The sequence below is a fragment of the Lepeophtheirus salmonis genome, chromosome 5 (genome assembly GCF_016086655.4).
Source record: "Lepeophtheirus salmonis chromosome 5, UVic_Lsal_1.4, whole genome shotgun sequence".
Classification (NCBI taxonomy): domain Eukaryota; kingdom Metazoa; phylum Arthropoda; class Copepoda; order Siphonostomatoida; family Caligidae; genus Lepeophtheirus; species Lepeophtheirus salmonis.
Genome location: NC_052135.2, coordinates 9,426,104 through 9,487,051, shown reverse-complemented (window position 1 = coordinate 9,487,051; position 60,948 = coordinate 9,426,104). Strand labels below are relative to the sequence as shown.

Sequence of the window (60,948 nt, the reverse complement as noted above, 5' to 3'; positions counted from 1 at the left end):
GCTTAAATTTTAAACTGTCTGGTTTGTCCAAATCTGGTTATTGGAACCTGATTTTTCCCAGAAAAATAAACAATTTTAAGACCTTCATGTTTTGGGTAAAGGAAATGTGGCCTCCTAGCTCGCCGTATCTGAACACCTTGGAATACTATGTGTGGGTTGTCTTGGAGAAATTGTCCAATAAAAATGCTCATACCACTGTTGACTCCTTGCAGGCTTCATTTCTTGAGACAGTGACCAAAATAGACAAGGAGTTCCTTATCAAGGCCTTTGCTAGGTTTAGAGCCAGTTTGAAACGGGAGGGGGTTGGTTTGAGTGATTGACTTCACATTGGATCCCGTCATGCAAGGTCAAAAGATTTGTGAGTTGCTGAATTATTTTTTGGAAATATATTCTAAGTTACATTATCCTTTAATTTTCTCGATTTAAAATCTCTACCCTGTACAACAGGTTAGCATGGATTGAAATACATTGAACCTATCATTCTATTCTAAATCATAATTTATTCATATATATTAAAGTATCAATTAATTATTTAATTTAAAAAAAAAATTAAAAATATGAGGTTTGAATGTGTTCCTTTTGATAAAAAAAATATAATTAACAAAGTTTGAATAATTTATATGAATGTTTAGAGGTAGCTTAATGACGCTAAATTTTTGAAATTTTACATTTTTGAAATTATTAAGTATTCATTTACAATATCTTTTATAAAGCGAATTGAAATATATGATAAAAAATTTTTGTTTTTGTAAACTGAATACTGTTAAAATTTTATATATTATGTTAACATGTTGTACTTAGGAGTCTCATTTTTGGATGGTCTGTGAATTTGACTTTCTGTTGTGTATTAATAAAAAAAAGAATATTTTTTTAATTTTTCAATCTTTAAGTGCCGTAGTTGTGACCTATCAATCCATTTATAAATAATAAATTTTAATTGAATTTATCTATTTGCATTGTTTTATCTACTGCTAAATCAATTAAGTGAAAATAGACACCTTCAAATGATCTGACAATGCAAAGAAGACTTTTTGTGCCATGCTCATAATTTGAGTGAAATGATCAAATATAAAGATAAAGGTACATAATCATGGTACAACGGAAACCCAAACATTAAATTAATAGGAAGTTATTCAGTGATTTATAGTAAATATCAGGATTAAAATATTGGTGATAGAATAAATATACTTTTTTGTAATGTTATAGTGTTGGCTTGTGGCAGTTGTCAGGAACTTGATATTTTTATTCTTTTTTTCAAAAGTGAAGTGGCTGATTTGCCTACCGAGCTTGAAGGATTTGCAGAAGAACTTTTTGAACTTTGTTCCAACAGTGAAATAAACCTGGAATTTGACTTTTTACTACCTAATTTTGCTTGTGTGTCATATTAAGATAAAAGAAAATAACTGCTTTACGTCTTTTTGTAAATGAGTAATTTACAAATATTTTTCTTGTGTATTATTTCCAAGGCATAAAGAAGGACTTTTGCTTCTTGTGTTCAATGAAATAAACAATTAAGCATCATGCCACTATTTTAATGCAAATTAATTTTACAATAAGTTCTTTTGGATTTACGAAAGAAAAGTTACCCGAGCCTACTTTAATTTCGCCTATCTTTGCTGTAAATTGTTTTTATATATTGCATAATAAAATTAATATATATTTTTTAATTATGATATTTTCCATGCACCAATGCTATTTTAACTGTTGAAGGTTATCTTTTCTATAACATAACTCATTTTCTCTCCCTAAAATCATATAAGAGGCAGCTGATATTAACAATGGCCTTAATTCAATAATACCATATAGCTTTCTCGAACCCCCTTTTTCGTTCTCTTACACAAATTCCGAATATACTAATAACTCGTCAGCTTTATGCTTCGTCATTCATAAGCAAACACATTCGTGGTTACACTTTATAGTTTACACGTATATGTTCTCTCTCAATAATGAAAGAATGTGGAGAACAGGCTTAGACTATAAATAATAAAAAGATTCAGATAGCAACTACAAAAAGGTTGTATTACTTTCCTTTATAGTTATAAGTGTAAGTCCTTGTTAGACTCAGAGTAGAATTGAGTTTTGACATCAGAGAAGTCCTGCTTATAGGTCCTTGGTATTTAACGGTCCGGGATTCATATTAATATCCTTCCTGTTAGGGCTGCTTAAAGCTGCTCTAATAAAACGTCATGAAAGCTATGACGGTTTCTTTTATATTTACATACCAGCAGAATATATTTGATCCTCAATGATCGGTAGAGATATACACGGATGTGCAGGTAAATCGGGAAATTTTTTAAAGCATTATAACTTAGAAAATTTTAATATTACAGGAATTGTTTTTACAAGAAATTTTAGTTTGAGTGTCTAGTTTAACCACAAAAAGTTTCTTTCAAATATATAAACAAACAGATATGGAGCAAGGCAAAAGGTAGGCCTTTGTCGAAATGATTCGCATGGGACACAAACCTCCCGTGATCGCCAAGACGCTAACTTACTCCAGGCTGACGGTCTACATGATCCACGAGCAGTAAAAGCTAACCGGCTAGTCCGAACGGAAGTCCCACAAGGCAAGAAGCGACAAAAGAGAAATCCAACGTTTCTGGTGGACCTCAAACGATCAATTGAGGCAACGCATGCTCTCAAAAAACTACAGAGTTAGCACGTAGACAGTCTAGAGGGCGGTAAATCCTGACCTCAAGTTGACCTCCTACAAGGTCCATCTTGAAATCGAGGATGAAGGAAGTCCGGTTGACCAGGATCCGCAAATTATTGAACCTCCTCAAGGATACGCGTGGCCCTGTAACTTTCTTCATCGACAAAAAGGAATAGACCTTGTTGGAATCTGAGTTTTTTGCATATCTGGCTATATACTTAGCTATTTACAACTCTGATTATATTCAACTGTTTTTTTCCTCCAAAAAGGAAGGTTTTTTTTCCTGCTCTTTTATTATAGTATTCATTCCAAATATACCGATACATCTATAACTATTGTCTTGTGTTCTATTATAGAGTATGTAATACAGTCCATTAATTTAATTATCCTTGGTTATTGAGAGAGGCCAAATACCTCACAGACCTTAAGACCAAAAACTAAACTAGATTTTTGTGATGAATGAGTGCCTACAGCTATCTAAAGCATCTTTAGGTTTACCATAAAACTTATAGGATGGATATCTATGGACTTTATATAATATATTTTCATAAAATGCACTCCAAATTTTAAATTAATCCCTCAATGAAAGGTATCGGAGTCCAGAAGTTTAAATATTGGCGTACTTATAAACATAAAATATGCATATCAATTGGGTATTTTTCATTTTATCGATTCTTGTACAAATTACTTGTGTAGTGATATACCACAATTTCTTGAATCTACAGAACTGTGATATTTTTTTTTACAAAACCGTCTGTCCCCACGAAAATCAATGAGAATGATCTGTATAAGCTTTTGAGTATCTATGTTCACTCGAGATGATATTTAACTTTGTAAATGTGTTGAAACTTATAGCATATCGGCGTTCTTTAAAAAAAGATTAATATGATTAACGTAATTCTCAAAACTTTTTAGCCCTGTATAGGCAAGGACAATAAATGCATACAAATTAAAAGCGTGCGATGGTAGTACAAATATATCTTAAACAGTTTTTTTGCCAAACCAAGATTCCAATTGAAAGAAGAAAGAAGTTGATATTAAAGTAAGTACGACACATCTTTGTAAAGCTAATTTTATGATTGATTATTATCAAATGTCTTTATTAACAAAACAAAATATTTTCTAAATTAAATAATATAATTAGTTAATAAATTATTGTTAACTTAATCAGAGCTTTTGATTATTCGGCTTGATTTTTAATTGATCATATATGCAGCGATTCTTCATTAGTCCAGGTAGGATACAAAAATGTTGTTTAATGATGTAATAGGAGTTGTTTGATCTAAGGAAAACAATTATATGTTGGATATATATAAGTAATTGGACAATTATTATATAGCCAAACACCATTTTTACTTCATACCTGTATATTTTTACATTTTGAACAATATAATTCTATTTGAAAAGAGACTCATTCATGTAATAAAAAAATAGTAATAACCTTTTGTATGCACTTAAGCTTTTAAGCAATATTTTATCCCATTATTTGACCAATTATAATTGAATTAATTTGAAAAAAAGTTGAATAATTCAATATCTAGCCATGAAAAAAATATAATTTCAAATCAGGGGTGTCCACAGCAAAAAAAAAAAAGAAGACTATAGCGTTATTTTAATAACCCAAAAATATTTGTTGTCAGCTGTCAATGTTTCTCTTTTTTTTTCCTATTCCATGTTTTGAACGTTAATTGGTTGAATTAGAATTAGCTCTCTTGTTAAGTTGTGAACAATTATTGAATAGCACTATGCAGCAGCATTTTCGCCCACCGATTAAAACCATAGAGATAAAATTCATAGAGTGCTTACTCTGAGTAAAATCAAAGGATTTTTTTTTGAAGACGAAAGTTAGTTGACCAAAACATTAAAAAATAAACTTATTTAAACATCAATTACTTCAGATATTATATGGAATAATGGAACTTCTAAAAAAACTGAAGAAATCCATAGGGAGAAATATAATCAAATGTAAAATAGAGTGAGGATCACATATAAAAAGATTTAAAGCGACCACTATGTTTCAACATACTTCTTTTACAACCATAATAATAATGTTTTAGGCTAAGACGACGTTAACTTTTTCATCACTCTATGTTTTTTATCTGTATGGCTAAAACTTATATTTACTATTGTTATTTAAGTTGTAGAACACACAAATTATAGTTAAAACTTATAATTACAATTCGTTTGGCATTTAAGCCTTTTTTAATCATATTTTTAGACTATTCTTACGATTCAGAGTCAAATTTTGACATGAAATAACTACATAGATGAAAATAATAGTAAATATTTAGAATTGATAAAAACATTTCAACATTCGAAAGATAAATTATTTATTAACTTATCTTGAATACAGTTTCTACAAAATGTGTCTTAACCTACAAAAATCAAGTAAAATGAAGGATTTTATTTGAAAGTTAATAATTGTTTCCATTGCTTTATATTACAGCTAAAACTAAAGAATAAGCTTTATATTATATCGTCAAAAAAAGTTCAATTTTGATAAATTTTTTCTCTTTAATTTTTTACTTTGTAATAGGATATTTAATAAATAAGCAATGTAAGGTTGCGTGAAAAAGTTCAGAAATTTAATGAAAATGTTATTTTAAAGGTAGTGAAATTAACTCTAATTTAAATATTTTTTATATTCAATGTATTTTATTAATTCTTATTACAAATTTATTTCATCTAATTGACATATTTATATTTAAGCTTGGAAATTTTTCAAACAATCTTCATTATTGCTTATTAATTCTATATTCATAACAAAATTAAAAGTTGACATGAAAAAGCAATCAAAATTGAACCTCTTTTTTCTGCAATTTGTTTTAAGTTGTATAATAAAGTTTATTTGTTAGTTATAGTTAATATATAAAGTTAATATATATTTTCAAGTTGTAGAATAATATATATTTTTAGTTGTAGGTATAATATAAAGTAATTAAAAATATATATTTTTCCAAATAAAATGATTAGACACCTTTTGTAGGTACTGTATTCCATATGAATTATTGATAATTTATTTCTCGAATCCTGGAAGGTCTTTATCAATTGTTATTCCCTATAATTTTCATCCATATGGTTATTTAACGACGAAATATGACTCTGAATTATAACTATATTGAAGAATGATTTGGGAAATATTTTTTAAATGTATGTACGAATTCTGCAGGTTCTAAGCGTTTTGATGATATTGTGATAATTTTGCTTAAAAAATATTACATGAAGTGGGAATAACTAGTGGGTTGCAATTAAACATTAAAAAGGATACTGGCTGGATATCCCTGATTTAGACACAAACTGCATTTTAAAATATTTTATAATAAAAATGCTAGAATATAATCATTAAATCTAAGTTATTCTTTTTTAAAGCCTTTTAATCATGTCTTCAAAATAATACATATTATTTTATTAGTTGTATCATCTACTGTCTTGTCAATATCACACAACATACTCATTGTCTTACTAAGATTAGGACACTCGTAATTTTGGGAGAGTCCCATATATATACTACATTATCTCTTACAAGACGTTACATTTATAATATCTCACAAACTTTCTATCTTAAAAAAATCAAAAAAAATCCAAAATCACTTAGTAATTACCCAATTCCTCGCAATTAAGGAATTATTATTCAAAAATTGTTAATAATTGTTCATAGTTGAACTGATTAGGTGGAAAGAAGCAAAAAATCAATGGCCGGTAAAAAAATAGTGTGTAAATTTTTGTCTCAGTAAGGTAACACAACAATATCTATTTTATTTGTTGTCAGCTCTCGATTCCTTTGTCTCACTGTTATATTATGGCTATTTCATGATTTCTTATTTTGATAAATATAAGAAGTAATAAATTATAATATGCTTATCCTTGCTTCATTTCCAAAAGAACAGGAATACAATGTACTGTTGGTCCCTTAACATATATATATATATATATATTGCCCATCTTATTATTTTTACGAAGAAATTTCGGCTATCATATTGAAATACAAATGTATCGAAAGGCTTACAATAAAATATTATAATTTTGCGTCGAATAAAATCTTATGTAGGATTTTAATATTTTGAAATTTATGCATTTTATTCATTATAAATATTGTTAGGAAATAATGCCAATGATACTCCATGAGTAATTAAGAAATAAAATAGCAGTTGGTATGATTGACTTATTTGGCTAACTACCAACTGATTTCAGTCCTTTTCCCCGCTTTTCTTTGTACGAAAGGTTGTGTAATTAAATGAAGGTAATGACGTGGTAACACTGTGCCTAAAGCGAATTCTTACACAAGGAAATTATTATTTTTATATTGTTTATCCTAACAATTTCGCGGAAAAGATTAAGAGAACATACTGAAGCTAATCAGTTGGTAGTTGCCAACTTCTTCCCAACAGTATGTCTGCTATTAATTTGATACTAGGAAATTGTTCACAACTTAACAGTAGTTAATGAACGTGAGATGTAAACAATATAATTCAAAATTTCCAAGAGATAGAATCGTATGTTTGAGCCTATATGAAATTGAAATAGAATACAATAATGAGTAACTGTATAAATCCAGTTTGTCTTTTTAGCTCACCCATGAATTTGTAATAGGTAATTTAAAGAAGGATTTTTCTTTTCCTAAGCAGGTGTCAATATTATTTAAGTAGGAGTAGGGAACATCCTTTCCTAAATAGATTCAATTATATTCAAACCCTGATTGAACGTTCGTGTGTGCTCATAAAAGACGGAGCGTAACCCCGAGGATTTGTTGCAGAGTTATAATTGTAAGTCCTTGTTTGACTCATAGAAGAATTAGGAATCGACATGGAAGTAATTATAGCAAATGTACCTGTATATATCTTTTTCTTTTTCCTCTCCTGTCACAACTGATTGTAGCTGACCTAATAAAACACCTGAGTATTATTCTTTAATAATAGGTGTAGTAAAAAGAACTTCGTAATTTTTCCAAAGGATGGCTTTAGTAATGTATATCTCCCGTTGTATATAAGTACGATTGGTTTATGCAAGATGGCGTTAGAAAGAAAGATTATGTATTAAAAATACAGCTGAGACAGTTTTCTGATTTTTTGACTCAGTATTGTTTGAGCGAGCGTCAAGAATGTGCAATGACAAGAAGAAATACTCTTTATTTTACATTTTTTCTTCGAACAAGGCGAAAACGCAGATTAGGCAGCTGAAAATATGAATAGGGGTTATGATCTTGAAACTGTAACATCTGATCACGTACAATTTTGGTTTCCGGTCATTTTGAAGTGAAAGATGTACATCACTTTGGATGACCAATTCTCAAAAATGTGGATGAAATAATGGAAATCCCTGAGTCTGACCGTCGTTAAAACGCTGTTTTGATAGCCATGGGGATAAACATTAATGGGGGAAAAATTAGTAATAAAAAATCCATGAAAAATTATGAATTTTCTTTTACTACACCAAATATAATATATTCATCGATCAAGAAAGATGAAAAACATTTCAGTTAATAATTTCATAATAGTAGAGTAGTTTTTAATTTAATTTTTACTTTGAAATGGCTGTTTCATTTGAAAAATATAGTTTCATATGTTTCATTCAAATAGAAAAATATGATTTGATTTTTAAGAGTAAGAATTCAAATACTGCCTTCGATTTATCGGTTCCGGTAAAATGTCTGTGGTAAAAAGAGTTGCAGACAAAAATGTTGGGTAATATCGTTGTGCTAGGCCTCAAGTAAAGCTACACGGAGGCGGTGGAGTTTAAAATGCCTTGAGACCAAGCACTTAACCGGTAGAACCTGAGGGCCGGGGTGTCTATGGGGATATTAGAAGGGCTCCTTGATGCTCAGAGAAGCAGTGGCAAATAAATTTAGGTCGACTCAGGGCCTAGCAGTTTACCTACACAACCCATGGGTCACAATGATAAAGTACACAATGTTATAAACACGCAAAGATATTACCCCAATATTTTTGTCCGGAACCATTTCTCGACAATAATTTTACAGTGATCCTGATTTATCATATAATTTCATAAAAAAATTATATGAAATACAGATTTGGAATATTTTGTCTATTAAGCAGAAACGTTTAATGTTTCGAGAAATGGAACCTCTCAAAATAACTTTTTAGCTATGAGACATGGTTTTAATCCTTTTATGATATTATATATCCTTAAGGAAAAAATGCACTGGATCATTGTTATTTCGATACAAATGACAAACTTAAATCTAAACTAATAGCTTTTTGAAAAAAAAAAAAAAATCTCTTGTTGAATATTTGAAGATTCCCAAGTCATTTTTGAAATGTCTTTATTATATTTAGAATTCGAGTAATCTTTTCTAAAAGTTGAAAATGGGGGCTAAAAAAACCCTTTGCTCTGGATTTCTAGTTATTTAATGAAATAAATCTCTATAAATTGTACAAATGTTGTATGTTAAAATGTGAATAAAGATACATATTTATCTAAAAATCCTTTGAATTTTTTTTTAATGAGTAAAACGATAGATTCAATAATAGTTTCAAATATCCATTCCATCAATTTTATGGAGGTGGAAATCTTTAGTGTCCAAAGTATTCTAAGAATCTTCCTTTTGAGTCCATTATCATTGTGTCTGGGGTTACTTGACACAAATTCTGCAAAAATGATTCAGAATGGTCGAGAGAATTTAAAGGATTCCTTAATACGCTGATAATCTACAAGGCGTATTAGGTTCTTTAATAAATTGATGTATTAATTATCGTAAGAAGGAAGGCAACTTTTTAGTAAACCTGTAACTTATTGTATTTATTCCCTTTCACTTTTCTTCAAAGACTGACCTGGTAAATATTAAATAACAAGTAATAGATAACATACATTTATAGCATTAAATCCTACACATTAGGTTCCCCTCAAGTTAGCGGAGCCTAATATTACATGGATAATAAATTTTGACAAATAAATACACACTCATAAAAAACAGAAGTAAAATCTCAAAACGAAAACAAAAAAAATAACTATGAAAAATAAATATTTTCAGGGTTTCTTTTATCACGGCTTAACCTCGCTAACACAAAAATATCTTATGTAGTTTGTTTTCAGCTGTCGATTCCCTCTTTTCCCTGAATACGTCATAGCTATTTCATAAGTTATTCTTTTTTGATAAATACAAAAAAGTTATCTGTTAATCTATACTTATTCTCAGTTTCCAAAAGAGCAGGAATACAATTTCTTGATGATCCCTCGTCGTTTATATAATATATATATTGGCAATTTTATTATTTATATGAAGAAATAGCCAAAATTTATTCATATAAGTAATATAAGAACTACTCATAACTACTCTTCTAATAAAATATTACTCATCAATATTATAATACAGTATCGAATACAATACTATGTAAATTTTGAAAAACGTTTTAAAAATGGAGAAGAAATAATGTGAAAGTAATAGTCTCGGAGTATATAAGGGATAAAAGGCAGTTGGTATGTTTGACTAATTTGGCTAACTACAAAATGATTTGTAGACTTTTTTCTGTTTCTTTTTGGAGGAAAGGTTGTATGATACAATAAAGGTAAACGACGTGCTTAATCTTGATTCTTCATCCCGATCCAGTTGTTTTAATCTCATCAGTAGATGTGGATGTATGTACTTTATCTTCATTCATCATAGCTTTGCATTCTAGAGTTTTCAATCTATTTTCTACGATTGATGAATACTTGAGTGAGTCTAATAATACAAGCTTCAGTCTCTTAATAGAAACTGTATCCTTTGGAACTGTAGGGAACTCGATGAAAAAAGTTTTATCGTTTATTTACTTTTGCTGGACCTTCATATGGAGTTTCGAGAGGGCGTCTTACTCTGTCGATCCGAACCCCCACAAAGTCCGAATATAATAAAAAATTTGGAATAAATGTTATCTTTTTAGAGTTGTCATGACCCGCAGAGAGTGAAAGAAAGTCAATGTTCTACTAGGTCGGTAATATATTCGGATTGGGTACCAAGAGAATCGAACTAATCTTCTGTAACCACTACCTCTAACTACCTGGGGTACCATCATATCAGTGCTTGTCAATGCAGTGAAGTGAATAATGTTATTAGCTGTCTTATGTTGGTGATCATTTCTGATTGGAATATAATATAATACGCTCAGCACAAATCCAATTAGTGAATACTTTCATATTATGTAGCTTGTAAGATAGGTCTTGTTTGAAGTTGATATTTTTCGGGGACATTTTTAGAATTCAGTGCCCGAAAATCACCTATCATTCTTCACTTTCTAGGCTTCTTTAAAAAAAAAAATGAATAGGCGCGGCCCAAGCGGATTTTGAAGGAATTATAATCTTAGCTTCTAGTAATGAATCAAATGTTTTCTTTCAGATATGCAGATTTTCTGTAGACAAAAGTCTAACTTTAGAAAACATAGAAGGAATAATAGGACTGTTCAGAGACTGAAGTGTAGTGGACTGAGTATACAGGATATTGAAGATGGAAATAGGTTGAAAATGATTCTTGCTAGAGTTAAAAATCTTCGTATTAGTCGGCCCACTGAAGAAAACGAGGTAGTTAGAGATAGGGACTTGGAAAATCTAAAGGGAAGACGTTTTAAAATTAGAAACTGAGTTGTTGAGATTGTGAATTCCATTAATTTTGATGAGGCTTTGCATGTTTAGGCCTGTTGCAATTTGCAATAAATCGATTAATTTCGCGATAAATTAAAATGAGTGATAATTTTATGCCGGGTGCAATAAATTCCATTTGCACGTTTCAAAGTAACTGGATATCATAATTTTTTAACCGGTGTTGGTATTTCTTGCTCAGAATCTGCAAAACTAAAGAAGTTGCAGATTTGCATTTGAACTGTTGAGGGATCTGCTTTCAGTCATGTTTTTGATGTTAGTTTGCACTTCCCCCCGAAGGGATTAATCGGTTGTTTTGTCTGTATGTCTGAGCCTAATGCTTATCATTTGTTGTATTGCAATCTGGTTTACATGCTTTTGTTCAAATTCTTTTCATTGTTTTTGTTTGTTTTTTAAGAGCACGTTTGGTTAAGATAATTTGTTTATTGTTTTTGAATGTTTTGTTAATTAATTTTGGATATTTTAAATCTCCTCCAGATATCCAGTTCTAGTGTTCTTTAAAAATAAAAGCTTATTGATTTTCAAAAGGCTGTATTTATATTATTATACCATTATTATTATATAAGTTGAAAATGGTGTCAAAAGGCAATATTATCACTGATCGCAATAAAGTCTGGGGTAATTAATCGCACAGAAAAATGTGTTATTGTTACAAGTGGATATATGGTTTAGGTGATTCATATGTTGGGACATTAATGGAGGAGATGGGAGTAAGGTTTCGTGAGTTTTGTTCCGCACTTTTGTTCCCAAAAGAGAAAAGTCATATTTGTTGTCATAAACTTCTTTGCCTCCCATTGTAACTCCGGAAGAGTTGATGGTTCTTTATCCTTTTTGTCCATCCTTTTGGAATCAGATTTGGATTTGGAATAATAGTTTTGTAATTACTTCTTTATCTTTGCAGGATGTAGATTCACCGTTTTAATCGTCACGTTCTCTTCTAATGCTATTGTCATTATTAAGAATATATATATATATAAATATCCACCAATATCGATGCAATCCAGATATAATAGAAAAAATCCCACCGTTACCACCAATAAAGGATTTCTGAATTATGCTGATAATCTACGAAGCGTATTCAGATTCTATAATTAATGAACAAATCGATGTACTAATTATTGCAAGAAGGAATGTAACTTTTTATTAAAAGTGTAACTTATTCAATAACTGAACTGCTATATATTAAATAACAAGTAATATATGAGATACATATGTAGCATTAAGTCCTCCAATGTTAAAGAGAGAGATCTTAAAGGAATGAGATATTGTACTAAATATTCTATACGTACGAATGTTTTACACTGGGTTTTCATCACTGTGTAATACACACATTTGAAAGGATAACTACAAGGAAAAGAAGAAAGGGAGAAGAAGATCCATAGGGTTGACGAGTTAATGCATTACAGAGAGTTAATTCATACAATCTCCATCCACATGCCCCTCATCGTTTGTCCCCAATACATTTAGGAAGAATAAAGGTTTTTATAAATACATGGTTAGACCATCATGTAATCGGGCTTGCTAGAATTTTCAATTTGATGTATCGTACCGACTTATGGGTAAGAAAGACAGACTTTAACAAAACACGCTACTACTCATACACTATGACGTCAATATTAGTAAGCGTGGTGGAAGACAAACATCAGTCGTACACGCGTTATGGTTGTATCAAGTATCAAGATCAAATAAAAAAAAAAGGAACTCTATCCTTGGAATATTGTGATAGCCTTACAACGATATGAAGCATTTATGAATAAAATCTTTTTTCAAATTATGGATAATTTTTTAAACAATCTGAATTTATTCTTTTTTGTGCTATGAGCCTCAGAATATAATACATTCGTTTTGAACATTAAATTAAAATAAATCGATTTCAAAACATGATAAATTCATGTTAAAAGGTTTTCGGACCTTTCAACATTAGGCTTTCAAGTATATTTACATCATTTATCCATATCTTCAAAAAAGCTTTGAATATTAAAAATACACAAATATAAAAAAAAAAATTTAGCCTTTTTCTGAAGGTCCTGAATGAGAAAAACTAAGGTCATATTTGGAATTAAGAATCAAATTCAACCATTTCGATTTTGTGGAATTTTGGATAATGAAAATCATTAGTAATTACTCTCTATGTAAATGCTATTCACTGCAGTTTTTCTTTTTTTCAATTATCTCAACCATACATCCTCATCAGTGGCTTAAATAACATATTAAGAAAAAAAATTAATGACAGATTCTTAGTCGAATTGTACAATCTATTTTCTTCGTAAATTCACTATTGTCCCTGCTTTATTCATTAATAGGGGAAGTATATGGTTTATACAAATTATCGTCGACAAAGGGGTAAACTTTGAATTAATATTATAGAAGATAATTATCCCGGAAGTCTTCAGTGTTACTCTCCGTTTTTCATGAGTACACTCACACGTAGTTAGTCTATACTTCTCTCCTCAAGAATGAAATAATAATACTAACAACTTTATTAAGTCAAATGACGTGTAATCCAGGGAGTACTTTAGTCTCTAGAAGGCTCCCTGACTGAGCTTAAGCTTCATACCCTCGTTGCTCAGCCTAATATGAAGTCACATTAATTATTTCTTTAAATATGAGATTCAACTACACGTGTTCGTTGTTATAAATGAGTACTCAACTCATATTTTAGAGTATATAACTGTATAAAATATGAGTTATCCTAAACAGCTGCGAAATATCAATTATTTTTACACGACGATCTTATGCAACTCTATACATATATACCTACACATTTTCTTTTTTAATCTGAAGCACACGGTCGATGCTACATCAATACGCGCGCGGGATTTTTTTAATATGACTACATAGTTATTTTTTAAATCAAAAATGACTGTACAGATTACATACATACCGGCAGATAAGCTTTGTTTTATTGCTTTATAAGTCGCTCGGCATAATGTGTGTATCCACCACATCATCAAACTTTTAATACTAAATTGTGAGCATTTTTCAATTAAAATAGATAGTTTGACTGATTTTTTCTACCTATCCAGGACAAATAATATTCAATAAATATTTCTAAGTAATCCAATGACAAAAAATTGGCAAAAAATTAGTTTTACATAGATGGTAATTAAGGATCGATTTTTGAAGGATGTTTTAATATATATCTCACAAGGGATTTTCATGACTAGCTTTTGACACAAGGGAAAAGAAAAGTTATTAAAAATAAAAAAAAACCTGCATATGGTTCAACCTGTATTTTTCTCCTTATCAACTGTTAATTGTTATATAGAGAACAGTCATTAATTATTAAATGCCTTGAATTGATAATTTTATCAAAATAAGTATGAATGACAGAGTGTGAAATGATATGAATTGACCCTTGATTGATATAAATTAATATAGAAATACGAATCCTTTTTAATAACTTTTTGTTAATAATACGTAGAGTCAGTTGCTTTAAATCATACTAAAGTCAACGAACGAAATTTAACAAAACAGCCAAAAGGCAAATACCATAGAGATAAAATATATAGTGATTATGTGAGGAAGTAGTTGATGTTGTCAAAAAAGAAGAAATAGTTTGCCCAATTGTCAATTGAAATGTAATAGTTTGGTATGCTAAAACATAGAGAGCGCTTCAAATAACTTTATATATGTTCATTATTATTTTTTACCATTACTATATAAATTTAGAGATGTCAATAGGTTAATAAAGTATTTTTGAACAGATTACTTTATGAAATATATCAATATTTTATTCCAATTTTTACAATTAAATAAAATTTTATTTAGCTTTTCAAAATATTAAAAATGAATTTGGGAGATTATTCTGACTCTCCTTCAATTCAAGAATGAATAATTATTGATTCTTAAATTGAATAAGATTTGTGAGTATGTTCCGAACTTTAGCCCCTTGAATCCTCTTACTTTCACGTTTTTCTACATGATATATAATTTAGTATACGTTTTTAGTGGAATAAAAGATAAATACAGTTGACTTGATCTATTTTTATATAATCATAACCCAAATCAATTATCCTTAATAAGGATCCTTCCAAAAGTATTAAAGATCCTTCATATCTATGATACAAATATTCAGATTCCTGATATACCTAAATAATATATTAGTCCTAATATTAAAAATACTTAAGCAAAAAAACATATATTTTCCTTCTTGGGACATTCCTCACTCTTCTTCTGAATCGTTTCTTGTTCAGAATCACAATCTTCAAGAGTTATTGGAAATTTTTTCCAATATTTGGAGGATTTTGTAAAAGTTGCCGCTCTGGAGATACAATTATAGCCCACAAAAATCTGCATGTTCAACTTGGACTACGAGAAAAATTATATCTTTTTTAAACAACATACGTGCTTAATAATGATGTGCAGGTTTATGTGATGTAATGACCAATGCGATGCAAATTATGCCTTTAATTTGAAAAAAAAAAAGTTGGATATTATAGCAAAAACTACTATGTTTTCGAATGTTTTGATAAACTATAAATTTTCTCTTGTCTGTTGTCGTAATGTCTAAAATGAAATACTTAAATTTGTTAATTATTTCTAATTTTTGAAATACATCTATGTTTTATTTCAACATTGAAACCCAAATAGAAACATCTCAAATCTTCTGGAAGTAATATCTGTGATTGAAAGTTTCAAAATACTGACATATCATTCATATCTCATATTTGAAGCGATTTAAATAAATATTTAATTTACGAGTATAAAAAATTGACAGATAACGTAAAAAATCCTACCTTTTTACCCCTCATGAAAGGTTGGATGTTCCAAATTATTAATTGACTAACCGGTAGGAAATAGGACTCGAGACTTGCGACTTGAATTGATCTCACTATCAAAGACTCACAACTTGACTTGGATTCCAAAACTAATTTATACTGAACTCAAGAAAAACTTATAGACGCTTTATTATAATTATGGACTTAAATGAGCTTAAAAGAAATTTGAGAATTGGAATTGCAAGATAAAAAAATTCAAGGAATTGCACTTGTGAGCAAAGAGTTGGACTTGCAGTATAAGGATTTTTACCACCTCCGATTATCACTGCAGACATAACAACCTATTTAAATATTTCATTTTGATATCCATTACTTTATTTGGCCGTATTTAAGAAGTTTATTGGCCAATTGATACGTTAGACACGCACAAGTCATTATGGTGAGTAAAAAGTTTGGTTTCTATGTTATCCGTCTTTTCTAATACTCGTAACCTAATATATAAATATATCTCGATATCTCTTTCAATATGAGTGATGAATGATGTGCATGAATGTTAGTGTTTTGAAACTTTCGACTACGGATATACCTATAATATTACTTCGAGAAAATTTGGTATGCTTCTGTTTGTTTTTCATTGTAAAAAAAATACATAATATATATTAAAAACTAGACATAATTAACCTTTTTAATTATTTCATTTTGTTATTCAACAATTTTAAGGAGTAATCCGAACAAATACTCCCGAGAATATTTATTATCACATAATTTGCATACTCTTTTGAAAATTGATCTTTAAATTCATCGTAAAATAATATAAAAAAATCTCATTGTTTTACCAATCAACGTTCCGGAATAAAATTAAACAAATCGATCAAAAGTCGACAAGAAAATATAGGTTAATATTTTTATGTTAATGGAGTTACACTGTAAGTTTAAATGTGTTGAAAGGTAATAATAAAAGAAGTGAAAGGTTCTCAGAAATTCCTTTACTACTTGAGTAATAAATAATGATATAGAATAATATTTCTTTTAACCTTGGTAATAATGATTTTTTTAGATTCCCTCTCCTCTTCCCTCCAAAAATTAATTTAAAAAAAGTTACGCAATAGTTATAATTTTATTATCACGAAACATTACTTTCTCCTTCTTTGCATTTTATCTTGTCTTTAAAGGCGAATAAATATAATTCATTATAAAGTATATTAAGAATTATAATAGGATAAATAAAATTAAAAAAAAATTAAATACTAATATTTGAGTGAACAAATAATGTTCAATTTTCTTTATAAAATAAAGTTATTATTCAATATTATTTCAATGAGTTCTGATAATAAATATCTGCAGTAACACCATCTCTAATTGCATAACCTCATTAGTGGGATATATAAAATTTTAAGAAAAAGTTTAATTGGTAGATTTTTAGTCAATAGGGATGTAAATTTTATTTTCTTCTTCAATACATCATTGTCCCTTTTTTACTTATAACTTATAAGTTACGTGGCATAATTTGTGGCTCTACCAAATCATCAAGATATGAACATTTTTCAACTAACATAGATACTTAGAGTAGATGTTTCGACCTTTGCATGACATATAATCTTCAATAAAGTTTTAAAAATAATTCTGAGACAAAAAATAGGTAAAGCAATTAGTTTTACTAAGTTATTTTATACAAACAATTTAATGATCGATTTTTGAAAAAGTATGTTATATAAAATATATCACAATAGATTTTGAGATAAGTTCTTAAAAATTGCGAAACTGAGTCCTGAATATGAAAATGAAATATTCTAATAGGTTAATTATCTATATTTTTTAGTATATGCATTATATCAAATTTGAAAATCAAATCGAGTCATCTTCTCCGATATAACATCACAGTTTGAAATGTAGAAAATCTAACTTTGTACCCCGTTATTACAATCTGTGAAGTTTCAAACTTAAAGTTAAAGTTAAAATCCCAACTCGGGTGATAATACATTGGTCAATTAATACTTTGTATTTTTACAGATTCTAATTATGGGGAGTACCATTTTGGATGTTATATACATCATCCATCTCCTATAATACTCATAATCTGATTTTAAGTATATCTCAATATTTTTTCGAATATTAGATATGAAGTTTATACATCTTGTTTATATTTTCAAACTGTGTTTATATATTGGAGAAGATTTGAATTGCTTCGGTCTGATTTTCAATTATAAAATAATACATATATTAAAAATGTACATAATAATATATATTTAAGTATTTCATTTTGTTAGTCATGACTCTTTTTCACCGTATTTAAGGAGCTTTTTGAAAAAAATTTCTGATATATTTACTATAACATCATGTACTTACTCCTTGATCCTTAAATTAATTGTATCAAATTTACATTCTAAAACTCATTGCTTTACAATTTTTTGTCAAGGAATTATTTATAAATCTTTATTGAAGAGTATTTATCAAAACTATCAGTTTAAGTATCTATTTTAATTGGAAATGTTCTCATTTTAGTATTAAAAGTTTGATCAATTGTACATATCGACTAAGAATCTGTCACTTCATTGTTTTTCTTAAAATTCAATTTAACCTACAGATGAGGTTGCGAAGTTAAAGCTGATGCAATGAGATAAAATTTATGTATTTTATCTCTATGGACCTTATACTATCTGGAGAAGCACAAGCTCCAATCACGCAACCTGTAGTGGCGAAAAACATCATTTGTGATGATAAATTATATTTGGTGAATTCATTTGAACTTTGTACAATTATAAAGTATAATATTTGTCGTAGTTGTAACTTTATATCAACACCAAGTGGTATTTTAAGCAACTCTTATATTTTGGGATAATATTTGAAATCCCAAAAAAATGTCGTTGAACAAAAAATGATAGCTTGACTGAATGTACACTATTCAAAATCAAAGTTGATTTATATTAAAGAGTTTTCTAACATAAATTTTGAAAGAAATTGTAAATTAATTATTTAAACTGATGAATTTGTCCTTCAAAAATAAAGTATCATCTTCAGCTTGTGTTTGTACAACATCATTTTCTATTAAGTTTCGTTCAAATAATAAATTAAAATAAAATATTATTCTTCGATTGATCTTTAGATACTAATGTGGTTAATTTATAAAGTCGGTATAGTCGAGTGTATTTACACAATGAGTCAAATGTATTTGGAGTCACATAATTCAAATGGTTGACTTCAGAGCCAAAATCACAAAATTTAATTCCAAACTATTAATTAAGAATATTTGATTCTTAGATGTGTGTAGTTTTACTGAAATTGTTTATATTGAATTATATTATATTGAATAATTTTTTATCAGCTTGGATTTTTAATATTTAGAGATTCGACTCCGAATCTACAGTTATTTATTAATTTTTGACTCAAAAGACTTTATAGATAAATATATATATTATCTGTTCCAAACCGACTACGTCAGTAAATACATGTGACCTTGCTGACTCCCGGCTCACTTATCAACCATAATTATTCCTTTATCGGAATTAGATGTACCTTATTAAATAAAATTACATATGATGATCCTTTTAAACTCATAAATGGAGAAAAATAAAATTGATAAAGTCTAACTGATATTCATTACCATTATTCATTATTTCAGCACCAAATATAAAAATCTTGTTCATCCCAATGAATGAATTAGATTTTTGTTACTACCTCAATAAAGAGGGAATGTTCCATATTATTTGAATAAAACTTATTTTTATTCAAAATCCATTTTATTCCTTGCGTAAATACATACGACTTGACTAACTCCATTATTTTGATCCTTCTAAACTCATGAATTGGGTATATGAGTAATCAATACAGTTTGAATGAAGCTTTCTATCCCTTTCTGTCGGAAACTAACATATAAATACATAATCATCGTATGAACAAATTACATTATGATTCTAAGATCAATGAAGGATATAATATTTCATATTAGTTGAATGAAACTAACTACATAATCTTGTAAAAACCCTATTTGAAGTTGACATTTTATTTTTGAAGGGCAAAGTCATCAGTTAAAATGAATAGTTTAATAATTTTTTTAAATTTTACTTTATAAACCCCTTTAACATATATCTTCTTTTATTTTGAGTGTTATACATAAAGTAAATTCATCATTTTTCGCTCAAAAACAACTTTTTAGGATTTCAAATATTCTCTCAAAATGGAAAATACAACTTGTTATTAAAGATAAAATTACAAATAGGAGGAATATTATAGCCGTATAATTGTACAAAGTTCATATGAATTCTCTAGTCGAATTTATCATTAAAAAGAATGATGTTGTTTATCACATTAGGTTGCGTGATTATAAATTGTGCTCCTCCAGATGGTATTATAATTCATTGGCTGGTGCTACTCCAGATTTATATAGAACTCACTATTATTGATTAATATTATCATTCAACTGCACGTTTGTTTACAACAAAATCTCATATTTTTTAAATAGAAATTTGTATTTATAAGTTCAACATATGAATTTAAACATATTTTGATGTACATATTATTTGAACATGTGAAATATTTAAGAGTTGAGTAATATAGAGAGATATACATACATAAATATGTATGTATTTAGATCTATTGCAGTTGTGGGATGTACTGACTCAAATTAATCATTCAAAGTAAATACTTCAAAGTAATACTTCAAGGTACGTACAGTTTTATTAGTTTAATTAAAAAATTATAATTTTGATTGAAAAAATACATTGTTTCTTAATATAAACAATTGTTTGCTAATTTTTTTTTTACAACTTTTGATAATTGAAATAGGCTAATATTTTCATTTTCAAAATAATAAAAAGGACACAAATCTGGTCGTTTTTTATTTACCAGTTAAGAAAGTTAATATTATTAGAAATACAGTGTAATCACGTTTCAGTTGCAACTCGCCAGTCCACTCCATTTTGAGCTAGCATTTTATTTGCAATGAGTTGGGTAAATATTAGATTTTACATAAAATATTCTTATTATTAACATTGATTTCTTTATGAATTATGTGATGTAATATTTAATCTAAACTTGAATTTTATTTATTAATATTTAATTGACTTGTTTATCACTTACAAATTACACGTATTTAAAAGTAATATTCCAAAGAAATTCTATGAAAAGGTATTTTATTTATTTCTCAAATGTTTATATATATTGGATATTTATGGATGAAAATGAGGACCAAAATTGTCATCGGATCCTAACTTTTGATTTATCAAATAATATTTTTTATATTAAATCCAATGCGTCATTTTTAGGTCGACACTATGACTATGGGTGGAATATCGTCTCTTCAAAAACTACATGCCTATGCTTGGGGACATCGTGATAAACGAGTGGATAATTGGGCATTGATGTGGAGTATTTACCCAACTCTCTTCATTATTTTATGTTATCTTATCTTGATTAAGATTATTGGGCCATATTTTATGAAAAACAGAAAGCCGTTTGAGTTTAAAAATATTATGCAGTTCTATAACGCATTCCAAGTTGGTTTTAGTTTCTGGCTTTTCTACTATGGAATATCTCTAGGGTGGGCTACGCATTATAATTGGGGTAAAGTAATCCTAATATATACATAATTGGAAATTGAATCTTGAGACAATATATTATTTTCTTTTAGTCTGCCAACCTGTAGAAAAGGATGCAACTCCAAACTCACTCCCGATGCAAATGGCAGAAATGGTCTGGTGGTACTATTTCAGCAAATTTACGGAATTTGTGGATACAATAATCTTTGTACTAAGGAAAAAAAATAATCAAGTTTCATTTCTTCATGTATTTCATCATTCTTCCATGCCTTTATTTTCATGGATTTTACTTCGATGGGCTCCTGGAGGGCATGAAACCTTTGGAGGAGTCATTAATGCTCTAGTTCACGTTTTCATGTATTCTTATTACTTTTTGTCATCCCTTGGACCATCCATTGCACCTTATTTATGGTGGAAAAAGTATTTGACCATTATGCAACTAATTCAATTTCTTTTGGTTCTTTTGAAAAGCTCCGTTATATTATTGGGAATTGTAGATTGTGGATTCCCTTGGCAAATAAGTTTGATGTCATTGAGCATCATCATTCCATTCATTGGACTATTTTCAAACTTCTTTGTGGTCGAATATTCAAAAAGAAAGAACGCCTATTTAAAGAAAAATAATGATCCCAATAGTAATTATTTAGTAGATATTAAGAAATCAAGTTAATTCATAAAATAATATATCCCAGTCTTTAGATTAATTTTTTTTACCTGTGTTTTTAATTATTCATGCCGTTATATTATTAATATATATAATAAAAAATATTAAAAAATATATATCCAAATTCCACCCCGTAAACCATATTATTAACTTTTTTCGAATATATCCTTGAGGCAAAATGTTTTAAAGCAAAATTACCGGGTACAGTTATTTACAAGATATCTCTTTATTCAAGGACGTCCTTAGAACACTGAGACATATGTGCTTGCTCAGATGGCCCCACATTGTGATTGAAATATCGTGTATTTTGGGGATGTTAAAAACGAAACCGTAAATCAACAAGGGTACCCTGATAATTTGAAGAATATTTTGGAGGAGAGCAGCTTAGCTGCCATAACATTTCATTAGATCAGTTCTGACGAGGGAGGAGGGGGAGAAGGAAATAAACTAGGACATTGGCAAGAATCACTCCAATGTCGATCCTCAATTATACTCTGAGTCAAACAGGGACTTACAATTATAACTCTGCTACAAATCCTCGAGGTTACCCTCCTTCTTTTATGAATACACATACATTAAATGTAGTAGAAAAGGAAGTTTACAGCTCAGAAATTAAATAATAATGACAATAGTTAGGAAAATAAAATTCATTCTTCAGATTACTAATTCCTAAAAAAACGTGCGAAATAAAAGATACAAACGATTTTCAATCACTAGTCCCGCACTTCTATTAAGCCTCGGTTTTCATTTCTAAAAGGCCCCCATTTTATTTAAAGAAAAATTCAAATTGTCAAAAAGGAAAGAAAGAAAAGAGCCTGGAACATTAATCTTTTCGCCAGACTCTGCTGATGCTAAGAACCTGCCCTGTCCTCATTTAAATTTGTCAGTTCTTATCGGTTTTTTTTTGTAATTATAATATCTGAAATGACGTAGTTTGAGTATGCCATTTCAACTATATTATTTAACCCACCACACAGTGTCGTTACCTTTTATTGTATCACGCAACCTTTCCTCAAAAATAAACACAAAAAGACTCAAAATGATATGGTTAGCCAACAAGTCAATTATTCCAATTGCATTTATCTATTATGTACTAATAGACTATTATTGTCATTTTATTTCGCCACAATTTTTAAAATACATTATATAATTTATATATATATTCATAATATTAAAATCCTTCACTGTATTTTGTTCGAAACTGTATGATCCTTTTGCGTAATAATAATTTATTATACATAAGTGTAGCTTATTTCTTTTTGTTTATAATAGCCAAAGTTTCTTCATAGAATAATAAAATGGACAATTCTACATAGTATTAATATAATTTATGTGTGTGTCTGTAATGTATGTCCCGCTCATAAAAACAATGATAAAAACGTATTTATTTCAAAAACGGACAGATAGAGACTTAAGACATAAATTAAAGTTGTTCAGAATTTTGAGTTATGTATGTAAGGCTATCAGACCAGATTCTTGGGCTCTGAAGGGTAAGTTTGATTTCTCGTCAATAAGTTGTTTTTTCATAAAATAAGATAGATTCCCCGTGTCTCAAAGTTTTTTTAAAGGTAGGGATTGTCGATTCGAAAATGCACCAAAAAAATTACAATCCAAAACAACGAATTATTGTACAAACAGAAAAAGGGAAAACGTATATTAAATACGAGTAAAAAAGAGAATTAGGAAGAAGATGAGCGAGTTATTCTTAGTATGTATCTTCAATCTTCATTATGGTTGAAGAAGGAAGATGGAAATTTAGCAATGGTTATGACAATAAATAAATCACAGGTCAAACATTTGAAAAAATTGCTTTATATTTATCAAAATCAGTATTTTTACATGGTTAATTATATATTACATTTTCAAGAGTGTCAAAAAGGGGTGCAGGTTTGATTATATTTATATTAAATGGACATAAACAACACAAAATACTGTATACAAGGAATTTTTACAATAAAAACTTACATATTCAATAATTATGGTTTATAGTAGATCGTTTAAGTGTAGAATTTTAAGCAAAATACAAATAAAATCTTTTCAATTTTTCATTAGCTATCTTCAAGCGTGTTCGTACTAGTATACATATATCTAAATAAATATACAACTACTACGAGGAATCAACAAGAAATTATATTTATGTCCTTTTGGAAACAGAGCATAAGTATTGCATAACTTACTTCTGTGTTAGCTAGGTAACGCCGTGACCAATGAGGTTCTATATTGATCTGGTTTATTTCAAAAAGTGAGCCATGTATAAGGACTGTTTGATGCACAAGAATGGCTGCTAAGACGCTAGTATCAAGTCAAAACCTGACAGGATCTCAAATTTTATTACTAAGAAGAAGTCAAATTTCTGTCGAAAAATTCAAATTACTCCTTGACATCATTTTCTTGAGATATAAACTTAGCTTTGAGTTTTGACATTTTATAATGTTTTCCGGCATAATTACCGTTTAAAATCTTAATAAGTTTTGCAGCAATACTAGCACACCTGAAGACAAGTCGTGTCTGACGTTTAACAGTCCCAATAGAAATGGATTCCTAGGGCCGATCCAACAGTATTAATTATTATCCCAGCCAGATTTGGATTTGGCTCACGTGAAATCCGCTTTGCATAGGGCTCCTCGATAGTTAAGGTCGGTCATGTCTTTAATTATTCTAGATTTCATTTATTACTATTGAATATTCTTAAACCAATAATAAATTATTGTTGTAGAATGATTTAAGAGGCAATATCAATATGTGGCTATCTGTATTTATATAAATAGAGTTTGTGGGTGTGTCGTTTATGGGTGCCCACGCCGTTGTACCTAGGAGGTTGAAATTTTGCATGGATGCCTCTTTTGAACCTTGTAAGACTAAGACGGGAGTGCATAATTTTTTTTTTTTTTTTTTTTTTTTGGGGGGTCATTTAAGGGAACTTTTGCAATATTTGGACAAATGAACCAGTAATCGAGGGCTATTTTTTCTATACGTTTGTATTTCTCTTTACAATGCCAATAAATACTATGGCATACTTTTATGGAAAATTTTTTTGCAAAAAACTGTTCTGCAATTTTTTTTGCCATTTTCAATTACATAACTTTTTCACAAAAATCAAAGTTATGGACTTCTCATCTAGACAAAAAATTTTATGCATATATTTTGCCATGTTATTTGAGGAATTTTTTTTTAAATTAATAATAATACAGAAGAAATATCATTGGTCATTGTCAATGATATTTCTCGCTCCCTCCTTATTAGCATTTGTGTGATTACTGATTAGTATATAGCAAGGAAGGTTAGATACATGCAAGGAATACTAGAACTACTTGAAAGGAATCAAAAATATTGCGCTCACACAAGAAGGCTGACTCTCTCTTTTCCTGTAACTAAAACAAGGATATTTGAATAATATGATTTATGAACATTGATAAATTTATCCGACTCGTAACAATTTATCACAATCTTAAATTAATCAATTTCTTAACTTATCCTAAAATCCTTTAACTGAATAATTTCATTTTATAGCCAGACAAATTAAAACTTAATTTATATTACTTTCGACATTCATTTAGCATATATTTTTTTTTTCTACATAAGTATAAAAATAGTTTTTATTTCGTATGTAATAATAAAAATATAATATTGGAAGTACAATCATCTGTTAGTTCGAATGCAGTTTGGCAATGTTTTTGTTGTTATATTGGTGATGGCAAATATTTTATCGTCAGTTAGCAACGCAGAATTCTACAACACAACGTTGAAAAGTGTATCAATACTTTAGGAATATAGGTAGAAAAACAGTGACCAGATTTGTAATTTGGATAAAATACAAGGTAAATACTCAATTACTATTAACTATTAAAAACTATAATAATACCCTCGCCTAAAAGTAAAGTGATTCTAGAATATGACTACACATGGTGTAAACAAAATTGTAGACATAATAAGAATCTCTGATCATTGCTAAAAGACTTGAACGTATCTCACTTCTACATAAGTTTCTAAGAAGTTCATTTCTAGTCGAAGGTATTATGATAACTGACGGTAGTTGAGTATTTACTTTTATTATTTTCCTGATTTAAGGTCATATCATAGTTATATATTTTTAGAGATGTGCAGACATAGCAAGTTTTTGGATAATGATTGTGATTTACATATATCCAACAATATAAATACTATTCCTTTCTGGTGCTGAAGATCCTCTAGAGAAAGTTATATAGCAGAGAGATTTCCCCATAATGTTCTCAAACTGCATATCATATTGATCTACTTTCAGGTATAAGATTTTAGATATTATTCTTTCTTCGGCTTTTATGGATCGACTTGAACAATTGAATTGTGTCAAATAAGGAAACTATTTACGTTTCAGTAGTCTCCTTTGGTTATTTGTTAAATAACCAATTTTTCACTACAAAAGTGAAAAGTTTTTCTGTACAATAAAGTATATTCGCTAATTTATTTTTGTTAATATAGGCATCACAGATTGATGAGACAGGAAGAATTAACTTTTTTGCACTAGCTAGAATCATTTTTTATGATTTTAGAGGCAGATATCTTAAATTGATTTTTGTACCATGCTAACTATTTCTTCAACAGGACATTCTTGTTGTTGTAAATCATAAAACCATTTCACAATTTTGATTCTCCTTTCTGTAGAACTTTTCATTAGGGTATTAAAAACAATGGTGGTCTCATAGAAAATGGCATCTGCAAGTTTGACTCTAGTATTCTTGATGGATGTGGGATTGAGTGCATTGACAAAAGCTTATGAGCTCGTTTCACTTGAAAGGTGGGTTCTAACCTATGAATTTCTCTGACGTGGGCATAGTTGGGGCGCAGAGGTGGTGATCCAGGAAGGTAAATATTTGGACATACCAAGTTATCTCTTCCCTGAAAATAGTTATAAATGTTCTTAAAACTGTGGACCGCATCGATGAGGAGATGAACTCGCTTTGAACTATCTTAAGGGTGAGGAATTGAGGTCTGAAGCTTACCTCCACACAGAATATGGATGAATAGTTTTCCATTTACTATGTGATTGTCAACAGATAATGCCACAACAGTGAAACCTATTTCCTAAAGAGTCCTCATGATCGGATTCTACTGATTAAACAGGAACTCCACTGTTAAGTTTACCACTGTGATGAGGGTAACAACGTCCATGTATTTATCCAAGGCTGACTTGATCATGAAGGTGAGGACAGTTTTAAAAGTTTGATTATTTGTAGTTCCCACAAATTTTCCTCTAACAAACTCTACTCTTTGGCCTAAATAAATTTTGTTGATCATCAGTGTTACATTTTTGTCTCTGCTCTTCAAGGCTCTAATTCGTACTCTTAAGTACTTTGGCGTAGATGAAGGTCATCCTGTTTCTACCTTAATCATACTGGATACGGTCCTAAGATATCTGGGAGACGGAAGTGACAGAGCATTGGACGTATATATTTGTCTTGTCTTTCATTCTCCAAATGCACTCCATTGGTGCTAGTTGATGCCTGTGTTGGTCTTGGAGGTGGTGATGGGGATTAGAGGTAGCTTGCCAGATTCGGCCACTTTGATAGGATGGCTTCCTCTTTCAACCACCTGTGAATATATATCATTTATAAGTATTATTGATTACTAAAACTACAGTGAAAGAAATTGCAATATTATATTAAAGTGGATAATTTAGAATTTGAAGGGAATGCTTCTGAATTATGCTATAATTTCGTTGTCCAGACATTCGAAAAGCATTGGACAGTGCTTCTAAAAATATTAGAAAGGAAATTTAGCAAAAAAAAAAACGAGCCATCTCAGATATTCACATGCAATAATCATAGTATTGGAGAGCATTGCTTACGTTCGAGTGATTTCCGTTAAAGTCCTCTAATAAAAACCCATAGGGTATTTATTTCAAAACTGAGATATATACAGACTTTAACGATTCAATAAAAGTTGTTTAAAACTCTGAGCTGCGTACCTAGGACTATGTTTAATTCTGATAGGATCAGATTCCTTGGCTTGGAGGGCAAGTTTGTTTTTTTCGCTTAGATTTTTTTAATATAAAGCAAGATCTATTCCCCGTGTCTCATAGTTTTTTTTGGCTTATGAGTTGTCGATTCGAAAATGCCCCATAAAAGTTAAAAATCCAAAAACTAATTATTGTACAATCAGAAAAAGGGAGAAAGTTTATTGAAGGACTCTCTTGAGTTTTTATTGGTTACAAATTAAAAAAAGGGAATAAGTAAGAGGATTAGCGAGTTACTGTTAGTATGTATGTATTTTCATTAAGGTTGAAGACGGAGTAATTATTATGTTACCTATCGACATGATTTACTAAATTCTGGAGTTGTTTAGAGTATTAATAAGATAATTCGAAATAAATTATAAAATACGAGTACGTTCCATTACTTCATGAAATAATATATTAACCTATTTACATCTCTAAATTCGTAGAGTTAAGGTGATTGTCATTGAAAAAGAAATACATTTCGATGCCCATTGTAATAATTTATTATTATTACAATAAATATTTCATAAAATAAAAATATTTGTAGTTCCTAACATACTTAACTATCATAATTCGATTGTTTTGGTCAAGAATTTTTTTTTTTTTTTTTTTTTTTTTTGACAGCGTCAACTACATCTTCACATCATCACTCTATGTATTTTATTTCTACATATGTTCAAAACGTTTATTTTAGAAGTGGCTATATTGCTAGAGCATAATGTTTCATTTGAGTAAGATAAGAAAAAGTCTTAAATAACATGATAAACTCAATATTCGCACAAGTTGTTTCAACCAATAATATTTTTGCCACAGTTACACTCAATTAATTTACTGTCAATATTTTCTGTCCCAAGTTATCACTTTTACAAATAAAATATTCAATTTTAAATCTAAAATATTTTAAATTTATTGCAATCATGTCCATGCTTTTAACTTTTATAAATATATATGTATATAATATGAAGTAATACGTATATTTTTCAAAATGTCTTATGAAATTTTTGCCAATTTTCTTTCTATTGTTTGTAAAATGTAAACAAAAAATATTAACTCATTGAATGATCTAATTTTTCGTTCTATTAACCTCATTTAGTGAAGAGTAAAACGCATAAATCGGATTCAATTTGTATACTTGATACACTTTTTAAATAATGTATATATTTTTAATCCATCCATCAACAAAATAATGAGCCTTAAAGAGAAAAGGTTATAATAATCAATTTTTGTTTATGTTCAAAATTCATGAAAGTGTCACGACTTTTACAGATGAGGTCATGTGTACATTTTACATGGTGGTAGATAATATTTATTATACACCGCATTGAAATTTTACCACCCCTACGCTGCACATTAACAAAAGTATATTTTAGAAACACTTAACACTTTTTTTTTGTCCGCCATCAATTTTTCCTTGACCGATTATTTTGCCACGAACATTTTCGCCCTCGGTAAATCAGATTAATTACATATCTAGGAGAAGAAGAAAAAAGGCAAAAAACTAATAAATAAGGGTACTAGGAAAGCTGCCCTCGGGAAAATTGCCCGTGGAAGATTACCCTGGAGAAAATTGACAGTTAGGAAAATAGCCAGGTAGAAATTTGCCAATATTTTGTTCAAACTTCATGATGAGTAATAACACTATAACATAATAAATACGCTTAATATTATTTATGACAAATATCTAAACATATTTGTTTATTCCATATCCCAAGGGAGTACCTTCAAGTGTGAGTAATATTATTGCTATACATTTTCCTTGCAAATTTTTATATTCCATCCAATCTTCGAAGAAATGGATCCATAGGATTACTAAGGAGGAGTGGGACAATTAATAGCTTAGGGCCTCTTAAAATATGATGGAATACCCTCCGCCCTCGGATTGGCCCAGGGTTAGTGTAGGATTGTTGAAAACCTCAACAAATTCATCCAAGGAACCCTTCTAACACCACTAACTAGTTCAAAGCCCTTGAATTGTCCTGGATCCTGGGGGTAGTGTGGGATTTATAAAAACTATCGTCAATAAATCCCAGGAACCCTGTTAATGCCAAAAAATAATATAAGCCAAAAATTAGTCCCCCGGGAAAATTGCCAATCCAAGAGCAACGAGTATTCAAACATATTATAAGAGCCTCTAAGCTATTTGTTCCCTTCTTCTTCCAATTATATTGCAATAATATGACTCACACTTTATAATGTTCAAACATGAAGTTTGAACAAAATATTGGCAAATTTCTACCTGCCAATTTTACTCCAATGCAATTTTCTCTAGGGCAATCTTCTATGGGCAATTTTCTCCAGTGTAGTTTTTTTTAGGAATTTTTTTTTTAAATTCAAAAAATATTAACTGATTTTTTTGGAAATTTGGATATACATATATATTTTTAGGGGGGACTACTGCTCAATAATTAAATAATAAGGACAACTGCTAAGCAAGGTATATAATAAGTTATGTTCTTTCTGAACTTTTCAAGCGTGCTCACCTAAAATACCTCTTTGCACGAATAATGACGTCATTGCATTAAAAATATAAATTATACTATACTATTAGTAACATAGGTAGATTTTTTGATAGAATCATGGGATGAAAGTATTTATCGTGCACAGAAAACTACCATAGAGGAAAGGAAATTGCCCGTATTTCTTATATTTATGACAAATATCTTAACATATTTTTTAATTCCATCCCCCAAGGGAATACCTTCAAGTGTGAGTAATAGTATTACAACATAGGAGGAGGAGGGAGGGGGGGATACATAGCTTAGGGGCCCTTAAAATATGGCTGAATACTCTTGGCCCTGGGATTGGCAAGTGTTTCAGGGGTAGTGTGGGATTTTTAAAAATCACTGCCAATACATCCATGGACCCCTCTAACACTACAAACCAGTTAAAAGCCCTCGTTTTGGTCGGGGTACTGGGGGTAGTGTGGGATAGTTCAAAATCACTGCCAATGTATCACATACATCCAAGGAACCCCTCTAATATCAAAAAATAGTTCCGACCCCTCAGATTGCGTGAGAGACTAGGGGATAACTCTGAATAATTAAAAACCACCCCCAATTCATTCAATACATCCAAGAAATCCCTCTAATGAAAAAAAAAAGTTCCTAGTCCTCGGCTCACCAGAGTACTTGAGGGTGATCCTGGATCCTAAAAACCCCCCGCCAAATTATCACATACATCCAAGGAACCCCTCTAATATTAAGAAATAATGCCAAGCCCTCAGATTGTGCAGTGTGCTTGAGGGTACCCATGGAACTATTTTTTGTTATTAAAGGGGGTTCCTTAGAAATATTGGATGAATTGGCGGGGGTTTTTAGGATCTAGGGGTACCCCTATTACCCAGCACAACCCAAGGGTTTGGAACTAATTTATGTTATTAGAAGGGTTCCTTGGATGTATCGGATGAATTGGCGGTGGGTTTTAAGGATCCAGGGTGACCCCAAGTACCTTGCGCAATCCGAGGGCTCTAAACAATTTTTTTGGTATAAGATGGGTTCCGTGGATGTATTGGATTAATTGGTGGTGGTTTTTAAGGATCATGGGTACCCCCAAGTACTTCGTGCAACCCGAAGGATCTGAACTATTTTTTGGTATTAGAGGGATTTCTTGGATGTATGGGCGATGTTTTTTAGCAATCCCAGACCAACCCCGGGCCAATCTGAGAGCGGAGGGTATTCAACCATATTTTAAGAGCCCCTAAACTATTAATTAGCCCCCCTCCTTACCAATCTTCTCGATCCATTTCTTAGAAGATTGGATGAATTTAAAAAATTGGAAATTGTATTGCAATAATATTACTTACACTTGGGGGATGGAACAAACATATATATTTAGATATTTGTCATAAATAATATTAAGCAAATTTATAATGTGATATTATTCATCATGAAGTTTGAAAAAAATACGGCAAATTTTCTCCTGGCAATTTTCCCTAGGGCAGTTTTTCTAGTACCATGTTTTATATATGAATCTGTAGATACATATTACATTAATAATTATCATAATTTATGATAGTGGCAACAAGGGCAAATAGATTTTGAATAGTCGTTGCCGTATCAAAATAAACAGGCATCTTCCAAGAATCACAATGTCCAGGAATCATTGTCAACTGAATCTTTTTGTTTGGTCTAACACTTGATCAAAAGTTCGAAAATATTCATAACTTCGTTTCAATTCGATTTCATCGAAAGACAAAATTCCAAGACGCCTGAAATGGAGATCCGTTTGTGAGAGCACTAATAAGGAAAACAATTCGAAATTATTAATTATTATTAACTATACCAATAATGTATTCCAATATTTACCATCCATTTGTTTATGTAAAATGTCCAAAAGTTTGTATTGAATTCCATGACCACATCTAAATTTGGAAATCCATTTCCTTAATGTTGACCAAGCTGGCAATAGAAAAGGGTATTTCTTCTGAAGCCATTAATCTGCTCTTCCTCCAGTTATTGATCTCAGAATAAGCTACCTCTGAATATCTTCTTCCGGCCACTTTTAGGTGTGGCGTTAACATTCTCATTCATTAGAACAATTGACTTGACTTGGTGAAATATTTTACTTTATTTAAATTAATAAGATTTACATTCACTTCTTTTAGATGAACATTTGGTCAAACTGACTGTTAGAGGGATTTTTTGTTCAATCTATTTATTTTCATGTGGAGTCTTTTCTTCTCCTTCTCCCCATTGAAGAAACTGTATATTATAAATATCTGTCTTTTTGACACATTTATGCTATGTTGGAGTATTATATTCTCTTCTATAGTTCCCAAGGAGACATTCAAAGAAGGTTTTAAATATTCAATGGTACTTCCATTGCATCAGATAATTCTTCAGGTGGCTTATCAATTTTCAAACTTCCTTGTTTGTGAGTAGTGAGAAGTTCATTAATAAGTAGTTTTGTGTTCCTGGAGGAGAGCCTACGATTAATATAAGGGTGATAATGAATATGTAAAAAATAGATCTGCTTAATTTCTTATGAATTTAGTAATTATTTATATACATGATCTTTTTGTCCTTTTAAAATTTGAGTTATCTATCCCTGCAGCTCGAATAGAGCTTTCAGGAACCAAATATAAAGTAGGAACTGCATTTGATCGCAAAGTTTTCCGAATTTTGCTACTAGAAGTCCTTCCATAGTTAGACATGAGTTCAGCCTTTAGATTTCTCTGAAAGCAGTCTTTCTTAAAATGTCTAGAAACAACTCTGGCAGTTTCGGGATTGAATGGGTCTTGTCTATGACAAGCCTGGATCCATTCTGCACGAATTTCTTTGTCTTTGAGAAATTTATAGTAAGAAAAACCTTCACCGGAGTTCACATGAGGGGAGTAGCAGATTGACAAGGTAAAAGGTTTCTCTTGGGAGTGTTCATTTCGAAAGTATTAATAAAATCGTAGAGGCTATATTTTTAGAGTCAATAATTAAAATATTAATTATATTTTGAAAATGTTTCTGAAGTATTTTTCATCCAATGACGTCAGATGTCACGTGCTCTTTTCAATAACAAATCCAAAATATTTCAGATGAACATATTGACCATATATACCTTGCTGCTAGGGAAAAGAAAATTTTCTTTTCCTTAGCAGCTGTCATTATTATTTAATTCCTAAGTAGTGAACAACCTTTTTTAAATAAGCTCAATTATATTCAGAACCTGATTAAACATTCGTGTGTGCTCATACAGGACGGAGATTAACCCTGAGAATTTGTTGCGGAGTTATAATTGTAGGTCCTTTTTGGGATCGAAGTAGAACTGGGGATTGAAATCAGAATAATTCTAGCAAATATCCTTGTTTATATCCTCTTCTCCTTCCTCCCTTGTCACAGCTGATTGTCGCTGATCTAATAGAACGTCTAAAGTATTATTCTTTATCTCCTCTAAAACAATCTTTAAATTATCAGGAGTACAATGCTTATTTTTGGAGTTTTTTAAACATGCCCATTCTACACTGGATTTTCATCATTAGCTATAGCTAATCTTTTTGTCGTTCAAAGATCCTTTTTAAGGAAAATAATGCATCAAAACTGTTTTAAAGACACAAATGTATTTAAAGATCCCATTTTAAATAGATTTAAATGTGTGCAGTGTACATTGGACTGTTTTCATTTCGGATTAATATTTCTGCTCCCTACAAACTTCCTTTGGCAATGTATGAGTGCTCTATTTTGAGATTAAAATTTGCCATTTTTTCCTATTTTTATACCGTCCCAAATATGATGCTAGAAGTCAAAAGTTGTACTTTTTATATTCTTTCTTATTTGTTTGTCAACTAAAATATTTTATATCTAGTTTTAAATAATTTAAAAATCCTAAGATGTGCTTAATGATTTGCAGCTTTTCTGTTTTATCAAAATCTAACATATTTGAAGTAATGGTTGTTGAACAGAAAGAAAAAACAATATTTATAGTTATGTTTGATAAAACAGGAAACTCAGGGTCGTCTTCAGAGGGTGGGCTGTAGGGGTTGTAGGCCGCAATAAAGGAATTTTTGTTTTTTATCAGAAAATTTAATATAATTTTCAAATTTATTGCCCAAAAAATTAAATCTTCTGTGAAGAGCTATAGATTTTTGAATTTTTTTTCGAAAAAAATGTAGTTTCCTGTAAACAGTTGTTAATTTTAGAAATTTTTGGAGAATAGCTTTGGATTTTCAAAAAAATTTCCGAAAATTTAATTTTTCAAATTTATTTTAATAAAAATTCAATTTTGAATTTCAAAATATTTTTCATCAATTGTGATAATTTTTTTATTTAAATAGTTATTTCATTTGGAAATTATACTCAAAAATCTGATTTAAAAAAAAAGGATTTAAAGACCAAACCTACTGCGATTGAAATTTTTTATGGTCATTTTCGTGTTCTATAGCTTAAATATCAATATAAAATGTGAGTTTTAGCCGGGCAGGTGAAAATGCTGTTCATTGTTATATATTATCATATGATTGACAGTGATGATGGCTATACCAGTAATGTATTCTCGAGATATGGGTGACCTAATGGAAGTTTTGATGAGCTTTAGATTTAAAAAGGCTCCTCTTGGCTTCAGCAACAGTTACTGAAAGAGTAAAGCCAATTCTGAGATCATACATTTAGAAATGTTTAAGAAAGCTCCTTATCTTTATCATTTGTCAGCAAAGACATGGTCTTTTGATAGTAAATCATGTAAGTTCATCAGCACTGGTACAAACTCTCTGCCATCCAAGTCATATTTTCCCTTCAAGTGGATTCTTGAAATTGCCTCATATTTTCTATTTAGAATGACGATCACTTGACCTGTAAATGAGTAACACCAAAACCCAGAGAAAATTAATTCAAACAAATTCTTTTATGTGGGGGCTCATACTGCTACTCAACGAATGCCACCTTAAGCGGTTGCCCACAATATCCATATCCAGAACCAGCCCCAATATACTTTGAATGTAAAAAAAATACAATTTTAGTAAGGCACAAAAATGCTTATATACAGTACATTTATTGAAATGTCTTACAATGATCTTTAAAATAACACGTTATAATATAAATAATTTGACTTAACCTCGAAAAAAAATAAAAAAATCCTTCAAATACATCAATTACCTTCAATTATTTTGATTGAAGTAGTCAGGATTTGGTGTTTGATAATCATGCAAACAATATTTAATATCAATTCCTCGTAATATCAAGAAAGAAGTAGTTATTGATACTTTTTTTTTTTTCTAGTAGAACAGTGATAGGCAAACTAAGGCACATGGCGAAAATACTTTTTATTGGTCACCATGAAGTGTTATAGGTAAATGTGAATCAAGTGAATTAGAAACCTTAAAATAGTTTTAAATATAACTAAACTAATCTGACATATACCAATAATAAATGTATCTCCCCACCTTTCCTCCGTTAAGAAGTTAAATATATAAGACCCATTCAATCAAACCATTAAAATTATATGTATTAAAAGGAAACGCATTATTTTTCAAGGATTTGTTCCCTTTCTTCACATTTTTGACAATTGACCTTCCAGAGCGATTTGCATCTTTGACATCAAAGTTACCGGAACTGAATCTATGAAACAAAAGCTGCGCAATATTGGCTGCTAGAGTATCAACACCATAAAAACAATTCACATATTCAGCTACCTACCTTGTATTGACCTTTATTCGTAGAAAAACTGTAAAATATGGCTAATTTTAAGTACGAAACCTGATCTTTCTAAAGTCATCTAGTGTAAAATGATTGCACTTATAAAACGTTAGATATACACTACTAAAGGGAATTAATGTGAAAATAATTAACGTTTTGAACAAAAATATTGAAAAACAAAAGTAGAAAATAAAGAACTCACAAAATAAAAACATAGAAGTTGTTGATGATATGGGCGGGGTATGGAGATACCATTATGAAAAATTCATAGTTTTACTTTATAAATATTCCATTCGGGCTTTTTTTACATATTAAACTTTTAAAATTTGTTTTTTTGAATGCGGCCTTTATATGGAAATTTTGTATATACAACTACAAAAATATAATTAATTTATTTGAAAATTGATATCACTTTACCGTCAAAGTCATGGATTTTCGAAATTTATGAGATCCTTAGTAATTATTTTTATTTGAAAGTTTGATCTACGTTAGTCAGATTCCTTTTATTATACAATAATGATTGAGTATACCTACTCATGTAGACACAGCATGCAAACGTAATGCCCTCTTTAATGTTGGCCCACATCATATCAAGTGAAATAAATAACCCATTGAAAAGCTTGTCTCTTTATGCGTAATAACTTATATTGTTAAATGACATAATTCAAGTGACGAAGAGTATTTTGTCCTACATAACTTATAAATGATGCATGTTTTCCCTAGATTAATTTAATTTATAATTAAATATTCAAATAGGATATAGGAAAATTCGCTGTATAGGAAAATTGCCTTGGGAAAATTTGCCGTTAGGAAAAGTAGTATTCTTGTAACTATATTAGCAGTAGTCCCCTACATTGCTCGGAGTTATTAGGCGTCGACGACCATACACACTTTGCTTTAAAAATACTAAAGAAGATAACTCCCCAACAAATCATTTGTGTTACTCTTCGTTTTAATGAGCACATATTAATATGATGTGATGAGCCAAGGAGTACTTTAATCTCTAGAACGTTAACTGGCCTTGCTTTACTTACATATGCTTGTCACTACTTTCATTAAATTTCACATACAGTATTTTTATTTTATGTATATAAAAAAGAAAGTGTGTTCACTGTTTACACGCTCGATGCTACATGCAAAGTTCTTGTGATATTTCATGAATACGACTACATTATTATTTCTTCGATCAAAAATATGTATAAGGTATACATACATCAGTGAGTACCATATACAGTGCACCCTGTATAAACACTCGATCCTACATGTAAAATTCAGGCAATATTTCATTAATATGACTACATTGTCATTTCCTGGATCAAAATGTCTTATTTCATTTAAATATTCATACAGAGAAACTTTATTTTATTAATATAAATAATTTGGCAAATGTTACTTAGAAAATAATACTCACATTGTTTTATAAGAGATCGATTGATAACTAATACTCCTCTTACATAATGTCTTACACAAAATATTTTGTATTCAAAAGCTCTCACCTATATCACAGTAGAGATTGAAATCCTGTAGAATCGTTGATTCTCCTGGGAGATATCATGTTTGTAATCTATGGTATTGTATATTGCAATATTGTACAAAAATTATTCTTTCATTGCCGATTTCTTTTCTTTTTTTTGCATTTATTTATTGCTGGGAATTGTGATTCCTTTTAGTGAACTGAATCAATTCACTAAAAAGATTCGTTCACTGCATGAATCACTTCTAAGATACCCTAAGATTTTTTCATTTAATGGTTTGAGTAGACTCAATTAAACTGATACCTGAATATAGGAAATACGTTTTAATCTGTAAAGGATTCAGTTCTTTTATTGAATAAGTTCTTTTAGTGAATCAGTTCTTTTGATAACTATGTTTCTTTAAATATTTAGTTCTTTTAAAGATTCAATTCTTTTAGTGAATCAGTTATTTTGTTAAAACAGTATATTAAATAAATCTATTATTAGTTCCAGTATGATCCTATGAATGGTGATGATTGTTAAAACTTGTAGGATTCAATCCAGAGTTGAGCTTGAAGTAAGGAAGAATAAGTGGCCCTAGAGAAGGGAGTGGAGGGCGGCCCGAGCAATTAGCTTAGAGTTATTGTTTATGTAGATTTGAATTGTGAAAAGGGAAAGAAAGGAAAGACAGAAGGGGATTATTAAATTGATGATTGTCGATAGATGAGATGGAGCAGGAGCGAGTAGTAATACAAATTGACCAGCGGTTGGCAAACTGCGGTTTGCCAGCACATGCAGAAACTCCTACTCATCAATTACTGTTTTAATTAAACAAATTACAGGTTATATGACAAAATATTATTCCCTTAACGATTGTATTTTTCTCTTCACTTTCAGTGCGTAAACACACACGTCAGTCGCGCATGTATTGCAACATGTTCTCAGTAACTAGCCGTACAGTTCTCACGCATTGATTGATTCTACCAGTATTTCCACTTTCCTCTAAATAGTTATTGTTCAATACTAATTTACGAAAGTTGGGAATAAAGCATTTTGCTTGTTGTGTCGTGAGTCCGTGTAGTATAGTCCCATTAGGGTTCAACTCGGAAAAAATTCGTAACTTAACAAATTTTATATCAAAAGAAGTGCAATTCTGTGTAAATTAACATATCCAAAATCCTCTTTGATCGGTTTGGGGAAAAATAGCTATTGTAGTTAGAGTAAACGTGGGCATTTCTGTCAAATTTAATCATAACTCACTTTTTTAATTGTCCTTCACCCTACAATAGCCTGGTTAAAAACTTTACCAAAAATTCTATAATCATGAAATTTGGCACACAAGTACCATGTAGTATATATTACATTTTGTTACTCGAAAAAAAAATGAAAACTTTTGATGGATAAAGATTTGAAACATCAAAGATATCAAATATATTTCTATCTGCTTCCTCGTCACTTCCAACACTGTCTTCGTCTGATGAAACTTTCTCATGGTTAAAATTCTCCCACTCAATTCCATTGTAATTACCACAAGCGGAAACACATGGAAGCCCGTGTTGCCTACAGATACAAATGTTGGTACTGCAATGGTTTTTCTTGGATAAGTTACAATTCCATCGTAGGAAGCGAAGAATATTATCTGCGCAACGCTGAAATCGCTCATGATGTGCTCGTAACTGGGATTGGATAGTTTCCAGCCCAATATAGCTGACTAAGTCCATGCCCATCAATGTTTTCATTCAAATGACCTGCAGATGGATTCGCAAAAGTGATACTTTGGAGCATTTTTGGTTAAAGCAAGAGACTGTGGCTTGATTGTCATTTTAGACGTGTCTGCTGTCTTCTTGAACTGATGATAACGTAAATTTTCCATCATCTAGTTTCCTTTTCCACCGTAGCAATAAAAGATATAATTTTTATAAAATCTAAACACAAATTTTTAAATTTTATTGAGGATTCTCTAAGGTAGTAAATTTTCATAAGCGCATGTGCTTATGTAGTAATATTTTCATTTACCTAACATTAACAATTCAAGTCCTTGTTGCTCTACGTCCTCTGTTGTGGCTGTTTTGTCCTCAAATACTTCAGCAGATCCTTGAAAGAAACGGGTTGTCTCTAACTTCTTCATGGAACTTGTTTTTCTTGATATCAAAATTAAAAACATAAATATAAAAAACCCTGAACATTTTGAGTAGATGTGAGTATATTTTGAATGCTAACCGTAAGTAATCTATTAATGGTTACTCAAAGAGTTCAGTTTTTACCAGAAACACTTTATGGGCGTGTGTTTTTGATTTACAAAGCTCGAAAGCAAAGCTATTACACGACCAACATATATGAAGTTAAAAATAATACGACTAGATGTATCATCGTCAACTATGTGAAACCAGTAAGTAGAACGAAGTTCATGGTTAAATTCCTAGATGTATTAATACAACACAAATGAAGGTTACCCTATCCAAATAATGCAGACGTAGTATCAGAACCCGAACATGCATGAATGAACAAGATATGACTTGTTATGACATTCTGAGTTGAAATTACCAAATCTTCAATTCTTCTCGTGTATTTATCCTTATTTATTTCCATATCTCTCCTGAAGTTTCTGCGTGAGTCTCTTGTGACTATACATACTTTCAGTAAATGCAAGGCTGCTCATTTTGTCATGCAATTCTTTCAAAGTGTGAAGTCCTGCATTTGAATCAACTTCTAGCCATATACAGAATATTTCAAACAAGTAAAACATGCGTTCGTCTCTTGGGCGGCCTCTTTCTCCTCCGTCTAGATCTGGCGATTTCTTGTCTATCATGAATCTTTGAAGACAATACAGGGAGCGGGGATTAAATTGTCGCCTACTTTAAACCTTGATAACTTGAAGACGACATTACCAAATAAAAAACCGGTTACCAAATAGGAAAGCTATTCTCGTCAGCTGACGATATGTAGTTCAGTTAGCATCATGCTGTCATATCATCATATGAGGAGATACACAGCTATAAGTGGAACGAGGAGCTTTCGAGGTCCGCCGTAGTCATGGTATTGGTTAATAATGGAGGTGAAATCTCCAATTCAACGATTGCTTCAACCTTAGCAGTGAATTTACGGACTGTTCAGCGTATCCGTAAGAAGCTGGAGGACACCTGGGATGTTGATGCCACCATAAAGAGGGCACCCAAGGAGGAGAGCCCCGACAGGAAGGTTAGGGACACCGACTTTGTCGACAAGGTGAAGAAGATGGTTGAGGATGACCCTACCAGGTCCACCATGGCGAGGGATCTGGGCTGCCATGAGAAAACAATAAGGGACTGTGTATCTGAGGATTTAACGGAGCTACAAGATGCAGGTGGGCCAGATATTGATCCAGAAGGCAAAGGACAACAGGCTGATGAAGTCAACAAAATTGCTCAACAAGCTCAAGCACCCAAAGCAGCCCGGGATGCTGTGGTTTTTCTCTGATGAAAATAATTTATGTCAAGATCAGAAAGTCAACAAGCAGAACAACAGGTGGATAGCCACCTGCACCAGCCATGTGAGGAAGGTAATGATGACCAAGTTCCCTGCAATGGTCATGGTGTTCGGGGTGATCAGCAGTGAAGGTCATGTTATGCCTCCCCGCATGTTTGAAACGGGTCTAAAGGTCAATACAGAGGATGTTATGGAGAAGGTGGTTCTACTTGGATCCAAGGGGTGGCCGGAGACAGGCCCTGGGTGTGGCAACAGGACTCAGCACCCTGCCATGTGTCCAAAATCTCCATGTAGTGGTTAACCGAGTACTGTTATGACGTCGTAACCAAGGATTTGTGGCCTCCTAACTCTCCCGACCTTAATCCTTTGGACTATTTTGTCTGGGGCTATGTCGAGAGACATACCAACAGACATCCCCAAAGCGACAAGTCCAGCCTGATGGACTCCATCAAGGAGGTATTTGGCAACATGGAAAATGAGATGGTCGGAAGAGCCTGTGTCCGGTTCAGACCCTGTATTAAGGCCTTTATTGATGCCAACGGTGACTATATCAAATGAATGGCTACTCTATACCTATATGCTCGTCATAGTTTTGATTTTCAATAAAAAAGTTAAAAAAATGTTTATTTTGTGTTGTTTTTTGTAGAAAAATATTTTGGCGACAATTTGATCCCCGCTCCCTGTATTTGTGGTATCTGCCTTCATCTGTAACAAGATCATTACAATAGTTTAGCCTATTGTGTACCTCCTCACTCTAAGTATCATGTTTCCGTTTACACTTTTCCAGCAAACTTCTGTAGACATCCAAAAAGGTTACTAGATGGATTGTTTGTATCTATTGTGGAGCTTCTTCCGCATAAGAAACACCGTTGCTTGAAATCAAACAATCCACTGCCTGATCGTAGAAGTTTTGTTTTAGGCTCATCTTTAGCAGTCACTTCATCTGTTCTTTTTTTTATCTGTAAAATCTTTTCGACAGGATTTATGGACGAATATTTGAGGTGCTGATAGAACATCTCTTTCCAGTCTCTCTTTTAAATTTTGGTTTTGTCGAATTTCACAAAAATTCAGCAGTGACTGAATATCCTTGTCGCCAACACAAATCTTGGGGTTTCTAGTGGTGAATCCAATCAAACAAATGATAAAATTCTCCTCTTCCATTGCCTGAAGACAATAACGTGGTTGTTTTCAAGGAGTACAATTTAAAAAGAAACAACTAAACCTACCATGCAAACCTTGGACAAAATTTCACCAATGAAGAAAGAAAACGGAAATATCAAGGGTTAGTGAACTAGCTGAATAAACAACAGTGTGTTTTCTCCAAACAGTCGACTACACAAGATACTGCAACTGAAGCCAGTTTTATGGTTTCTTAAAAACTTGCAATAAGAAACTGGCCGTTTTCAGACGGCGAGTTTATCAAGGAATACATTTCTGACGTAGCTAATATCATGTGTCCAGAACAGAAAACCAAAATGGATAGCATTGCCTTTTGAGGAGAACTATGATTAGACGGGTTGAAAAAATAAGTGACGATCTCATGAGCCAACTGAAGGATGCAAGCCACAAGTTTTTGTGGTATTCGCTTGCATTGGATGAAAGCACTGATGTACAAGACACTGCACTGTTGTTGGTATTTATACAGGAAGTGGATGCTAATTTTCAACTTACTGAAGAGCTAATTAGTGTCGAGTCCCTAAAAGACAGAACAACTGGTAAGGACTTGTTTAGTGCAGTTGAAAACTGTATTGCAAGAACTGGGCGGGATTGGAATAAAATGGCAAGTGTAACAATTGATGGAGATCGTGCATTGACAGGAAACATTTAGAATTGCGGAAGTTGATGAATGAGAAGATCAACGCAGAACATCCTAGCCATGCCCTCATACCACTTCATTGCGTCATCCATCTAGAAACTCTCTGTAAATGTGCACTGAACATTAGTCACGTTACTGATTCAATTGTCAATGTTGTCAATCTTATCAAAGCCGAGGGACTTCACCACAGGCAGTTCCAGGAATTGCCGGCAGATTTAGAAATTGAACATTTGGATGTCCTCTACCCCAACTATGCCCGCTGGATGAGCCTGGGCAAAGTATTGGGGAGAGTGTGGGAGCTAAGAGAATAAATCGTGATGTTCCTGGAAATGAAAAGCATTCAGCGTGGTTTTAGTAACAACGTAGTTGATGAAGAGTGGAGGTTGGACTTTAAGTTTGCCATTGATATCATGGAAAAGTTGAACGAATTGAATGTAAAACTTCAGGGAAATGGTTTATTTGCACACGAGATGAATGCTCACTTTAAATCATTCCAAATGAAGCTGTCATTGTTCCTCAGGAAAGCTGGTAAAAACAGGTTTTGTCACTTTCCTTTGCTGAAAGAAGCAAACATTTCTGGTGAACTTGCAGCAAAGTATCAAGTTCAGCTGGATACCTTGGCTATCAAATTTGGCAGAAGGTTCCAAGACTTTAAGTGGAACCGCAGTATATGTAATATACTCAGCTCTCTATTCACTACAGACGTTGATTCGTCTCCTGAGGATTTACAACTGGAACTGCTGGACTTGCAAGCAAATAATGACTTGAAATAGCAGTTGAAGTCAGATTCACTGCCTGACTTTTACAAGTTATAGTCTGACTATTTGTTTACAAACTTAAAAAACTATGCTGTTAAGTTTTTGACACTGTTTGGATCCACATATATTTGCAAACAAGCATGTTCTTGTTTAAAGATACACAAGTCGAAGAACAGGTCTTTGCTGACAGACACCAACTTGTATGATATTATGAGGAAATCTACCAGCAAATTTGCTCCCAATTTGCAGAAGATTTTGAAAAACTAAACAGTTCCACAAGTCTCATTAACTTTTGTGATTGATAAATATTTTTTTATAACGCATAGCATTAAACGTACCTGGGTGTGAAAGACAAAAATTGTGTTTAATATGAATATGTGTTTATTTACACACCGGATAAATTTTCCTACTTTGTAGTGAGAGTGTGTGGCCCTCAGTACAAAAAGTTTAGCCACCCATGAAATAGACAATGAAGAAGAGGAGTATTGACGGGAATGACTTGTATTTCCCAAGGTATAAATAATATCAACGGATTCCATTTCTACTCACTATTAAAGAGTTATTATGACGTCATTTCTAATCCATAAATAGCATAAATCATTTGTATCCGTCTCCCATCCATCCTAATCATCACTCATCTAAAGATGCCGACTGTCCACTACCAAGCCCCCCTTCTACAACCCTAACAAAAAATACTAACTAGTGTAGATACATAAACCGTATGATTTAATTAGATATCCTTTTTCAAAGTGGGAATAAAATGTACAGGAATTAATTTTACGGGGAATTAATTTACAGGAAATCAAATTACCGGTGATGGTTCCATGGAAGGTATGACTTGGAGTCATATTTTGAAAACAAGCAACCTCTTCAAATATTCAATGCTACTATCTCCCTCGGTAAAATTGTAATTTGTCCTAGAGAGATCAACTATTCTACTGGATTTCAATCTCTACTGTGACATAGACATATATTACTCAGAGCCTTGACCTCATATTATGTCCATGATACTCTTAAGAAATAATTCTTACAAAATCATGATAATATTAATAAAAAATAGAAATAAATAATGCAAGTCTAAACTTTCAACACTTTTCGTAAATATTTGAGTGTAAAGTAACATAATATATTATTCTACCACTGTAAATATTTAATTAATAATTTAATTAAGGGCACATTTCAGTTAGATCTGATCCAAATTACGTATGTGGAATATTATTAATTACAAAATCCGTAAAATTATATTAAAAGATACAACGCTTATAACGCTCCAGTAAATTTTGAAGAAGCCAAAACACTTCTACAAGATATTCTCTTGATGGTTCTATTCATTTTCACGTACTATCCAATTACATTTCATATTTCTTCTTTTTTATTCTTACCTTATAAGGTCTATTTCATTCGGGGAATAGATTAATAATGATCCTATTATTTATTGTTAACATTATAATTTTATAACCTTAATATTGATCTATCTATGTATATAAATAAAGAAAAGTTTATCTATATGTATATATGTTGAAATGATAAACAGTCATTTCTGATTTAATAAATAACAATGTAATACTATTAATGAAATCTTACAGTCATTTAGAATGTAACATTGATACATGTATACAGGCACATTTTTAAACTAAGAAATAACAATGTAGTCATATAAATGAAATCTCCCTGGCGTTTTGCATGTAGCATTGAGCGTGTATACAGGGTGTACGGTAGAAAGAGCTTCTTGAAGGTAACCATATTCATATTTGTTATCTAAGAAACAACAATGTACTCAAATTAATGAAATTTTGCAAATCGTTTTGCATGTAGCATCGAGAGTGTGTTGATAAGAATAAGACAGGTAGCAGCACTCTAGACACTGAAGTACTCCCTAGCTCATTAGTCACCTTAATTTTATTTTCTCAAACTTTTATTGTTATCCTTTCATTCTTGAGTAGAGATTATCTAAGTATTGAGTAGCGGCGTGTGAGTGTGCTCATGAAAAACAGTAACAGTAATTTTTTTAAGTAGTTATCTTTTATATTGTTAAAGCAATGTTTGTCTGTTAGTTCACCCCTAACTACTCCCGTCAATACTGGATACTACAGCTAGTATTAAATCAAATAAGGCTAACTTTACCTTACAAATTTTCCTGAGACCATTAAAATGTATATACAAGTTAAATCAAAAAGATCTAGACTACTAATGTATTTTAAATACATGCATAGTTTTATCTAACATTAATAAATAACATCAATACGTCTACGTTGTAGAAAAATCCGTTTGCAAAGTTTCAAATAATTACAATAGTATAGATTCAGACGTAAAATGATTTGTAAAATTTCGTTCACTAAAAGAAAATGCATATTGGGATCTAAGATAAGCCTTCGAAATCATAAATATAATTTACTGATTCACTATTAAATTTTATACCTATTGCATGTTTATGTTAATGCACTTTTACTATTATCCATACGTACCTACAAGCAATAAATGTATACATTTATTGTAAGCATGACTGCACAAAGACAATTAATCCTGGCTAAATGTGTAATAAGATAAATATGTAAATGCACGTAAAGAGCACATTCATTGAACGTAGACATCCAGAGTACTAAGCAGTCCTACTAGTTTTAATTGTCACTCTTTCTATACTTCAAAAAAAAAAAAATAAAAATAATATGTATGCTATTTTGAAGGATTTTTTACTTGCGCCTTCTGTTACTGCGAATAAAATAATAAGTAATTTATTACATTTGAACATTATGATTTTTTTAAATTTGCATTTGTTCAAAAACTATTATGTCCATATATTCGCTGCATCTCTTAACCTTTCTTTCAAGAAAGAAAGAAAAAAGACTAAATTCTGCATAATATATGGTACCATGTTAGTTACAAGTTAACTAATGAAATAATTTTTTTCCACAACTGTTTCACTATTATTTAAGTATTTAATAGTTGAGATATTTGCTAATTAGCAACATTACATTTTATTTTATAGCAAATCATCATTCAAGACACTAAAACAGGTTAGGGTAAGGAGGTTCATACTCAGCTCATACTAAAGATGGGATTTATGTGAAGAAAAAACTAAGTTAGCGATTAGAAAAGAAAAAAACCCGGTTGAGGGTGTGCTCTTTCTTCTATTTTGTTCATTATGTAATAAGTTGTGGGTTGTTACTTGTGTTGAGTTTCGGTCAGGAAATTTTAGAACAGACTCAGACCGTTATATTTTTGTTGGAACGACCTAATTCAGTCTGAAAGAAGAGTTCGGTCTAGATCGGTTCAAAGAAAAAATTCGGGCAATTTCGGTCCTAAAAAAATCGGTCTAGACCGATTTTATAGATAAATTGTTTATAACATGATATTATATGTATTTTTAAGTACAATGACGTCATACGAAGTTTAACCAGAGATGGATCTCATTAATTTTAATCATGTTGTCTCTTGTAGAATACGGAATTCTGAATTCAAGTATCTCTTTAGATAGATCATCAAGTTAGAAGTATCTTCCTTCAATTTGCTCTCTCTTCCTTTGGAACTAACTCTTGAAGAACCTAGAAGAGTACGTAATAATAAAATATTAAAAGAAACTAATGTGCAAGGAAACGGATTCTTATTACTTATACGACTTATTACGTATTACTCAACTGATTTGTTTGTATAGTTGAATGAATAAATTTATATAATATGTAAACAGTATTGTTCTAGAGAATATCGTGTACTTTTGAATTTTTTTTTTTTTTTTGAAAAATCCAATTACGGTGGATCTAGAAAATAAAGAAATTTGGTCTCATAATATATGAGACCGATCCATAGGCCAAGACTGAAAAAAATCGGTCCACTGTCTGAGACAGCCGTCTGGACTAAAAAATCGGTACAAATCGGTCTATAAAAAATCACTTCAGACCGAACCGAAAAAAATTGCATGACCGAGTCTCAACACTAATTGTTTGTTACTAAACAGACTTAAAAGGAAAGGGGAGACAAAATGGTTGAAATAGAAAGCTAAAAACTATGTATATTAATTATGTTCTGGATTCACGTAACCTCTTGCATTTAAATACCCTTGGTAGATGATAAGCTTTACGTATTTTAGTCTTAAAATAACTTTTATAATTTTTTAGAGTATAATTATAATACAAATACTATGAACTATGGTTTTAATTAATAGTTTATATTTCTAGTTAAATCTAAAGAAAAAAACATAGCTTTCTGCAAAATGTTGACTTCTATTAAATTACATTAGATGAATCTTAGTCAAAAGACGTGAAAACAATGACCAGTGCAACAGAAGTTCATAGCGCATGTACAAATTTTAGATGGATCATAATTAGAGATAAGAAAAACATCCTTGGTTGATATACATAACGCCTCTTTCCTTTATGGTATCTTTAGATGTTACCATCTCCCTTTAAAGAAGAATTCTCGTCTATCTTTAGTCTAAATTAATTTAAAAATGCATAAAAAAATAAATATATATTAATTTAAATAGAATTATTGTATTTTTCATATACTAATCCTGTTTTAAATGTAAAAGGGACTCTACTTTATACCTGTAATTCATTTTTCCCCAAAATTATATTGCAGGAAGCAAATTAACAAAGGAATTAACAATGGTCTTAATTCAGTAACACCATATGTATTGCAATAAATCTGAAAATGAATCAATGTATTTTTTCACGACAAATAACAAGATTTTTTTTGGAATAGTACTGAATATAGTCAAATTGTATACTCACTGAATACTCAAATTGTATTTCATAACGTAATATAAAAAATTATCAAATAAAACATCCTTTTAAATTGAAAGAAGTTATCTTATTATAAATCCCAAAGAGTGTACGGTCATAGAAACAAACTTTGTGTGATTAATATAGATATGTACCAAAGCATTGATTGACTTTTTCTGAATTAGTGACACAGTGTTATGTTAGGATAATGCTTACATGGACAGATTTAATGTAGCTAAGATACTAAAATTAGCAGTTAAAAAAACAATACTCTTATTGATTGATGCTACAAAGCATTTTATTATAAATGTTTTTATGTTTTGAATAAAGTTTGCCGGTATTTATTTAAGCTTTATAAAGGTATTGACATTTTATGAGTTTGAATGAAATTACTACTTGATATGAATACAAGTTAATGACATATGGAAATACAATCAACTTATCCAATTTCACAGAACTGTTGAAATTAAGATGAATGAAATATGAGGTTAAAATGCAAAATAAATTTTTAGAACGTTGTGAGTACTACTTTGTTTTAAAATTTGCATAAACATCCTATCTTAACACCTTCAAATATACTACGTATTAGATATTTTCCTATGATACAAATATAATTCGAATGTAGTGTTGTGATCAAAGTATACGAGAATATTTTTATACATAAATATACATTTACAAAGTTGAATAATTTATTCAAAAATATTCATAATTGATTTAATACACTGAGATGATTTAGGAAACTCTGGCTTCAACCTTCATATTAAGATGTTAGGATATGATAATCCCATCCATTTTGAGAGGTGAAAAAAGAGCCTCTATATGACTAGTCTAAGTCTAGTCTCATGTCTTTGTTCACAAGTCCAAGTACTTGAATATTTTCATTAAGGCCAGTTCCAGTCATTGAGTAATTTTATCGAATGAAGATAACGGCATAGTTTGAAAATATTGACATAGATGCATAAAATCCATATCTCATATTCCAAGAGATACATATATATATATATATTTAAACTTTAGACTTCGAGTTTTAGAGAAGAAGGATACTGTAGAAAATCTAACATTGTACCCATCATAATTAAAACATGTGAAGGTACAAACTCCAAAATATTAATTGACCCACAAACCCCTTAAGTGTGGCAAAATACAGTTTTGAATATCAAAATTAAATACTTAAGTAGGTTGATTATGTGGTAATCGGATGTAGCAAAAAATCTTTATGCTTCAAGTCCAAGTCTAGTCTCAAGTCTTTGCTTACAAGTTCAAGTCCTTAAATCTTGATATCGAGTTGAATTTGAGTCCTCATATTTTTTTAAGTCCATAGTGTTCAAAGCTAATTTATACTGAACTCCAGAAAAGTTTTGAGTCCAAGTCAAGTCGAGTTGCAAGCTTTCCAAATATAGACTCAAGTCGACCAATAAATCTCACGTCCAAGTCCCCACCTCTGCAAAATACTTATAGTCTCTAATAGATCAAATCTAGGATAAAGTATTAAAGATAATAAAAAACTTATGGATATGATTTAATTATACTTTTGAGGTAACACATAATTGATGAGTATAGAAGTGTGCTCACTTATGACGATACACTTTTAAATTTGCCGTTAAAAATGATGCAGCACTGTGATTGGCTTTGGTTAGCTAATCAGTTTATAAAAAAGAGTACTTAAGCATTTAATCCTGACTATCATCATGGCGAACATGAATCTGACAACTCAGATGGAGCGCAGGCGAGCAATTTTAGTCTTTTATCACTGAGGCAAGACATCTACAGAAATCAGCCTCGATCCTTGCTCTTTTCACGCAAACTGTCTACCGAACTTTGGAAAGGGGGACTTCCAAGGTTTATGAGAGGATTAAGCCACGCCCACCAGTAACAACAGATGCTACTGTGGAGGTTGTCAAAATGTCATAGATGAAAAAGAAGGGAAGCACCTGGATTCAGGTACCAAAACAAATTATTTGAGAAATGAGATCTTCCCCTAGGCCAGGAGGATCTACGGAGAGGATTTTGGGTGCAGCAAGACGGTGCCAGTTGTCACACCTCTAAAATCAGGGAATATATGTTGATGAAGGAAGTTCTTCGATTATTTCCAGAGGAGTTATGATCTCCCTACTCACCTGATTTTGCACAAATGGACTACGCCATATTTGGGTGTCTGATGGGTAGACTCAGTGGTATCCAATTTAGGAGCAAATACTAGTTGAAGGCCGCTGTAGTTTACACTTGAGACATAATGGAATAAAGCTTCTTCAAGAACCGATGTAAAAAGTTCCGGTGCAAGCTGGAATAGATTGTTGCCAACAACAGTGGATGGATTGAGTAAAAATTGTGTGTCTTATTCTGTATTACATACACCTAAATAATATAAAAAATAATTACCCATTTATTTTTTAGTTATTACCTTTTATCCAGCCTAACATCGAGTGTCTCGTCTGAAAGGAACACAACTTTATAAGGAAAATTAAACAAATAAAGTTTTCAAATTCCTTTATTATTTAAAAAAATGATTTTAAATGTCAAAAAAATATTGTATCGTTTGCAAATATTGCAAATAGCTATCTTGCTAATTTTATAACTGAATAAACACCTTTTCGGTTATTCACCCTCCATTCTTGTATAATGTTTGTAATTTATTTCAATATGTCATCAATTCTCACCTATTTTACATATGTATATTTTAATATGTATATATAATATTTGTGAAAAGCAAGACTGTGACATTTAAAACAAATGTCTAGAGGTTTTGTAAAACTAATCTATTGATTTATAGTATGCAGACATAGACTTTTCCACAACCATATCAAATTAACTTAAATTAACAATCACACCTGTTCCTTTTGAGCTTAAATTGTTGCTGGGGATTAGATAATATCTCTTGGTTATCAATCAAGACTAAGAATTTGCTTAAAAATAATCTATACATTGAATTGTGTTTTAAAATAAAATTTTATATACTGTGTGTATACAAACTATTTCCCCATTTAGAACACTGAAATTTATCAAGAACTATGTACAGCGTCGTGTAGGTAAATCCCACCCATCTTTAAGTGTATCCTGATACATCAAGGAAGGAAGTACAGGTTTGTAAATTTATTTATAAGCTCTGAGAATACAAAAGAAAAAAAATCATTCGATCTGTCCGCCAAAATGAAACCTTCTCTTCTTAAAACAAGTTTTGGGGCTTGAAGGCCTTGTGAGAGGGGAGGGGGCGAATCTGTTTGAAACAGGAACTCGCCACCATTGGCTCAGCTTTCATCCAAGGTATCACCTGGTCAGATAGGAGTTCAAAGTACTTGTCACCCTCTCTTTTGGCTCATAGAACATGGAGGGGGGGGGGGCTAATGACAATGCCGTTGCTCCCAATAACCCAAAAGTTATTATGTTGACTGGAAACTTCGTTGTAAATACTTGGGGGCATTAGCTCTCTCTCTGACCAACCAACTGTCGTTCATGATGTTGTGGGATCTGTCAACAGTCAAATGTTTCTCATCCGAATAAAAGATGATTTGGTTACCATAGCATTTCAGCGACTTTTCTTCCGTGAGTAGCCGGGTGGTGTTCATTTTGTCTGTAAAGATATGACCTTTGTAGAGACGATATGAATTCATCCTCAGGTCAGCATTTATGGCCCTGGAGACTGTTGCATGGCTTACTTTTCGCTTTTTGGCAAGAACGCTAGTTGGAGTCCTTCAAGGACGTTTAAGGGCTATGATGAATCTGGGAGTGTATTTTCTATAACTCCAGGGCTTGTGAGATTTTCTCTTATATGCCTTATCCTCCTTCCTGTGGTTGTAGACGTTGTAAACGGTGCTCTTTGGACTCAAGAGCATCGTCTTGATGTACACTTGACTGTGCCCGTAAAAGCTAATTCGATCATGGTGTTCCTCCGGGTCTCCTTCATCGTAAATACTTGTATTGAATTAACAGTTGTGCAACTAACTTAAACCCAACGTTCAACCTCCCACTTTCAAATTGAAATAACAGAGTTAAATGTTTTCCTTATTGTTCAGGATGTAGTTGGTACGGACTTATTTAAACAACCCTTTACTTCATGAGTCTAATGTTGTTACACCTTATTTTATTTTTGTACATTTGCTTACAGTTCAGGTTTATTTCAGCTCAATATAACCTCCATTCGCCTTAATTATGGCCACAAAACCTAGAGCCGAAGGCATACCCTTCTGACCAATTCCTTTTCCATATTGTGGCAAATCTTTACAAGCCTTCTTTGTCTTGTCCAAAAAGTCATTTTCTTATAGAGAATGAGCTGGAACTAAATACATACGATATTTTTTTGTAAGTGAGGTAAAGCCATATCAGCCAATAAAAAAGTGACGTATTGTTATATATTATTTATATTAATCATTAATAAAATGGAAGCAAAAAGATTAGAGATTGCAGCATGGTTCTGCGATTGCCATAGCAACTAAGATATTGTTAAGAGGCTGAAGGTTGACCTTCGTAAAGTGATCAAGGTCAGAGAGCTTGTGATGGACGGAGATAGTCTCAGGGATTGCCCTAGAAGTGGTAGATCAATAAAATTGCAACTAAAAAAGATGAACTTGTTGCAAAAAGACTTTTGGACTTTTCAATAAGGTGGGATTTGAGTCTAAAGCCTGTAGAGTCCACCAAATTCCCAAACTCACCGATATTTAAGGCTCTGTGGAGTCCCATTGGAGGAGAATGTCCAAGACTTATATTGCTAAAGTATGCACTGCCTTCTGACCACGTATGTTGGCTATAATTGAAGGTGGTGGAAATCAAATTCCTAAATAGTAATTTTCAGAATGTGTTAAGTATTTTTAAGATTTTCCTGTAGTACCTCATTCTGATCTGTTGCACAAGGTTATTTGTACAAGAATCAAAGTAGTACAATACTATTTGAACACTTGGTATATAAAAAATAACGCATTTAATAAAAACATTATGAATGTACGTCAATGAATTTTACGAGCGCACTGACAAAGCTGTGGGACGCACCAGAATTTTTTTGGAGAGCTATATCCCTAGCATTTGTGTTAAATATTCCAAAAAAAAAATCTTTCGTTATTTATGCATTTAATACGCTAATATTGCATCATTTGTTAGGAGAGATGAAACAAGGCAGGCAAAAGTAATAGTCTTTTCCTTTGATATAGAGGGGTTTCATTGACGTCATAAATTATATATTAATGCAAAGAAACATCGTATTGGGGGCATGTAGTTGATATTGTTTCTACAAAAAAGGAATAATTTCCTATAAATCTTGATGAAATTTCATCAAATGGCTTTAAGAATAAATATAGAATTTTTGTTGTATGTACATTGAATAATACTTGATACCAAAGATAAACAGTTATAGTTGAATTAAATTAAAGTTGGTAAGTTGAGTATAATGAATATATTTTTACTTTTGGAAGCTTGTAACAAGAAATTTGATGAACATTTCAAATTTTTCCTCCTTCTATGTTAACATTTCAAACTTTTCATGCTTTCATGTTAATATTTCATGTCTTAGCTATCAATTCAATTAATTTGTAACTAAAAAATAATCTAGAAAATTTCAAATTTTTGAAGAAAAACGTCTAGTGCACCCATTTGGCCGCGCAGATGGGGTCAAATGGATGTACCAGAAGCTTATAGCTGATATTCATCTAAAAACTCTTATCTAGATAAAAAACGAAAGTTAATTATGTTTCGGCTTATCCTTTTGTGTAGAAATTCATTTTATTTTATATTTAGAAAAATAGTAATTTCTTAATCTAAAGAAAAAAAAATCCAGGGAGGAAAAGAGTGTTTTTATTTTACTGACATCATCAATTGCATATTCATTCAAGGAGACACTATCTTGTGGATTCAGAATTGATATTTTTATTCTATAAAATGGACAAATTTCCAATAAATCTTCATAAAACTTCCTCAAATGAATTTAAGAATAATAAAAAAAAACCTGAACACTTGAATCGAATACTACTTGATGTCAATGAAAACAGTGATATTTGAATTAAATCCAAGTAATATGTTTGAAAATCCTTATAAGCTGGCTATATTTGAATAATTTTTCCATTAGGGACCAGAAAAGTAGGATAACTAGAGAAAAATATCATATATTTTCCATTGGAATAGTAAATTTTTATCTACAATATTGTAGAACGATGTAATAGCATATTTTTAATACATTTTAGGGTCATGTATATAATAAAACTAAGTCGGAGATATGGTTTTTTAATAGCCCGTAAGCCTTCTGTCCTTTTATTTGTTGGTCCCATTTTGAAATCCAAAAGTTTACTATTGATCTTAATATAAAATTTAAAAAAAGGTTTTGATTGTTATAAAAGTTGGTTATTTAGGCCACCAAAATGGCCTACATCAACAATGTTGACAACACTTGAAAAGCTCTATAGCAGTGTTCCCCAACCTTTTTCTAACTGCGGACTTGGCAATATTATGCAGTTTTATTGTGCACTTGTGGAACTGAGCTTGTTTCTTTCCAAATAGATAATACCGGCTGGGGAGCTGTTGCTCATTTTATGTTTTTGTATTTTTTGAGTCCTTTCAGAATAAGATGCCTCTGAACTTCAACTGGGCTTTCTACTCTATCTAAAGGTGGTAGGTGAAGAAGAAAATATTGATTATGAATGCAAATAACAAAAGAGCACGGAGAACAATTAGTAAGCATAGAAGATTTTAACCTGTTAAATCCTATGAGTCAATTAAAAATTATGAAACCAAAGAAAAAAAAAACCACGCACAATTAGTGATCTCATACAATTTGAATTTACATATCCTTAATATTTAATAACTGTAGATGAAGTAGTACAGGGGTGGACAGAATAATCTGGATAATATTTCAATTAAGTTTAAATAAAACTGGCTAACAAAATTTAATTTTTTTCCTTTCATAATAAACTTTTATTACGTATTCTTATAGAATTTGGGCTGCTGATTCCAAATATATGCTTAGATTTTCCCCATCAAATCAAGTCTTTGTGCTATCTGATATTGAATATTCGTGGATGTTTACATTAAAAAGCTATAACGATACCACGTGTTCCTGTTCCTTATGCATGTCTTTCTGTCTCTTTGACTCGAGTATCTACCTTGTTTTAACATATAACTCGCCAGTTATAGGCCAGCTTTTCCTTTAGCAATCAATATATCCTTTATTTAATCCAATCGATACTATTGTAGCTCTCATCGGATGCACTTTCTTTTGTTGCTCTCATTTGGATTTAGTAAACGTTTGGGATTATTGAACATTTCTTAAATATGCATTATAGCTGTTTCCGAAATCCAAACACATCTATTTAAGTGAATAAGCTAGCCATGTCTACATCCTCACGGAGAAGAAAGTGATGTAGCGAGTTAAATATATTCTGTTATATCTTTGGATGCCTCACTTTATTTCCTCAAAGGCAGAGCATAACTCCTTTCCTTAAGAGTGTATACCTCGCTTATAATAAAATATATCATTGACACCAAGACAAAAAGTGGGCACCTCACATAATATGCTCTAATTGTCTCGAAACTCTCAAGGAAAAAATGCTAAGCTCAAATTTGGTGTGCCAATAATTTGGAGAGAACCAACAAACCTAGATGATTTCTACTTCTGCCTTGTTAATATGAAAGGATTCAATAAAAAGAACAAGTGATACATTACATACCCTAGTATCTCCACTTCAATACACCCAGTTCCTCATTCGCACGAAATACTTGTACCTGTTTTAACCAGGTATTGATGAGGAAGCACATACTTCAGTCGAAGATGAGTAAGAAGAAGATCCAGATGCAAATTACACACCTTTGGGTTCATTGTTTGGTCAACAATCTCAATATAGGCAACCTGAATTGAATGACCTGATTTGAGATTCAAATTTACTCAAGCAATCTGCTGGGTTGTTGGCTTCCAGGCTGCAAGATAAAAACATGCTTACTCAGGGCATAAGTATCACATTTTATCGTAACGGAGATGCAGACTGAGGAAGTTCTTTGATTCCGACAATCACATCGTATACTGCAGTGGCATTAAAGGGCTTCTTGTGGCTGTGGGAATACCTGCATATCATTCAAGTGAGTGGAGACTCTTTATTGATAGCTCAAAATCAAGTTTAAAGTGAGTTTTACTTCACAATGGTAACATATATGGATATATCCCTATTGAACACTCAGTTTCCATGAAGGAGGAGTATGGAAACATCAAAATAGTACTTGAACGATTGAAATAATGCAATCACCAGTGGCTAATCTTTGTGGATTCAAAAAATAGTAAACTTCCTTTTGGGTCAACAATGAGATACACAAAATGCCCTTGTTTCCTTTGCAACTATGACAGTAGAGCTGACATATATAACTGGGTTCGAATGGAATAAAATAAAAGCTTTTAATCAACCTATAGTTCAAAAACCTACTGTGCTAACCAACAACAAGTGACACATTAAAATCAGCAAACAAAACCACCTAAAAAAAAATGATGCATTATTTTTCTCTCGTAAATTAACGATTTTTGGTATGTTTTTAGTATTTTTTCATCCTCCTGTTGTTAAAAAAAAACTTGATGTTGTAGGCAAAAGATAATGACAGATTTGGAATTAGCAGTCAAAAAATCTAATGGTGTTTGGCTGGATCACCATTGACGAGAATGTCATGCCAGCTCACATTTATGACAAAATTAAATGCCTTTGAAATTTAAATTTGAACCATTAGTTATTCTATCAATTAATAAGGCATCACAACTTTTTTAAGAAGGTCCAAGTACACTGATGTGGTTCACTTGAAACCCTTGTCATAAATGTGAGCCGGCATGACATTCTCGTCAATGATGATCAAGCCAAACACCATTACATTTGGACAAAAACTTTGCCTTCATCACAAGAAGAACGTTACCTCTGTTTTCTGCCAGGCAGCGGTCATTCTTTGAGTTGGAGGCAGCAACCAAGGTGCAGTTTGACTCATCAATGAATATCATTATAATGCTTGAATTTGATTTACAAATTTGGCGGAGTTTCTTACCTCTTTGCAACCTGATGTCCTTCACATTCGTGGTAAGACAGTGACGCCTACCCAAGAACTTCCAGCCAAGGTCGTCCATAATGGTCCTGGGCACCTTCCTCCTACGGATAGACCTCCCCGAGCATGATCATCCATTGAGATGCAAAGATTTGCTATGATGGACTTCTTGAGACCGGGCAGAAAGTGGTCAGTCTGCTTTTTGGCTTTGTGTGAACCAAAAGAGGAATGGGAAAACCCCTTATCCGCCTCTAGTCGTTTTTAGATGCCTTAGCATCCTTGCCGGTCTCACACAATTCTACAATGACTTAATATTAGCAATATTGGACCTTCATAGTAAGTCTGAACAAATTAAGTATAATAACGATAGTTGTTGTCTATGGATAGTACATTCGGGTGAAGTAAAACTTAGGAAGATTGTTTGGATACTTCTATGCATGCCTGTAAGTGCACCTTCGGTATCGTTCCAGACATAGACAGAAAATAAAACATAAACAACTAATTAATTCTTGTGCATCCAGCTAGGGGTTGATCTTCGGATTGAGTTTGGGGGACTACTGTTCTATAGTACACCTTCTATACATGAATATAATATGTAAGAAGTAGAAAATATTCATATCAAATTTTTCACATGGCAACACGAAAGCTCAAATATTATACATACAACGACTGTTGCCTCATATGAGTATTAAGATAAATCGATAATATGTCAATTCTATTTGAATAAATATGTTAAGCATTATAAAAAGCAAAAGAGGGAGCATTAATCAAAAATATACTAACAATATTTCATTACATTTGCTAATAACATAATATTATTAAAGCTTGTAATCGTAACACCTAGAGTATGTATGTGCATACAAATTTTAAACCTATTTTTACTTCAAAATATATAGAATGAACATACATAAAACATGAGTAAAAAAATAACATTGACGTCATTATTTACACTTCATCCTCTTAGTTTTTATTACGTATTATAATTTTTCAAAAGGAAAGACATCATTACATACTTATTTTGTATTGTATGTAGGTATTTTAATGTTTGAAATATTTCAATAAATATTTATTGAACAGAAGTGTCCATTAAAATCTAAACACTTTAAATTTTCATTTGGATGTAGTCATCTGTCATGGCGTTCCAGTACTGACTAACAGTGGCTTAAAGCTCCTTGGTGTTTGCATGACGGACACCGTAGGACTTGCCCTCGACATGCACTCAAAAGGTGCAGTCAAGGGGGTCCGTTAAAAAGATTGTATAGAAAGCAGACAGAGGTCAAGGCCAGAATCCATGAAAACCTCGAAATATCAATGGCCAAACTAGGAAAGGCCACAGGGTTGTCCAAGACGACTACAATTGATGCAGTAAGGGACTTAAGGCCAAAAAGCTACAAGATATGACATCAGCAGCTCATTACCAAGGCCATCATGGCAATGAAATATTTTGGTTCACGACGGAGTTAAAGCTTAAACTGTCCTGGGCACCAGCACTTCCCCTGTAAAACATGTACTTCAGTTCACCTACACAATCTGTGGGGCAGTGTGTATTATAGCATGTTAGAAGGGTTCTTTGGTGCTTAGAAACGCGGCTGTGATGGAGTTTAAACTACCTTTGGGACTGAACACTTCACCTGTACAACCTGTGTGCTGGAGTATATTTTAGGATATTTGAAGGGAACCTTGATGCTCAGTGAAGTGTCGACGGATAATTTCAACGTACCTCTGCACCCTACAGTTCAACTAAACAACCTGTAATATAGCATATTATAAGGGTTATTTCTTGGCATGTTTTCTTCCGAGTTTTTTTTTTTAAGAGAGCCCTTCTTTCTCTCCGACGTTTTGAACTTACTGACGGCGTAGACGGTAGTCCTGGAGACCCCCAACTGTTTGGAGTGCACGCATGGAAATATGTCGATTACGTTCAAGTTTCATTTTCTCGACTTGTACGTAAGCTAGAGAAATCAGCGTTACTTTGTTTTATAAATAATTGTTTATGCTTTAATTTATTAAAACATGAATTAATTTCAATCACTCAACCTTAATAAATTATTGAATTAGTAATTGTTCAGATCTCAACGGACCACCCGGTATAAAACACCTACAGAAAATTAAAAATATAAAAAATGCTAATCATTTAGTACAAAAGTATGTCATGGGGCTACTTCATTAACTCAAAAACATATAAAGTAGAGACCCAAAACTTTCAGTAGCATTTAATAACAGTTATATCTCCGTTATTTTTAATTACGAGGATTTATTTGGCAACCAAAAGACATCTGAAACAAAACATATAAATAGGTTTTGTTTCAATTCTATGTCTCTAAGTGTGAAAATGTCAGAGCAACAACAAAAAAGGTAACGCATGTGCAACTCCTCCGACCGGTGTCAGTCCCGAGAAGGCTGCAGAAACCTTTGGCGCCTTTAACAGGAATGCATACACCATTAAGAAGTCCATAACCATACACCTAAGGTGGTAATGGACTTCTCAATGTTGTATGCATTCCTGTTAGAGATGCCAAAGGTTTCTGCAAATCAAAACTTCTGAAACTTCAATATGGCATACTTTTGGCCTGCCTCAACGTACCTCTCCTCTAGCACTGACCTCAAACCCCCGCACTTTGCAATTTGGGATGTATTGGAGAAGAATATCTGACGCAACCTCTCTTCACATTCTGTTATCTTGACAGCGTGTTACGCCATGGACACGTTTTTCACCGTCAAGAGCTTCCAATCTGTTCGCTGGCGTGTGTAGGATGTTATTGCTTGTGAAGGAAGAAAATATAGCGAAATATAGATATTCAAAATGTCAAAATTGAGTGTCAGTTGTCTTTTCTTGAATTCATAAAAATCTTGATCTTCGTAACTTAGTCATGCTACTTCAAGTTTTAGGTGCCTTGTCTTGGATTGTATTTTGTTGTCAGAATAATTCTTTAATTTGGAAAATTGATTTTAGACCTTTTTCCCCGTTTCTTTTGGAAAAAAGGTTGAATGAGGTAATAAAAGTAGCGACGTGATGTACTCGTATCATTTTTAGTTTAAATGTAATGATGAAGGAGGTAACGCAAAATATGACTTTGAATTAATCCTTCTGTTATTCGTATCCTTATGTTATTTCTCTCTACCTCTATCTTTAGTCATATAAACAATACTATTTTTAACTGGCAATGACCTTATTTATATATTTTAATTAAATATTTAGTAAATGAAAATTTGGAGAAACAAGGGCATATTTTACGTAGAATCTAAATGTTAAAAAAAAAAGCCAAATACAGCTTGCATGCTCGAATCTTTTAAAATTGCAAATTCGTCAAGTATGGAACGCTTTATTTTTTATTTACATTTTTTTAGTAATGCATACTGAAATACACATGTCCCTATCTCCTGAATAATGAATCGAATTGGAATTTTTTTGAAATTTATATTTTAAATTTTGACCACTTCGAAGAAAAATTATAATTCTCTCGGGAAATTGGTGTCCCGTCTTGTACATAATCGAA

At 31.4% G+C, this 60,948-nt stretch overlaps 2 protein-coding genes across 6 annotated transcripts; both read left to right on the top strand.

The window, feature by feature from the left end:
• The first annotated feature begins 3,568 nt into the window (after nt 1-3,568).
• Nucleotides 3,569-22,275, top strand: LOC121117752 (very long chain fatty acid elongase AAEL008004). Of its 5 annotated transcripts, XM_040712238.2 has the most exons (4): nt 3,620-3,695; nt 20,552-20,624; nt 21,225-21,522; nt 21,590-22,275. In XM_040712238.2, exons 3-4 carry the CDS (start codon nt 21,234-21,236, stop codon nt 22,165-22,167), a joined length of 867 nt encoding a protein of 288 aa, XP_040568172.1. In that variant the 5' UTR covers nt 3,620-3,695; nt 20,552-20,624; nt 21,225-21,233; the 3' UTR covers nt 22,168-22,275. The 5 variants fall into 5 exon arrangements, with proteins under 5 accessions (XP_040568175.1, XP_040568172.1, XP_040568171.1 ...); XM_040712241.2 differs by lacking the exon at nt 20,552-20,624 and having other exon boundaries at nt 3,569-3,695; XM_040712237.2 differs by lacking the exon at nt 3,620-3,695 and having other exon boundaries at nt 20,402-20,624.
• A 20,403-nt stretch (nt 22,276-42,678) lies between these two features.
• Nucleotides 42,679-43,002, top strand: LOC139905547 (general transcription factor II-I repeat domain-containing protein 2-like). The gene has a single exon (XM_071888956.1). The coding sequence runs from the start codon at nt 42,679-42,681 to the stop codon at nt 43,000-43,002; it is 324 nt and encodes a 107-aa protein (XP_071745057.1).
• The last annotated feature ends 17,946 nt before the right edge of the window (nt 43,003-60,948 follow it).

Bases quoted from the DNA above. Each gene is read 5' to 3' on its own strand.
- LOC121117752 (XM_040712236.2), top strand. The intron at 21,523-21,589 runs GTAAAGTAATCC...ATTTTCTTTTAG, and splicing joins GGCTACGCATTATAATTGGG to TCTGCCAACCTGTAGAAAAG.
- LOC139905547 (XM_071888956.1), top strand. From the start codon at position 42,679: ATGATTAGACGGGTTGAAAAAATAAGTGACGATCTCATGAGCCAACTG.